The sequence below is a fragment of the Oncorhynchus kisutch genome, linkage group LG22, assembly GCF_002021735.2.
Source record: "Oncorhynchus kisutch isolate 150728-3 linkage group LG22, Okis_V2, whole genome shotgun sequence".
Classification (NCBI taxonomy): domain Eukaryota; kingdom Metazoa; phylum Chordata; class Actinopteri; order Salmoniformes; family Salmonidae; genus Oncorhynchus; species Oncorhynchus kisutch.
In genome coordinates, this window is record NC_034195.2 from 11,874,060 (window position 1) to 11,946,148 (window position 72,089).

At 42.3% G+C, this 72,089-nt stretch overlaps 2 protein-coding genes across 2 annotated transcripts; one reads left to right on the plus strand and one right to left on the minus strand.

The window, feature by feature from the left end:
- Positions 1-1,623: 1,623 nt before the first annotated feature.
- LOC109867269 (junctional adhesion molecule A) lies at positions 1,624-23,489 on the minus strand. The gene is made up of 10 exons (XM_020456329.2): positions 23,202-23,489; positions 15,680-15,739; positions 15,366-15,482; positions 15,032-15,172; positions 14,147-14,349; positions 13,246-13,348; positions 7,464-7,571; positions 5,002-5,014; positions 4,683-4,740; positions 1,624-4,086 (listed from the first exon to the last, which is right to left on the minus strand). Exons 1-10 carry the CDS (start codon positions 23,248-23,250, stop codon positions 4,051-4,053), a joined length of 888 nt encoding a protein of 295 aa, XP_020311918.1. The 5' UTR covers positions 23,251-23,489; the 3' UTR covers positions 1,624-4,050.
- Positions 23,490-31,490: 8,001 nt separating this feature from the next.
- On the plus strand, positions 31,491-31,874 carry LOC116356391 (octapeptide-repeat protein T2-like). The gene has a single exon (XM_031802183.1). It carries the CDS (start codon positions 31,491-31,493, stop codon positions 31,872-31,874), a length of 384 nt encoding a protein of 127 aa, XP_031658043.1.
- The last annotated feature ends 40,215 nt before the right edge of the window (positions 31,875-72,089 follow it).

Consider the following 72,089-nt stretch of genomic DNA (forward strand, 5'->3'; position numbering starts at 1 on the left):
GTCTAGTTGAGTATCTGGAGCATCAGCATGTGGGTTCGATACAGGCTCAAAATGGCCAGAAACAAAAGTACTTTCTTCTGAAACCCGTCAGTCTATTTTTGTTCTGAGAAATGAAGGCTATTCACTGCGAGAAATTGACAATAAACTGAAGACCTCAAACAATGCCGTGTCCTACTCCCTTCACAGAACAGCGCAAACTGTCTCTAACCAGAATATGACGAGTGGGAGCACAAGAGCAAGAGGACGAGTACATTAGTGTCTAGTTTGAGAAACAGATGCCTCACAACTGGCAGCTTCATTAAATAGTACAAGCAAAAACACCAGCCTCAACGTCAACAGTGAAGAGGCGACTCCGGGATGCTGGCCTTCTAGGCAGAGTTCCTCTGTCCAGGGACTGTGTTCTTTTGCCAATCTTAATCTCTTATTTTTATTGGCCAGTCTGAGATATGACTTTTCCTTTGCAACTCTGCCTAGAAGGCCAGCATCCCGGAGTCGCCTCTTCACTGTTGACGTTGAGGCTGGTGTTTTTGCGGGTACTATTTAATGAAGCTGCCAGTTGAGGATTTGTGAGGCGTCTGTTTCTAACTATGAGATTACATTAATTGCCATAAAATTCTGAAATTGTAACAGTTTACTTAAAGCCTGCAGGTATAATACATGTGTGCAGTTTAAGGCATACGCTTATAATCTGCCATTATCATCTCATAATGATGATTTGTTATTGAAGGGGTTCAAGACCTGTCCAAGGTGGATGGTTGATCTGTCTAACATGACATTAGAGTCATCTCCTAAATGGGTCTGTGGGCATATGTCTGAATTTGGCAGGTGCTTGGGAGTTTGCCGACTTCCCTGCAGCCCAGGATGGTGGTGCGTGCTAAGGCTTGGCAGGAGTGCACCGGCATGGTGGTGACCCTATGTCGCGTGCGGCCATAGTTGTCAATCGTTGCAGTCCATATGGGAATGAGTAGATTGCGGAGAGTGTAACTAACAGCCAAGAAACACAGTGGAAGCTTTTATAATATAAACGTGTGGATAGAAGTTACCTTTCGTCGCCTAAATTAGAAGCTCTATAAACACTTCATGTCATTCTACCGAAAGTGGAGAGTTGATCTGTTTGTACATCTTTGATCATTTAACACCTTTATGGAACAATATTGCTCTGCAGATGAGCAGCTTAGTCTACAGTCTAAAAATAGACAGCATTAGCTAGGGAAAGTGGTCAAACGGATGGCAGCAGTAGACGAGAGATCAGATACTCACGTCTTGGTCTTGGTGAATCCCATGGACAGCAGCACGTCCAGACTGGCCCCAATGTTTAGCAGTGCCCGGTCGGTTCTGGCACTGCCTCTGTGGGGTGACTTTGGTGTAAAGATGTTCTTTAGCTGCCATCTTAACCCTCTTATCATTACATTGGTATTTCAGCCCTCAGTTCCACTTAGGCTACACCTTCCTAATCAGCCCTACAAAGCGTAACAGTGAATACAATGCACTGTTTTGTTTGCAAGTGTGCCTTTCAATAATCAAGATCTAGGACAAACTGATTATTGTGAATGACAGATAATCATCTGGTGTGTGTGTGTGTGTGTGTGTGTACGGATGCTACAAGAAGAATGTAAGAGAAAATGTTATCAACAAATAACATTTTATTATTAAATAATATTATGCAGTCAATATATGGAAAGCGCAATTTTATTACAAAATGAGTCCTTCAGAGACAATGTCCCCCATGTAAGCATTATGCTAATCTACAAATGAAGTAAAGTGTCAATCTTAAAATTCTCAAAAATATACAGTACCAGTCAAAAGTTGACAACTACTCATTCCAAGGTTTTTCTTTATTTTTTAAAACTATTTTCTACATTGTAGAATAATAGTGAAGAGAACTATCAAATAACACATATGGAATCATGTAGTAACCAAATAAGTGCTATATTTGTACCCTTTGCACACTATTGGCATTCTCTCAACCAGATTCATGAGTTGGTCACCTGGAAGGCATTTCACTTAATTTTGAACCTTGTTAAAAATTAATTTGTGGAATTTCTTTCCTTAATTAATGCATTAGAGCCAATCAGTTGTGTTGTGACAAGGTAGGGGTGGTATACAGACGATAGCCCTATTTGGAAAAGTCCATATTATGGCAAGAACAGCTCAAATAAGCAGAGAAGTCCATCATTCCTTTAAGACATGAAAGTAATTCAATGCGGAATAAGAACGTTTCTTCAAGTGCAGTCGCAAAAACCATCACTATGATGAAACTGCCTCTCATGAAGGGTCTTAGGGTCTTCCTCAGGAAAGGAAATTGAGATATTTTTTCCAACCACTTTATCTTTGTGAGACGCAGATTAGGTGAACAAATGATCTCCACATGTGTGGCTCCCACCATTGTGATGGTGCTTTGCTGGTGACACTGTGATTTATTTAGAATTCAAGGCACACTTAACCAACATGGCTACCACAGCATTCAGCAGCCATACGCCAACCCATCTGGTTTGCGCTTAGTGGGACTATCATTTGTTTTTCAACAGGACAATGACCCATCACACCTCCAGGATGTGTAAGGGCTCTTGACCAAGAAGGAGAGTGGTGAGTGCTGCATCAGATGACCTGGCCTCCACAATCACCCGACTTTAACCCAATTGAGATTGTTTGGGATGAGTTGGACCGCAGAGTGAAGGAAAAGCCGCCAACAAGTGCACAGTATATGTGGGAACTCCTTCAAGACTGTTGGAAAATCACTCCAGGTGAAGCTGGTTGAGAGAATGCCAAGCGTGTGCAAGGCTGTCATCAAAGCAAAGGGTGGCTACTTTGAAGAATCTCAATTATAAAATATATTTTGATTTGTTTAAACATTTTTTGGTTACTACATGATTCCATGTGTTATTTCATAGTTTTGATGTCGTCACTATTACTCTACAATGTAGAAAACAGTACAAATAAAGAAAAACCCTTGAATGAGTGGTGTCCAAACTTTTGACTGGTACTGTATATTGCTTAAACCTGACTCGAATTCATCACCTTGTGTGATTTTTCTGTGAGCACAATATCATTTCTTTGGAATGCTCAACCTGATCAAACTTACAAAGAAAGAGACCATGTACAGCTCCACAAGCCTGGTTGCCAGTCTGTTCCTGGTGTCTTGACAACTCCTCATGAGTTGTCATGACAGCACAAACAGATCTGGGACCAGCAACATCACAACAAGCAGATGCAATAACAACACAATGGAGTTTGATTCTAATACTAACACAATGCCAAACAAATGTCTGTATCTATCGTAAACAAAACATTTCACATTACAACTCACTGAAAGCATGGATTTAGAGTAGACGTAACACACAAGGCATGTGTACCACAACTGCACCAAATACCCTACACAATACACTACTGTATGAGCCCTGGTCCAAAGTAGCGCACTCTGTAGGGAATATTTTGCAATTTGGGAAAAGCCATAAAAGAAAGCAAGGCATGTAGTAATAGGATTAGAAAAGGATTGGCCAGTGTTCTTTAAGATTTCATAAATTCATTTCCAGTCCCCCCCCCCCCCATTACATTTCCTTGAATGTGAGATTTCTTTCACAGAACGGAGGCACTTGAAAAATATGAAGTATAAGCGGAAGTATTTTTTCAAATCTATACAGTCACCACAAAACAGTACAGTTGTAGGTAACTGCCAAATTCATGTTGTTTTTAGAAACATATGGAATAAAAATGTTAAAAATCAAACCACACCAATTCACACCTATCCAAAGTGAGCAGGTATAAGGGGCAGTGGTATTGTCATATTTAGGCTATGTCCCAATTATCTCTTCTACCCCCAAAGTGTGCACTTGTTCACTTCCCTGATTTGAAAGAAAATGACTGGTATAAGAAATACGGTGGAAACACCCACTAACCCATGCATCCAACAACCCAATGCTTTGAGATGTGTAGGAAGGAGTGAACGACAGCACACTTCAGGAGAAAGGGGAGATGTTATTGGGACGCACCCATAGTCACTAGTTGCTGTAGACTCCTGGGTATATCCGGGACATGTATTGCACGCCCTGGCTATACCACGAAAGAAGACTTCTGTCGGAATTCCCCCTGAAACAGACACAGAAGATTGCGGTTACGAAACGAGGCTACACCTTTTCACTGAAATACAAAAGATGAAAAGACAGCAACAATTAACTCTTTAGAGATGGTACTGCATGTGGTCCTCTGTAACTCAGTTGATAGATCATGGAGCTTGCAACGGCAGGATAATGGGTTCCATTCACGAAAAGCACCCATAAGTAAAATTTCTGCACGCATGACAAAGTCACTTAGTCAAAATAATCTGCTGAATGCCATACATTACACATTACAGGAAAGGGAACTCAGTAAAAATAATTTCCCTGACAACCAAACCATATAACACACTACGATCACAATAATGATCTAGGGATGCAAAGGGCTTTGTTTATCGAAAATGGAATTTCCCTATGAGAGCAAACCGAGAGGAGAACTAAGCATACACAAATGATTTTCAGCAGCTGAGAGTTCCTCCTAAATAGACAAATACTATTGTCTGTTCTTTTCAATAACATTTTCTGTTTGCAAAAACTATACAAACATAAGATGGAAGAAATACTCCTGAAATGAAAAGGCCAAAAAAACAAAAGCCTTGTAACAAGTGGGAAAATACAGATGAAACTAACATCTTCTTCATCGCCGGACTCCGATGATGGCTGGTAGACCACTGAGGGTTTGGGTTTGCTGCAAGAGAAACAACATATGAAGCCAGCAGAAACATCTGTATATCTATCAACTTCTTTACAGTGTACCATACTGTTGTATTATCAACTGTTTGTAAGATGTGCAAGGACATGTTATCACAAAACGTGGATGCAAACTGTACACATAACACAATTGAAAAACCGCCAAACTAGTGTAAGCCCTCAACTCTGGCACTGTAAAACCAATCTGCTAAGTCATGCATTAACAAGAAGATATCGCAGATAGAAAGTAATCAGTTACCTTTCACTCTTTTCTGTAAGGGCAAAAGAAAAAAAATGTATAAATAGTGAGACAAATGTGACATTTGAAGGTTAGAGACATTATGAACCGCAAGTTATCAGTCCCTGATCTGGCCCTGTATTTATAGTGTCTTAAAGTAGGAGTATAGATCACGGATCAGGTTCCCTCTGTCCATGTCATATTTTTATTTAACTAGGCAAGTCAGTTCTTATTTACGATGACGGCCTCCTGCGGGGACGGGGCCTGGGATTTTAAAAAACAATATAAGACAAAAACACTCATCACAACGAGACAACGCTACATAAAGAGACCAAAGACAACAACATAGCAAGGCAGCAACACATGACAACACAGCATGGTAGCAACACAACATGACAAGATGGTAGCAACACAACATGGTAGCAGCACAAAACATGGTACAAGCAACATTGGACACAGTGAACAGCACAAAGGTCAAGAAGGTAGATACAAGAATACATCACACAAAGCAGCTACAACTGTCAGTAAGAGTGTCCATGATTGAGTCTTTGAATGAAGAGACAGCGATAAAACTGTCCAGTTTGAGTGTTTCTTGCATCTCGCTCCAGTCGCTAGCTGCAGCGAACTGAAAAGAGGAGCAACCCAGGGATGTGTGTGCTTTGGGGACCTTTAATAGAATGTGACTGGTAGAATGGGTGTTGTATGTGGAGGATGAGGGCTGCAGTAGATATCTCAAATAGGGGGGAGTGAGGCCTAAGAGTGTTTTAAATAGGCATCAACCAGTGGGTCTTGTGACGGGTTGTTGGGGAATAATCAGAATTAGTTTGTAACATAGGTAAGATGTTTTATATTCATCATATGTTTGTAAGTTACTTCTCATCAGAATTTTATTTTTGTATAATACTGTGGCGGGGTTGCAGTATCTGTTCTATGTCAAGACTAAGTTACTTGGGCCGGAGAGAGGGGAGAGGTCAAGCGTGTATCTCTTGGCTCCACAATGCCTGTGTGCCAGTCAGTGTGTCTCTGTGATCTTGTCAAGATAGGATGGATTTGATATATGGCTGTTGATATAGAGTATTTGTTTATGGTTCTGAGTTTGAGAATAGAACATAGTTCAGGAGACAAAGCTGAACGATAAATTATGCCTATGCTGTCTCACTATGTGTCTTTGCTATAAAGGATCTCAGTTGAAATGTGTGAGGGACTCTCAGAGAATTCATTGATAGACACTGAATTGATCTGAGAGTCACAGGGTTGTGATAGAGCTCATATAATTAAAGATGGACTTTGTGATAACCAACTCTGACTTGTGTGTGGTTTGCTCTCATGATTTGGTAAATAGAGGAAATTTCCACGACAGGGTATACAGAGATGACCAGTTTACAGAGGAGTATAGAGTGCAGTGATGTGTCCTATAAGGAGCATTGGTGGCAAATCTGATGGCCGAATGGTAAAGAACGTCTAGCTGCTCGAGAGCACCCTTACCTGCCGATCTATAAATTATGTCTCAGTAATCTAGCATGAGTAGGACTGTCATCTGAATCAGGGTTAGTTTGGCAGCTGGGGTGAAAGAGAAGCGATTACAATAGAGGAAATCAAGTCTGGATTTAACTTTAGCCTGTAGCTTTGATATGTGCTGAGAGGAGGACTCCCAAGTACTTGTATTAGGTGACTACCTCAAGCTCTACACCCTCAGTGGTAGTAATAACACGTGTGGAAAGAGGGGCATTCTTCTTACCAAACCACATGACCTTTGTTTTGGAGGTCTTCAGAACAAGGTTAAGGGTAGAGAAAGCTTGGACACTAAGAAAGCTTCGTTGTAGAGAATTCAACACAAAATCCGGAGAGGGGCCAGCTGAGTATAAGACTGTTTCATCTGCATATAAATGGATGAGAGAGCTTCCTACTGCCTGAGCTATGTTGTTGATGTAAATTGAGAAGAGCGTGGGGCCTAGAATTGAGTCTTGGGGTATTCCCTTGGTGACAAGCAGTGGCTGAGACAGCAGATTGTCTGACTTTATACACTGCACTCTTTGAGAGAGGTATTTAGCAAACCAGGCCAAAGAACCCTCAGAGACACCAATACTCCTTAGCGGACCCACAGGAATGGAATGGTCTACCGTATCAAAAGCTTTGGCAAAGTCAATAAAAATAGCAGCACAGTATTGCTTAGAATCAAGGGCAATGGTGACATCATTGAGGACCTATAAGTTTGCAGTGACACATCCATAACCTGAGCGGAAACCAGATTGCATACCAGAGAGAATACTATAGACATCAAGAAAGCCAGTCAGTTGATTATTGACACGTTTTTCAAACACTTGATAAACAGGGCAAAATAGAAATAAGCCTATAACAGTTAGGATCAGCTTGATCTAATTCATTATCATCTAAAAGGCCAATTGGATTCTAGATCAGAATTCCTACTAGACAATTAACACAGGATGAGGAGTCCTTAGGGTGAATAGGGGATATAAACTCACTGGGCATGTATCCTTTGCGGTGGGCGTACCACAGTCCGAAGCACAGCAGGGCCAGGGCCAGGAGCGCCACGATCACCCCAGCAACAATACCTCCAGTGTTTATGTTGCCTAGAGAGAGAGACAGAGCATTATAGAAAGTGGGAGGGAAATGAGATGTGTTACACTGGCTCACATTTCTAAACGACAAAGTCAAAATGGGAGAGTGAAATAGTTTCAATATCTCAGGTTCAGTTGAACACTATGGTCCTCGTGTGGAAAAGCAATATGTGAGTTCTGTATGCAAACAATACATCTAGACCAAACCACTGATGAAAAAAGGCTTTAGAAATACATTTGATGGATTTGATTGATGAAAACAGTGTGTGTAACAACTAGCACCAGCACAAACTAGCACTGTTTATGATTTCAAAAGGTTGTTTGGCAACATCACTACCAGCCCAACCAGCATGGCAACATTTGAGGTTTACAGGTCACATGTGAATCTGCTGCACCAGCAGGGCTGCACACTAACATTTCCCCCACTATCCTGGCAGTCCCAGGAATAGACCCCACTGTCCCGGGAATAGAACCCACTATCCTGGCAGTCCCGGGAATAGACCCCACTGTCCCGGGAATAGAACCCACTATCCTGGCAGCCCCGGGAATAGACCCCACTGTCCCGGGAATAGAACCCACTATCCTGGCAGTCCCGGGAATAGACCCCACTGTCCCGGGAATAGAACCCACTATCCTGGCAGCCCCGGGAATAGACCCCACTGTCCCGGGAATAGAACCCACTATCCTGGCAGTCCCGGGAATAGACCCCACTGTCCCGGGAATAGAACCCACTATCCTGGCAGTCCCGGAAATAGAACCCCACTGTCCCGGAAATAGAACCCACTGTCCCTGAAATAGAATCCACTGTCCTGGCAGTCCCGGGAATAGACCACACTGTCCCGGGAATAGAGCCCACTGTTTTGGTGCGACTAAATTATGAGCATGTGGCACCAACTGAAAAACTTAGTGGCACGAGGGCCACCAGCCCATGATTTGGTCACACCCCAAAAAAATGGTGGGGTTGCGAGCATGGCTCCGTTGGTAGAGCATGGCTCTTGTAATGCAAGGATAGTGGGTTCGATTCCCAGAACCATCCATACGTAAAATGTATGCACGCATGACTAAGTCGCTTTGAATAAGAGCATCTGCTAAATGACATTTAACATCCTCCTCATTATCATATCAAGTCATACAGAGTTCTTCATACAAAAGTGTAATAGACTACTGAAATGGTATTCAAGAAATAAGTAATTTTTTCATATTTGAATGTGCAACCTAATCCAGTGATGGGGGGGGTAAAAAAAGAAAAGAAAAACAGTCAGTATCTGGTGTGGCCACCAGCTGCAATAAGTACTGGAGTGCATCTCCTCCTCATGGACTGCACCAGATTTGCCAGATCTTGCTGTGAGATGTTACCCCACTCTCCCACCAAGGCACCTGCAAGTTCCCAGAGATTTCTGAGGGGAATGGCCCTAGCCCTCACCCTCCGATCCAACAGGTCCCAGACGTGCTCAATGGGATTGAGATCCGGGCTCTTCGCTGGCCATAGCAGAACTGACATTCCTGTCTTGCAGAAAATCACGCACAGAACGAGCTGTACGGCTGGTGGCATTGTCATGCTGGAGGGTCATGTCAGAATGAGACTGCAGGAAGGGTACCACATGAGGGAGGTGGATGTCTTCCCTTGAGATTGCCTGCAATGATAACAAGCTCAGTCCGATGACTGTGACACACCACCACAGACCATGACGGACCCTCCACCTCCAAATCGATCCCGCTCCAGAGTACAGGCCTCGATGTAACACTCATTCCATTGACAATAAACGCAACTCCGACCATCACTCCTGGTGAGAAAAAACCGCAACTCATCAGTAAAGAGCACTTTTTGCCAGTCCTGTCTCGTCCACCGACAGTGGGTTTGTGCCTATAGGCGACGTTGTTGCCGGTGATGTCTGGTGAGGACCTGCCTTACAACAGGCCTACAAACCCTCAGTCAAGCCTCTCTCAGCTTATTGCGGACAGTCTGAGCACTGATGGAGGGATTGTGCTTCCTGGTGTAACTCGGGCAGTTGTTATTGCCATCCTGTGCCTGTCCAGCAGGTGTGATGTTTGGATGTATCGATCCTGTGCAGGTGTTGTTACACGTGGTCTGCCACTGCGAGGACGATCAACTGTCCGTCCTGTCTCCCTGTAGCTCTGTCTTAGATGTCTCATTGTACGGACATTGCAATTTATTGCCCTGCCTATATCTGCAGTCCTCATGCCTCCTTGCAGCATGTCGAAGGCACATTCACACAGATGAGCAGGGACCCTGGGCATCTTTCTTTTGGTGTTTTTCAGTCAGTAGAAGGGCCTCTTTAGTGTCCTAAGTTTTCATAACTATGACCTTAATTGCCTACCACCTGTAAGCTGTTAGTGTCTTAACGACCGTTCCACAGGTGCATGTTCATTAATTGTTTATGGTTTATTGAACAAGCATGGGAAACAGTGTTTAAACCCTTTACAATTTTTTATTTTATTTCACCTTTATTTAACCAGGTAGGCAAGTTGAGAACAAGTTCTCATTTACAATTGCGAACTGGCCAAGATAAAGCAAAGCAGTTCGACACAAACAACTCAGTTGCACATGGAGTAAAACAAACATACAGTCTATAATACAGTATAAACAAGTCTATATACGATGTGAGCAAATGAGGTGAGATAAGGGAGGTAAAGGCAAAAAAAGGCCATGGTGGCAAAGTAAATAGAATATAGCAAGTAAAACACTGGAATGGTAGATTTGCAGTGGAAGAATGTGCAAAGTAGAAATCAAAATAATGGGGTGCAAAGGAGCAAAATAAATAAATAAATAAAATACAGTAGGGAAAGAGGTAGTTGTTTGGGCTAACTTATTAGGTGGGCTATGTACAGGTGCAGTAATCAGTGAGCTGCTCTGACAGTTGGTGCTTAAAGCTAGTGAGGGAGATAAGTGTTTCCAGTTTCAGAGATTTTTGTAGTTCGTTCCAGTCATTGGCAGCAGAGAACTGGAAGGAGAGGCGGCCAAAGAAATAATTGGTTTTGGGGGTGACCAGAGAGATATACCTGCTGGAGTGTGTGCTACAGGTGGGAGATGCTATGGTGACCAGCGAGCTGAGATAAGGGGGGACTTTACCTAGCAGGTTCTTGTAGATGACATGGAGCCAGTGGGTTTGGCGACGAGTATGAAGCGAGGGCCAGCCAACGAGAGCGTACAGGTCGCAATGGTGGGTAGTATATGGGGCTTTGGTGACAAAACGGATTGCACTGTGATAGACTGCATCCAATTTGTTGAGTAGGGTATTGGAGGCTATTTTGTAAATGACATCGCCGAAGTCGAGGATTGGTAGGATGGTCAGTTTTACAAGTGTATGTCTGGCAGCATAAGTAAAGGATGCTTTGTTGCGAAATAGGAAGCCAATTCTAGATTTAACTTTGGATTGGAGATGTTTGATATGGGTCTGGAAGGAGAGTTTACAGTCTAACCAGACACCTAAGTATTTGTAGTTGTCCACGTATTCTAAGTCAGAGCCGTCCAGAGTAGTGATGTTGGACAGGCGGGCAGGTGCAGGTAGCGATCAGTTGAAGAGCATGCATTTAGTTTTACTTGTATTTAAGAGCAATTGGAGGCCACAGAAGGAGAGTTGTATGGCATTGAAGCTTGCCTGGAGGGTTGTTAAACACAGTGTCCAAAGAAGGGCCAGAAGTATACAGAATGGTGTCGTCTGCGTAGAGGTGGATCAGAGACTCACCAGCAGCAAGAGCGACCTAAAGATATTGTTTAGGACCTTGAGCGTGGCTGAGGTGCACCCATGACCAGCTCTGGAAACCAGATTGCATAGCAGAGAAGTTATGGTGAGATTCGAAATGGTCGGTAATCTGTTTGTAGACTTGGCTTTCGAAGACCTTAGAAAGGCATGGTAGGATAGATATAGGTCTGTAGCAGTTTGGGTCAAGAGTGTCTCCCCCCCTTTGAAGAGGGGGATGACCACAGCTGCTTTCCAATCTTTGGGAATCTCAGACGACACGAAAGAGAGGTTGAACAGGCTAGTAATAGGGGTGGCAACAATTTCGGCAGATAATTTTAGAAAGAAAGGGTCCAGATTGTCTAGCCCGGCTGATTTGTAGGGGTCCAGAATTTGCAGCTCTTTCAGAACATCAGCTGAACGGATTTGGGAGAAGGAGAAATGGGGAAGGCTTGGGCGAGTTGCTGTGGGGGGTGCAGTGCTGTTGACCGGGGTAGGAGTAGCCAGGTGGAAAGCATGGCCAGCCGTAGAAAAATGCTTATTGAAATTCTCAATTATGGTGGATTTATCAGTGGTGACAGTGTTTCCTATCTTCAGTGCAGTGGGCAGCTGGGAGGAGGTGTTCTTATTCTCCATGGACTTTACAGTGTCCCAGAACCTTTTTGAGTTAGTGTTGCAGGAAGCAAATTTCTGCTTGAAAAAGCTAGCCTTGGCTTTTCTAACTGCCTGTGTATAATGTGTACAATGAAGACCTGTGAAGTTATTTGGATTTTTACGAATGATCTTTTAAAGACATGGTCCTGAAAAAGGGCCGGTTCTTTTTTTGCTGAGTTTATAATACCCACTGCTAGTAGCCATGTATTAATCTAACAGTAAAATGTAATGTCCCAAAAAACCTTGCAGTTGTAGCCTACCGCCCCAATGAGGCCTATGCGCTCCCAATGGCATATTCACATTTTGCATGCTCCGGATCACAAAGGCATATAAAATATATTGTTTTCAAAATAGTTAGAGCTCAAAATTGAGAGTTGAGAAATAAACAAAAAGTATACCTACAGAAACTGGAGAACCTCCTCACTCCAACCATGACAGCTGTGTTTTCCAAGCAACTGGATATTAAAATGTTATTCAAATCAGGACACTTTTTTCCCCCGGGAAAGGGGAGAGAGTGGCTCACGTGACACACCATGCCACAGCAAAATAGGTACAGGGTCAGGGAGGCTTTTATTACAGGAATCATGAGGATAATGTACTATACTGTTTGACAAAAGCATGGTTTTAGAAAAAGGACGTTTTGAGTGAAGTGACCATGTAGAATGTGCAGCTCGCACCGATGTGACCAATAAAAATATTCCCTCGCACAGCCAAGTCAAAGGGTGTCAAAATGCGACTAAATGGTCGCAATCTGGAGACCTGAACAAGCCGGAGGATTAAACAGCCCGTTTCTGAATGTAAAATGCACCCAGTCAATTGAGATGCGTCCAGCCAATGCGCCCGAAGAAGGGGAGAAACCTAACGCTGGTAATATGGTCAATCTTTGAACGGTTTAGGCTAGAGACAAGCGGTTATCTCTGATGTAATGGTGCAAACACTGCTTGCTTTTTGTCTCTCTCTAGGGCACTCGGAAATAGTGGTACTGTGAAGCCTAATCATTAAAACAACTATATCTAGTAAATTTGTTTTCTAGGAGCTAAACATTCCAAGCCGCACAGTAAAATATTTAGGAGCATATGCGACCGGTCGCACTTTAGAGCCTTGCCTATGACCTATATTTCAGTGTGGAGGAAACACTTTCCTTTATCGCCTTCATATAAATATTTTTTTATTTGTCAGTGAGCTTTCAACCAAACCATAGTGTTTTACATCGAGTTAGTTGAACAATTCTATATTTCTTTTAATTTTGGTAAAATGTTTATTCTTATCCCCGGTTTAGCCCAGGCTAGTCTGCAATGGGCTTTTCCCCATAGAAAGCAAAGGGCACTTACGGACTTCCATCCTCACAGCTTGACAGCGTTGAACAGGGCCGGCATCGTTCATAGCTTCACAGCTGTAGTCTCCTGTATCTATCACCAAAGCAGAGGGAAACTCCTGCAGTAGAGATATGGAGATGTTTACAAATCACTGATTTAAAATACAAGGTGAACAACTGTGAAGTTGCCAAACAGTACTGTTTCATTAAGGGCATTCGCATGCTTCCCAGCCAAAACAGTTCGTAACAGTTTGTGCATATGACAACATTTTGGACTTCGGCAAGTTCTTTTTTTCTTGGTTGTTTGTCCGCACAACATTTTTTCTCTAGGCAAGCCAAAGTCCCCAGCCAAAGTCCTCAGCCAAAGTCAACAGCCAAAGTCAACAGCCAAAGTAAACTCCCCTTCGTCGGTGATTGGTCAACAGTAGAGATTCTTCAATTAAGTGTTTGTTGTCATTCAACGTAATAATAAATAATTTATCCACATTTCTTCACTACTGCACCAAAAATATTAGCAAGATGTAAAATCGCACGACTAAGATCTCCTCGCCAAAAAACGTTCAAATTAATGACAGATGTCTTGAGTTATCAGATTAAATTTGACTATTTTGAGGCGTCTCAAGATGGAAAAAGTACTATTGCCGCTTTTTAAAAATGTTTTTCAAGCAAAGGTTTTTTAAGGGAGTAGGCAAGCACTTGTTAGTTTCGCCTAGCTGAGTTTGGCTAGCCGAACTGAAGCATGATGACTCCTTTAGCCTGTCGAGTTGACCATTCAGCACAAACACATCTGGGACCTGGGTTGTACTAATTAGGCTCCTCCCCCAAAATATATTGTTTTTGTTGTCCATTGCAAAATGGTTTGTTACAGTGTGCCCTAATGAATATGATCCAGGTGAGGTGTATTCAGCACTACTGACCAGGTTGCCATTGAGAGGATTGATCTTGTAGGTGTAGTTCTTGAAGGCAGGGAACTGGCTGGGGTTCTCAGGAAGAGGGGTCTTGTCCTTATACCACTTGTAGGTGGGGGAAGGAGACCCCTCTGCATCATGACAGGACAGTAGCACGCGATGCCCCGTCGTCACAGAGGTAGGGATCCTACACATGGGCACGGATGGAGGTACTGCAGGAGGATGTAAGAGAGGTAGTGAGAGGCAGCAGAGAGTGATAGAGAGGCACTAACCTGTTTTAGTGACTCAGCAACCAGCTAGTTGCTGTTCTTATGGTCTGTGTGTTTTTATTGTGTATTTATATTGGCTGGTGCAATCATCAATTAATAAAGTACTCTCTTTTATTTGATTAAATAATATTTACATCTTATGGCCGTGGTATCACAAATCAATTCACTCATATTGTCATAGCGTCATGGCAACATGAAATGGTTTCTCAGTTTCTCACACTGGGATGAATGCAGTCCCACAAATAATCTTTCAAAAGCAGTGTCTAGCTCTGTTCTATAACAATAATAATTATAAACTGGGTGGTTCTAGCCCTGAATGCTAATTGGCTGAAAGCCATGGTATATCACACCGTTTACCATTGGTATGACAAAACATTGATTTACTGCTCTAATTATGTTGGTAACTAGTTTATAATAGCAATAAGGCACCTCGGCAGTTTGTGATATATGGCCAATATAACACGGCTATGGGCTGTGTCCAGGCACTCCGCCTTGCATCGTATGTAAGAACAGCCCATAGCCGTGGTATATTGGCCATATACCACACCCCCTCAGGCCTTATTGGTTAATTAACCGGAAATTATAGATATGTTGCGCAACAGTTAGATGATACGACTCTCCTTACCTAAAACAGTGAGATTCACGTTGACATCCCCAACATACTGTTTGTTCGACACCTCACATTGATACTGCCCGTTATCTTTGCGCGTCACCTTGCTGAACCTCAGCATCCCATCAAACTTGGTGACACGGCCCTCATAAAGTGCTGAGAGAGAGAGAGAGAGCAAGAAAATCAGCGATTATTTTAAAAATGTCATTATTATGGCAGGTAACTCATTTGTGAAGAAGTATATCTAGCCCTAATTGTAGAAAAATGCAGAAGCAATCACGACACAAATACAAGAAGTCATAGGTCATGCATTTCATTGGAATCAAGTCTGAACAGTTTGTGTACTTACTGGTGGGTTTCCCATCGAAAATGACATAGGTCGTAGAACCCTTCATGTCCCTAAACTTCCACTCCACTCTGGCATCTGCCCCAAAGTCAGCCGAGGGAGTACAGTAAAGATCAGCCCCTGTAGAGATGAGATCGATCATTATAACTACATTGCTTGGGGATAAATATGCAAAATAGCATATAATAAATACAATAGATTTTCTAAAATACATTATTCCTTGCTTGTAACACACACACACACACACGACAGGTGAAAGCTCTTGTTTATTTTAGAAACTGCCCATTTAGAGCTCATTTCCATTCTCCAGGACTTACCCTCATTCTCTTTAGCCCTCACATTTGGATTTTTGGTTGTAACCATGAAGGCCTCTACACCTGGGGAAAGGGAGAGAAAAGTAAAGCGAGCAGTCAGGGAAATGAAGGAGATGACATTGCATCTTTGGAATTCAAAACACCAAGTGCTCCAGTCTTACCACCACAACAGAAACACACACCTTCAGAGATGACCGGTTTAGTTTCTGCTGAACTTAGGAAGAACCTTTTAATGACCCGCCCCTATCACATTTTAAAGCCCTAAGAGCATGTCTGGTGCTCTGCCAACAAATGGCCTGAAGCCTACAGCGTGTGGACTGACTGCTGACAAATTCTGGTAAATGTGACTCACTCCTCTGTAGTGAGCCAGAAACCTTAATGTGGAACTGGGCCAAAACAGTCTGAAGGGCCCTTTCAGAGTGGGAAACCAACAACACTAGATTATTTCCTGCTTAATAGAAATTGGATGGACATTTGGACAATAAAGCCTCTTTCTAAATTTGAATTTGAATAGACTGGACTGTCAGTATGTCCACTCCAGACATTTAGAGTCTATGGTCCAGCCAGAGACCCACTGAGCAGTCACGCCATTCACCACCAAAAGTATGTCCCCGCAACAGACAGGCACCAGAGGCAGGTGGCACACATGACATTAGTAACAGCCACAACCTGGGTAGTAATACTGTACATTCCTTCGTCAGGTACATGCAGGATAGGATAGCCTAGCTAATTTCTACACACTAGTGTAGAGTGCTCATGCAGGACAGCAATATAATCCAATTTACGCACCTATCAATATAACATGGTATCATCCCTACTGCCTCTGATCTGGCGGATTCACTAAACACAAATACAGCGTTTGTAAATTATATCCAAGTGTTGGAGTGTGTAAATTATACCCGAGTGTTGGAGTGTGTAAATTATACCCGAGTGTTGGAGTGTGTAAATTATACCCGAGTGTTGGAGTGTGTAAATTATACCCGAGTGTTGGAGTGTGTAAATTATACCCGAGTGTTGGAGTGTGTAAATTATACCCGAGTGTTGGAGTGTGTAAATTATACCCGAGTGTTGGAGTGTGTAAATTATACCCGAGTGTTGGAGTGTGTAAATTATACCCGAGTGTTGGAGTGTGTAAATTATACCCGAGTGTTGGAGTGTGTAAATTATACCCGAGTGTTGGAGTGTGTAAATTATACCCGAGTGTTGGAGTGTGTAAATTATACCCGAGTGTTGGAGTGTGTAAATTATACCCGAGTGTTGGAGTGTGTAAATTATATCCGAGTGTTGGAGTGTGTAAATTATATCCAAGTGTTGGAGTGTGTAAATTATATCCAAGTGTTGGAGTGTGTAAATTATATCCAAGTGTTGGAGTGTGTAAATTATATCCAAGTGTTGGAGTGTGTAAATTATATCCAAGTGTTGGAGTGTGCCCCTGGCTGTTTGTATTTTTTATTTATTTTTATAATAATTGTTCCTTATGGTTTGCGTAATATAAAGAATTTGATGTATAGCATTTGCTTTCCACCAGAATAGAAAGTGCCTTTACTTTTACTCAACAGATTTTATTTGAAGGGAGTTAGTGACTGAACAAAGAGATAAGAGAGTTTAGTTTGCCCATTTAGAGAAATGGTTTAGTCAGATAAACCCCATTGATCGATTTCCTTGTTACGTGAGTATCGGGGGTGGGAAGGCAGAGCTTCCAAGGTGAGACATTAACCACACAGATTACAGCTGGAAAGTAGTGGCCCTTGTGTTGATGTCTGGAAGGTGTCTAAAGGCCTTCTACACCAGTCAAATGTTTAACTCTTGAAACTAAGATTATAAATCACAGTGTTTTTGTACAGCACAAAGGCTGCCCAATAGTTCAGCGTGGCCCATAAGTGTCTTGTTAAAGGACCATATCACTCAGCCGACTTGTGATCACAGCGGACTACAGCTTGAAAGTAGCTACACATTCTAACCGAGATGTAAATGCCTCCACACAGCGTTACACCGTCGCTAGTGGAAAACCCGATACGTTCAGTTCGCGATTCGGAAGAATCTTGTCTCTTATAAATTACCGTGTCCAGTTACAGGTGGTACTCCAAAAAACAGAGAAAATTTTGAAAGATAAATGGCGATTCCACACCAGCGGAGGAAGAAACTATTTTTGACATCTCAGGTTGTCAGAACAATTTTCACCGAGAGACTTAAATTGGGAGTAAAGCTGTTTGACGTGCTTTTTACATTTGTATCACAATCATGATGAAAGTGGCCATTTTAGGCCATTTTTAGACCTACACCTGCCTACTGTAAGACTTGATGATCTGTGAACCGTACATGATACAGACAACATCATGGTGTCATTATATTCCTTATAGTGTGTTCTCACATATGGAACATGCATAGATTCTGAAATACAAACACGGACATTCATTTACTCAACATTAAAAAATATTTACATGAATCTCAAAAGTATCCTTTTTTGATTTGGTTCATTTTAAAGACCTATACTTGTCCAAACAAATTAGTACATAACATTTCCAGAGTGGGCTCTCTACTAATTCGGAAGTTTGAATCAGTATCAGGAGCACCACCAACAGAATGAATGGTAAATGGATTCAAGGCGAACTCCCATTGCTGGTGATTTGCTGTATGTGCAATCCTAAAGGAGGGATATGATTGATTAATTACCTATAATGTCAATTTCTATGTACAAAATGGGTAATATCATTAAAAGTACCAGAGCCTACTCTGGAAATTGTACGCGTTTGAAAAGTATATTGTTCCCTGTCAACTCTGCTTTCAAGTTAGCTACACATTGTAATGGTGCAATGAAAATGCTTCCATACAGCCGTTACAACTGCTAGCGGAAAGCCCCGGCAGCAAGATTATATTGGACAAATTCAGGTAGGTCCCTCCCCATTTTGTTTAGTTTGCTTCTATTTGGTTCTTAAATGGGAAAAGGGTTGCAAGACATAATGAATGAACGGGCACACACACACAGTACCTGGTGATTACTGGAAGTGATTAGGAAGCGCATGTTGTGCAATCTATCTATCTATCTATATATATATGGTTTGATGTTTTTAAGTGAATTTCAAGGACATTCTAAACTACCTACATTCCCAACATGTTCATATCGCCGAGGTCCTACTGTGAAATCAGGCAATTTCTCAACTCAATTCTCCTCCCCTTCCATCCCCCCACAGGCCCAGGAGGAGGTCCAGTCTCGTCCCACCCAGAGCCACTCCTCCCAGACCAAACAGTCCTCCTCCTACCAGCAGGTCAGCGGTGGAGAATAACACACAGTTATTCTGCTAGGATATGACAGTGATTCACCATAGAGAGAGGGGAAGAATTACGGTCAGTTTCAACTCAGATGAATGGGGTGATTCCTATACCGATATAATCAACAAATTAATTAAAAAATGTATGAAGCCCTATTATGGCTCTGACATTGGCTTCAAGCAGGTCAACATGTTTATTCAATGATAACAGTGAAATGTGGCAGAGGGGAGTGGCCGAGAGCGAGACGCACAGCAGTGTAGGCACAAATTGAGGTTACAAGACGTGTCCGCCTAAGGAATGACAATCACGAATGTCATTCATAACACTGATGTTTTGTAAGTGATGTCTCTTTGCATTTATCAAATGACACTTATGGATGATGGAATTATTTTAGAGTGGAGTAGTCTAATAGTTGGAATACTAACTGATGTCTGGACACTGACTGTACACCTCACATGTAGCCTATTAGAATATTAACTCCTGCAGAATTAAGTAGTCCTCGCAGTAAAATGATAGATCAAATGGTAATTTTGTCACTGGAACATGAAATGTGATTAATTTCTTTCAGCAGCTTTGAGAATAAGGACGCGCACTTAGGGACTGTGTCGTGTAGCATAGATGTGCAATTTCTTTCAGTGACAAAAGTTGACAGTATTTCATTTTTAACCACATAAAATATGTATCCAAGACAAAACATGTTGGATCATTTTCACAGCTTTTAATTTCCTTGAAACCGGTCCCCAAACATCCTCGCTCTGTGAGAGAAGGAGAAATTTTGTCAACTAGACTGTTGATGCATTGATCACTTTTTTTAAATACTCATTTTCTCCCCAATTTCCTGGTATCCAATTGGTAGTTACAGTCTCATCGCTGCAACTCCCAGACGGACTCGGGAGAGGCGAAGGTTGAGAGCCGTGCGTCCTCCGAAACACGACCCAACCAAGCCGCACTGCTTCTTGACACATTGCCCGCTTAAACCGGAAGCCAGCCATATCAATGTGTCGGGAGGAAACACCGTGCACCTGGCGACAACGTCAGCGTGCACTGTGCCCGGCCCGTCACAGGAGTCGCTAGTGTTCGATGGGACAAGGACATCCCTGCCCGGCCAAACCCTCCCCGGCCAAACCCTCCCCTAACCCGGACGACGCTGGGCCAATTGTGCGCCGCCCCATGGGTCTCCCGGTCGCGGCCTGCTGCGACAGAGCCTGGACTCCAACTAAGAATCTATAGTGGCACAGCTAGCACAGCCTTAGACCACTGCGCCACTCGGGAGACCCTGCATTGATCATTCTATTGGTTTATTACATTCTGGTGAGCAAGGCTTTATTTAGTATTCTAGAAGAGCATCAAGTAATGACAGAAGAGAAGCTGCATGCATTCTAATTATAGACAAGTTGACGAACAAAGCCTCCCAAATGTCAAAGTATAAGCAGAAAAAAAATCTAAACAAGGCTGAAAATAATTTGTTCCCCCCACACCGTGTCAATAAAATCTTCCTGCTGTCCCTGAGTAATGTGCCTACATGAGCCTTTTGAAGTTATTGTTTTACAATCAGATGAAAACATCATGACTGGTTGTGTTTATGCCACATTTTTTAAAAAGATAGGCACATACATTTTAAAAGTTAGATGACATCTGTATTATTAGGCCCACAGAGATCACATTAAATTATTAGGGATTCTATATGTAATTATATGCTTAGGCCCCCAAAAAGTATTTTAAAAAGCACGTGCAGGTCCCTGTATCTGGAAGAAATTAAATCTACTTTCATCGCCGAGTACTGTTTGGCATAGCACAGAGAATTTGTGACCAACCTTAACTAGACGATACTTCCTCAATTTCCGACTTGGAAGACAACCAATGTCTTCTAAATGTCCATGTCTAGTTTGTTTGAACTTAGAAAATGCTCAGTTAATAAATTAAAATGTTTTGTTCCCTGATGTAATCCAACAATGTGTACGCCGACACCTTGTCCATTTCAGATCTTCTCTCATTGATTGAGACAGGTTAGGGTCATGACATGCAGCACTTTGGGGTGGGCACCCACCTGTCTCAATCAATGAGGGGATTCAAATCATCTAAGCGTGTTTAGCACAGGGTGAAAGTTGATTGCATTCGTGTTGGAACCGGGCTGCCTCCCGGGCGTGAGCCAGGTGCCCCGTTCAAATCCCACGGTAAAACTGGTTCAAAACAAAAGGGAAATAATAAACATGAGGAGTAATGAGTAGGATACGGTGTTTTCATACAAAAAAAGTGATTGCTTTTGATAAACTCATCGGCCTTCCCAGTGAAAACTAGCATGACAATTCCAACATACAGGGCCTTCAGAAAGTATTCAGGCCCCTTGACTTATTAAAAACATTTTTTTAGGTTATAGCCTTATTCAAAAGTTGATAGTCCCCCCCCCCATCAAACGACACACACACACAATAAAAAAAACGGAAATATCACATTTACATAAGTATTCAGACCTTTTACTCAGTACCTTTTGGCAAATTCCAAGCGGGCTGTTATGTGCCTTTTACTGAGGAGTGGCTCCCATCTGGCCACTACCATAAATGCCTGATTGGTGGAGTGCTGCAGAGATGGTTGTCCTTCTGGAAGGTTATCCCATCTCCACAGAGGGACTCTAGAGCTCTGTCAGAGTGACCATCAGGGTCTTGGTCATCTCCCTGACCAAGGCCCTTCTCCCCCGATTTCTCAGTTTGGCCAGGCAGCCAGCTCTAGGAAGAGTCTTGGTGGTTCAAAACGTCTTCCATTCAAGAATGATGGAGGCCACTGGGTTCTTGGGGACCTTCAATGCTGCATAAATGCCTTGGTACCCTTCACCAGATCTAGGACTGGACACAATCGCGTTTCGGAGCTCTACGGACAATTCCTTTGACCTCATGGCTTGGTTTTTGCTCTGACATGTACTGTCAACTGAGGGACCTTATATAGACAGGTGTGTGCCTTTCCAAATCATGTCCGATCAATAGAATTTACCACAGGTGGACTCCAATCAAGTTGTAGAAACATCTCAAGGATGATCAATGGAAACAGGATGCACCTGAGCTCAATTTCATGTCTCATAGGAAAGGTTCTAAATAATTACATAACTAATATTTTTTTTGTTTTTAATACATTTGCAAAAAATTAAACAAAAAAACTGTTTCGCTTTTTCATTATAGGGTATCGTGTGTAGATTGCTGGGGATACATTTTTTAAAAATCCGTTTTTGAATAAGGTTGTAACGTAACAAAATGTGGGAAAAGTCGAGGTCTGAATACTTTCCGAAAGCAATGTATTTTACAGAAAAGAGATGTTTCCGGAGGATGCATCATGTTAACAACATGAACGATCATCGCAGATTACTGTTCGATTTGAGAAGGGCGCTCCTCTCTCACCACTGTTGGCCGATCACATCACTGGCCATGGACCGGTGCCCAGCAAAATCAAATATTTGAAATAGTCAAGATGGCATACACATTGTCAGATTACTTCATGGAGCGAAAAAAAATACTACATTTAATTTTCTAAATTCAAATTAACCACCTGCAACTAGACATGGACATTTAGAAGACATTGGTTGTCTTTCAAGTCAGGAAGTATTGGCAAAATAAGGTTTGGTTGGAAATTCTCTGTGCTATGCCAAACCTATCTAATAACGCCCCTCAGCCAGCTGCAACAGAGTATTTTTTTTAGGTCTATTTATTTAACTAGGCAAGTCAGTTAAGAACAAATTCTTATTTACAATGACGGCCTACCCGGACCAAACACTAACCCGGAGGACCCTGGGCCAATTGTGCACCGCCCTATGGGACTCTCAATCACAGACAGTTGTGATACAGCTTGGAATCAAACCAGGATCTGTAGTGACACCTGTAGTGACGAGATGCAGCGCCTTAAGACTTCACTTGAGAGCCCACCTAGTAATGGTCTGACTAGGTTCTATTTTTAATAGCTAGTCAGATGTATGTGAATCATTGTAGATCTATTGTTTCCTAGTTTTTAAGAACTGTGTACAAAGACTTAGCCAAGGCAAGCCCCTACTGATCCCAGGTCTGTTAATTATGTTGTTTTCTTATTTTGGGTTGGGTAAACTACTCTATGACCTGTGCCTACCTGTGGGCCTAAAGTGCCAGTTTAGAAAATATACAGCAATCAAGTGCATATCTTACTAATACAATAAACACTACATTGAAACGTAGAATAGTATAAACGCAGGGCTAGTTTAAAGTCATGTGGAGTTTAGATCGACAGAAGGAGCACTCACCTGTTGCATGAAAGAATAAAAACACCGAAACCAAGCCGCTGACAAACATGTCGGCCCCAACACCTGAAGCCTTTGTTTTAAAAGCCAGCGATGTGTCCGATTTCGGAAATAAAAAAACGATTCGCTTATTTCAGCAATCAAAGTGCAATTCAGTAATTGTTGACACGTTGGCCCACTCGGTTTGAAATATATTCTTTCGACGAACAAGAACCCTACGCCCTTCCGCACCGACCGACTGCTCCTGTAGAAAAGTATGATAGGTATTCCGTCGAAACTGTGACGCAACCCATTACCTACGTGACGTATGTCAATATAAAGCAGTCTATTGGTTTATTTCAATAACCGGTTTCACTTGATTAGTATTTTACAGTATTTTCTTTATAGTGACATACAGTATTTGAAGTATTAGCCTATGTAAACGCCTATGTGGTATTTAAAACGAAAATATCAATCATCACAGCTGAATACAAGGTACATAGTCCACTCATGATAGTGAGATTGTAAATAATGTTAGTTGTTTTCATTTTCAGTGTAGAAGATTTACAGTGTCCCTGTGTAAATAAGCACATATCTCTTTCACATGAATTTAATAGAAATTACAACAAATTAACCTATAACACAAAATAATATTAGATGCTGAGGGTGATATTAACTTAATAGAAAAGTTAGTCAACTTTTGGAAATATGATGGAATCAAAAATAAAACAAACTTAGAATACACAAAGAACCATCAAATTCATTATTTGCTCAGTGACTCCAATAACAACTGATACAGAACACCAATGACAGTCAGCTGTTAGCAGAGGTGAAAAAGTAAACCAACAGACATGGTGTTCGGCTTAGTTTTGCATTTAAATAAGCCTTTCCATAATAGTTTGTATTTCTAAGATAAAAGGCACCACTTTTTATTCAAAATAATATGTCTGCAGCAACTGAGTGTACATACACTCAGTGGTCAGTTTATTACGTACACCCATCTAGTATTGTGTCTGACCCCCCCCCACCTTTGCTTCCAGAAAGCGCCTGAATTCTTATCAAGAGACCTAACGTGTGCCAGGAAAACATTCCCCACAATAATTGTCACAACAATAACGAGGCTATATACAGGGGATACCGATACCGAGTCAATGTGCAGGATACAGGTTAGTCGAGGTAATTTGTAAAGTGACTATGCATAGATAATAAACAGAGAGTAGCAGCAGTATAAAAAAAAGAAAGAAAACAGGCGGTAATTATTTAGGCAGGTTACCTTCGTTTCGTTTGATACAGATCTGCATTACAAACTCGGTCAGTGAAATATTGAAAATGTCAGTGATGACACTTGCCAGTTGGTCCATGCATGCTTTGAGTACACGTCATGGTAATCCATCTGGCCCCGCAGCTTTATGAATGTTGACCTGTTTAAAGTTCTTGCTCACACAGAGCGTGATCACACAGTCGTCCGGAACAGCTGGTGCTCTCATGCATGCTTCAGTGTTTCTTGCCTTGAAGCCAGCATAAAAAGCATTTAGCTCGTCTGTAATGCTCGTGTCACTGGTCAGCTCGCAGCTGGGTTTCCCTTTGTTGTCTGTAATAGTTTTCAAGTCCTGCCACATCTGACGAGCGTCGGAGCCGGTGTAGTATGATTTCAATCTTTGCCCTGTATTGACACTTTGCCTGTTTGATGGTTCGTCTGAGGAAGTAGCGGGATTTCTTATACGCGTCCGGATTAGTGTCCCGCTCCTTGAAAGCGGCAGCTCTAGCCTTTAGCTCTTTGAAGATGTTTCCTGTAATCCATGTGGGGATGACGTCGCCAATGCACTTATCAATAAAGCCGATGACTGAGGTGGTATACTCCTCAATGCCATTGGATGAATCACAGAACATATTCCAGTCTGTGCTAGCATAACAGTCCTGTAGCTTAGCATCCGCGTCATCTGACCACTTCCGTATTGAGCGTGTCACTGGTAATACCTGCTTTAGGTTTTGCTTGAAAGCTGGAATCAGGAGGATAGAATTATGTTCAGATTTTCCAAATGGAGGTGAGGAAGGGCTTTGTATGCTTCTCTGAGTGTGGACTAAAGGTGGTCTACAGTTGTTTTCCTTCAGGTTGCACATGTGACATGCTGGGAGAAATTTGGTCAAATGGATTTCAGTTTGCCTGCATTAAAGTCCCCGGCCACTAGGAGCGCGCTTCTGGATGAGCATTTTCTTGTTCGCTTATGGCCTTATAGTTGTAATGATAAATAAAAGGCTACGAATAATATACAGTGGGGCAAAAAAGTATTTAGTCAGCACCAATTGTGCAAGTTCTCCCACTTAAAAAGATGAGAGAGCCCTGTAATTTTCATCATAGGTACGCATCAACTATGACAGACAACATATGAAAAAAAATCCAGAAAATCACATTGTAGGATTTTTAATGAATTTATTTGCAAATTATGGTGGAAAATAAGTATTTGGTCACCTACAAACAAGCAAGATTTCTGGCTCTCACAGACCTGTAACTTCTTCTTTAAGAGGCTCCTCTGTCCTCCACTCGTTACCTGTATTAATGGCACCTGTTTGAACTTGTTATCAGTATAAAAGACACCTGTCCACAACCTCAAACAGTCACACTCCAAACTCCACTATGGCCAAGACCAAAGAGCTGTCAAAGGACACTAGAAACAAAATTGTAGACCTGCACCAGGCTGGGAAGACTGAATCTGCAATAGGTAAGCAGCTTGGTTTGAAGAAATCAAGGGACCTAGTGAATGACCTGCAGAGAGCTGGGACCAAAGTAACAAAGCCTACCATCAGTAACACACTATGCCGGCAGGGACTCAAATCCTGCAGTGCCAGACGTGTCCCCCTGCTTAAGCCAGTACATGTCCAGGCCCGTCTGAAGTTTGCTAGAGAGCATTTGGATGATCCAGAAGAAGATTGGGAGAATGTAATATGGTCAGATGAAACCAAAATATAACTTTTTGGTAAAAACTCAACTCGTCGTGTTTGGAGGACAAAGACTGCTGAGTTGCATCGAAAGAACACCATACCTACTGTGAAGCATGGGGGTGGAAACATGCTTTGGGGCTGTTTTTCTGCAAAGGGACCAGGACGACTGATCCGTGTAAAGGAAAGAATGAATGGGGCCAATGCAAGGGCATTGAAGATGAAACGTGGCTGGGTCTTTCAGCATGACAATGATCCCAAACACACCGCCCGGGCAACGAAGGAGTGGCTTCATAAGAAGCATTTCAAGGTCCTGGAGTGGCCTAGCCAGTCTCCAGATCTCAACCCCATAGAAAATCTTTGGAGGGAGTTGAAAGTCCGTGTTGCCCAGCAACAGCCCCAAAACATCACTGCTCTACGGGAGATCTGCATGGAGGAATGGGCCAACATACCAGCAACAGTGTGTGAAAACCTTGTGAAGACTTACAGAAAACGTTTGACCTCTATCATTGCCAACAAAGGGTATATAACAAAGTATTGAGATAAACTTTTGTTATTGACCAAATACTTATTTTCCACCATCATTTGCAAATAAATTCATTAAAAATCCTACAATGTGATTTTCTGTCTGTCATAGTTGAAGTGTACCTATGATGAAAATTACAAGCCTCTCTCATATTTTTAAGTGGGAGCACAATTGGTGGCTGACTAACTACTTTTTTGCCCCACTGTAGATGAGAACTCTGTTGGTATATAATGTGGTCTACAGCTTATCATGAGGTACTCTACCTCAGGCGAGCCCAAAATTGAGACGTCTTTAATATTAGAAATAGCGCACCAGCTGTTATTGACAAATACACACACATCTTACCAGACGTAGCTTCTCAGTCCTGCCGATGCACGGAATACCCAGCCAGCTCTATAGTATCTGTGTCGTCGTTCAGCCACTACTCGGTGAAACACAAGATATGACCGTTTTTAATGTCCCGTTGGTAGGATAGTCTTAATAATCATAGATCATTAATTTTATATTCCAGTTGGCCAATAGTACGGATGGTAGTGGAAGTTTCCTCACTCACCTACACATTCTCAGATGGCAGCCCCTCTGCCTCCTTTTTCTCTGACTTTTCTTCATGCAAATGATGGGGTTTGGGTCTGGTCTCGAGAAAGAAGTAAATCCTTTGCGTCGGACTCGTTAAAGAACATATCTCCATCCAGTTGGTGAGTAATCGCTGTTCTGATGTCCAGAAGCTCTTTTCGCTCATAGGACACAGTAGCAGCAACATTATGCACAAAATACGTGAAAATATAAGTTACAAACAATGCGAAAAAACTAACTAAATAGCACAGTTGGTTAGGAGCCTGTAAAATGGCAGCCATCCCCTCCAGCGCCAGTTACTGAGATATCAACCTGTGAGGGGCAGAGCGTGAATGTCAGTGTGGTGTGAATGTGAATTGTCATAGTAACCCACATCACCAGCTCTTGACCAACACTGCTCATGACTATTAAGAGTCATGAAAAGCAGCCTCATGGTTTCTTTGGCTACAATAAGATCTTAATCTTTTTCGAGAAGATCAGCCTGAGCAGCTGCATGATATACCGAAACGTCTGTACTTTGTCGATACTAGAACATGACATTACTTTTGGTACTTCTGTCAAACGTGTCTCATGGAACAAGTCTGTCTATCAGCGATAACTGCACACACAATTGTATACACCCACTATTGAATATGCATTCACCTGTATTGTGAATAGGCATAGTTTATCAATAGAGACGTACCATTCAAATAAATGATTACCTTTGTATTATGTAGTTAGATAGGCAAAAAACGGTCAAATTGATTGTAATGACTGTATAATTGATTCATTAATGCATACATGGCTATGTCTAAAAGTGTTTTACAATGTAATGATATTGAACAAAACATTTGCCTAAAGATTGAACGGAGCAGTAACAATCTGTCTGGATCAAGTGCCATTCTGTGGCTTTGGCTAATATGCCTTCTTTTTTGATGTGGTATCGTTTTGGTATCGAGTATCATGATGGTATCGTGATACTAAACCTGGTATCAAAAGAAAAAACTTCTGATATCGTGGCAACACTAAAGCCAGGTGCTGCAGAATAATTACAGTTCTATCATCATATTGCATCTCAAAATAACTAGTCATTATGTGATCAAGGTTAGCAAATCTATGCAGCGCCTTGCTCAGACCGATCCCCTTGAACATGCCGATTCCTTACTAAAAGTTTAGACTAATTTACCAATTTAAATTTTTTTACTGACCTGGGTTAATTGACTGCTGATGCACAACCACATTTTGAAATTGCACCTATTATTCTAACTTTCAACAGTAAATTCAGACCCTGACTGAGTTCTTAAAAATATTATACCAGTACCAGTCAAAAGTTTTGACACACCTACTCATTCCAGGTTTTTTATTTATTTTTTATTATCTACATTGTAGAATAATAGTGACTACATCGCCACAATGAAATAATACATATGGGATCATGTAGTTACCAAAAACGTGTTAAACAAATAAAAAAATATGTTATATTTGAGAATCTTCAATGTAGCCACCCTTTGCCTTGATGACAGCTTTGCACACTCTTGGCATTCTCTCAACCAGCTTCATGAGGTAGTCACTTGGAATGCATTTCAATTAACAGGTCTGCCTTGTTAAAATATAATTTGTGGAATTTCTTTCCTTCTTAATGCATTTCAGCAAATCAGTTGTGTTGTGACGAGGTAGGAGTGGTATACAGAAGATAGACCTATTTGGTAAAAGATCAAGTCCATATTATGGGAAAAACAGCTCAAATAAGAGAAACGACAGTCCGTCATTACTTTAACAAACTATAGTTTTGGCAAGTCGTTTAGGACATCTACTTTGTGCATGACACAAGTAATTTTTCCAACAATTGTTTACAGACAGATTATTTCACTTATAATTCACTGCATCACATTTCCAGTGGGTCAGAAGTTTACATACACTATGTTGACTGTACCTTTAAACAGCTTGGAAAATTCCAGAAAATTATGTCATGGCTTTAGAAGCTTCTGATCATTTGTGTCAATTGGAGGTGTACCTGTGGATGTATTTCAAGGCCTACCTTCAAACTTCAGTACTTTTTGCTAGACATCATGGGAAAATCAAAAGAAATCAGCCAAGACCTCAGAAAAAACAATTGTAGACCTCCACAAGTGTGGTTCATCCTTAGGAGGAATTTCCAAATGCCTGAAGATACCATGTTCATCTGTACAAACAATCGTATGCAAGTATAAACACCATGGGACCACGCAGCCGTCATACCGCTCAGGAAGGAGACGCGTTCTGTCTCCTAGAGATGAACGTACTTTGGTGCGAAAAGTACAAATCAATTCCAGAACAACAGCAAAGGACCTTGTGAAGATGTTGGAGGAAACAGGTTCAAAAGTATCTATATCCACAGTAAAAAGAGTCCTAAATCGACATAACCTGAAAGGCCGCTCAGCAAGGGAGAAGCCACTGTCCCCGAAACTGCAAAATAAAAGCCAGACTACAGTTTGCAACTGCGCATGGCGACAAAGATCGTACTTTTTGGAGAAATGTCCTCTGGTCTGATGAAACAAAAATAGAACTGTTTGGTCATAATTATGTTTGGATGAAAAAGGGGGCGGCTTGCAAGCTAAAGAACACCATCCCAACCGTGAAGCACGAGGGTGGCAGCATCATGTTGTGGGGGTACTTTGCTGCAGGAGGGACTGGTGCACTTCACAAAATAGATGGCATCATAGACATTTCATTTCTTTCCTTTTTTTCATCTCTTTTCCCCACCAACCTGAAAAACCGAAGAGGGGACAATAGACAACAGCCTTGTGCTGTTTGCCCTGATCAATAATCAGATCCCTAATCAAGTCGCCTATTTGGTGAGCTATTCTTATTTTAAAAAATTACAATCTAGCTAACTTTAATAATGTTATACTATGTCCCCTCTGTTAGTAAGTGTAATTAAATGTTGTTTTTTACTAGAACTCAATGATAGAGACTAGACTAAACTAGATTAGATTAGATTCATTGGTTGGGTTGATTGATTGGGTTGATTGATTTATTGACTCTTTGATTACATTTTTTGGCTTTCCCAGTACTACACCCTAACCACCACACAGAGAGAGTCAGCCCCAGTATAGTGCTCCTCGAGCAGTTTAGGGGTTCAATGTGGACAACAGCAGGTGGCACCATCTAGCAGCAAACCTGGTGAGCAGATCACATTTCATTAGATATCTTTTCTATCCAGTTGCTCAAATGGAAAGAGGGCTGGAGGAGAGAAATGGAGAGGGAGATAGTGTGAATAAAAGAGTTTGAATACAGACATGCATGAAAACACAGTGAATGTTCTCCTTAAACAGCTTGAGAAGATACAACAAGAGGAAGAGAAGGTGAAAATAAAATGGATGAAGGACTGAAGAAGACGGCAAGAATTTAAACAAGTTTTATTTAAGTGGATCTGGCAAGTCAGTTATTTACAATGACGGGATAACTGCCTTGCTCAGGGGCAGAAGGACAGATGTTTACCTTGTCAGCTCGGGGATTCGATCTAGCAACCTTTCGGTTACCAGCCCAACGCTCAGGAGAGATGATTAAAAAGGAAGAGAAGGAAATGGACATGATGAAAATAGATGTGGAAGAGAAGGCAAAGGATGAGGTAGAGTGAAAGAATAGTTGGGGGACTTGAAGGAGAAGATGAATTGGAGAAAAGAGGGAGAAGAGGAGGAAGAAGTAGAGAGAAAAGAGGGAGGAGTATGTGAAGCATGTGAAGTTGCATATGGACGAGAAGCTGAAGATGGAGGTAAGGAGGGGGATGTCAGACATGGAGAAACAGAAAGAGGAGGCGGTGAAGTTGAATATGGAGGAGTAGAAAATGGAGGTAAAGAGAGTGATGACAGAGATGGAGGAGAAAAAAAAGAGGTGGATCAGTTGAAGGAGGCAATAGAGGAGAAATAGGAGACGATGGGGAGTGTGAGCGAGTAAGAGATAAACAACAGAAATGTAATTGGAGGATGTGGAGAGAGTCCGAGAGGATTTGGAAGAAGGGATGAAACAGTTGAAAGAGAGAAAGGAAATGTTTAAGAAGATGGTGGAGTAGGTGAAGCTGGAGAAGAAGGAGAAGGTCGAGATAGGAGGGTGAAATGAGGAGTTGAGATAAGGCGGTAAGTGGAAACAGAGATGAAGCGAGTGAGAGAGTGGATTGAGAGAGCGAAGGAGAAGACGACAGAGAGAGAAGATCAAGAGGAAGAGGGAGGCGTTGGATCGAGTGAGGGGGGGAGGAGTTGGAAGGTTTGAAGAAGAAAATGAAGGAGAGAGTCAGTGATGTAGCTAGGGTAATGGAGGAAATGGAAAAGAAAGCGAAGGAGAGGCGGAGAGGGAGAAGAGGGTCAAGAAGGAAATGGAAAAGAAAGAGAAGGAGAGGCGGAGAGGGAGAAGAGGGTCAAGAAGGAAATGGAAAAGAAAGAGAAGGAGAGGCGGAGAGGGAGAAGAGGGTCAAGAAGGAAATGGAAATGAAATGGAAGGAGAGGCAGAGAGGGAGAAGAGGGTCAAGAAGGAAATGGAAAAGAAAGAGAAGGAGAGGCGGAGAGGGAGAAGAGGGTCAAGAAGGAAATGGAAATGAAATGGAAGGAGAGGCAGAGAGGGAGAAGAGGGTCAAGAAGGAAATGGAAAAGATAGAGAAGGAGAGGGAGAAGAGGGTAACGGAGGAAATGGAGCAGGTGAGAGATTGACGGCGCGAGCAAAGAGTGAGAGAGAACATGGAAGGCGAGAAGGAAAGGATGAAGGAGGAGAAAGATTAAGAAAAGTCAATATTGGAAAGTAAATCGATGGAGAAGGAGATGGACACCTGTTGAATGTGAGACTGAACACAGAAAGGACATGAGATGCCTTCATAAAGAGCCAGTAGTCTGAGACTGAGATCCACACCCTGGTTTGCATATGCCATAGAAATATAATACACTGTACTGCACATAGAACTCACTACTGTAATGGTCCAGGTTACAAAGTGGCTCAGTGACTCGTGTTTGCATCTCAATGTGAAAAAAACTGTTTGCATGTTCTTCACAAAGAGGGCAACAGATGCTACTGAGCCAGATGTCTATGTGTCAGGGGAGAAGCTCCAGGTGATATCCGATTTTAAGTACCTTGGCATCATACTTGATTCCAACCTCTCTTTTAAAAAGCATGTGAAAAAGGTAATTCAAATAACCAAATTCAACCTAGCTAATTTCCGATTTATATGAAATTGTTTGACTACAGAGGTAGCAAAACTGTACTTCAAATCTATAATACTCCCCCACTTAGCATACTGCTTGACTAGTTGGGCCCAAGCTTGCTGTACAACATTAAAACCTATTCAGTCTGTCTACAAACAGGCTCTCAAAGTGCTTGATAGGAAGCCCAATAGCCATCATCATTGTCCCATCCTTAGAAAGCATGAGCTCTTGAGTTGGGAAGATCTTGTGCAATACACCAACGCATGTCTTGTATTCAAGATCCTTAATGGCCTGGCTCCCCCTCCACTCAATATTTTTGTTAAACAGAAAACCCAGACATATGGCAGCAGATCCACAAGGTCTGCCATGAGAGGTGACTGTATAGTTCCCCTAAGGAAAAGCACCTTTAGTAAATCTGCATTCTCTGTGAGAGCATCCCATGTCTGGAATACACTGCCATCAGACACACATAACTGCACCACATATCACACTTTCACAAAATGCTTGAAGACATGGCTAAAGGTCAATCAGATTTGTGAACATGATCCCTAGCTGTGTGTTGCCGCTCTCCATGTTGTCTGTTGTCTGTAGCTTGTGAGGTGTGGAAACACTTTGTTGCTTTTATGAATTTTGACTTGCTGCTTTTTGTTCTATGCTGCTCTGTCTGTATGCTACGTCTTGCTTGTCCTATGTTGCTCTGTCTGTATGCTATGTCTTGTTTGTCCTATGTTGCTATGTCTTGCTTGTTCTATGTTGCTATTGTCTATATTGTAATTGTTTTTAATAACCTGCCCAGGGACTGCGGTTGAAAATTAGCCGGCTGGCTAAAACCGGCACTTTTACTGAAACGTTGATTAATGTGCACTGTCCCTGTAAAAATAAAAAATAAAATAAAATAAATAGCCACTGCCATAGGAATAGGATAAGAATATCATACAGGTACCTCTATTACCACAGCCATTTCTCACTAACATTAGCTTGTATGAATAGCGAGAGCCAGTATTCAGTTGAGATTTTATGAAAAACAGGTAGCATGCTCTTGTTTGTATGCATATACAAGCTAAAATGATGCTATAACTGTAGAAACACATTTTCTTTCACTGTCAGATTCCCAGATGGGACAGCTACCATAATTTCATCGTTGACCTCATCAAAAGGGAGTAGGATAAAGAGAGGAACACACACCCAAATTATAAATACAGGCATGCAAAGACAAATTGGTTATTGGTCCATGGCATGTGATGGAATGGTGACTGACTAGAGAAAATTGTTTATTGGGCATTTTATATGACCTATCCTACCTTTATAAGTGTGACATTGATTTATAAGTATATCCTACTTATGAACATTACATTTACTATTGTAATCGTGCAGATCTGACGACATCGCTATTGTCCTATCCATGACCATGCACACCTGTGCCAAGTGCTTGCCACGGTTTCTGCATTGATTGACAAATGTAACAGTCTGTTCACCATGGCGGGTATACGTACAGTAAGCCTACTTGTCAGAACCTGTAATAGCCTATTCTCTCAGTGTATTTACCAAGTTCCTAACTAAAACATAGAATTTCTCGTTTTGCAATGTCATTATACATTTGTTCAATTCGGCCTATACCTTCTCTGACTATGCCTAGATAGTCATTCAACCAGACATATATGGTATATGACATCAACTTGTGAAACTGTGCTGACTCAACTGGAATACGAAATCAGAGAGTACCACCTAGTGGCATTTGTTAGTAGTAGCATCTCTTTTACAGTTGCACATATCAAATTACAATCAATTTACAATCGCACATATCAATGCATTTATTTGCAAAAAGAATGTATACATTTCTTAAGCAGTACATGATCCTAATAATCTTCAGAATCATTATAATGGCAAAGGCAGTTTTGAAACAAAATATGCATAATATACAATCTTCTGTAATGCATACATCTTCAAAACAATCATTTAAATACATAAAAGCAATTTAACATTGATTTTTATTTTGTTTCATGTATAGTTTGTACTTCAAGTATAGAGATTACATTGAATAAGTGAGCTTGTTGTATTTCACGCTTTTTTGCAAGCAGAGCACTTGTGGAAGTATGAGTGTAACGGTTCTCTTTAGTTGAAGGAGAGGCGGACCAAAATGCAGCGTGATGATGATTCATGTTTGTTTAATAAAGGAAAAACTATACATGAATAAACTATAAAACAATGAAATGTGAAAACTCAAAACAGTCCTATCTGGTGCAAACACAGAGACAGGAACAATCACCCACAAACACACAGTGAAACCCAGGCTACCTAAATATGGTTCCCAATCAGAGACAATGACTAACACCTGCCTCTGATTGAGAACCATATCAGGCCAGACATAGAAATAGACAAACAAGACATCCAACATAGAATGCCCAACCAGATCACACCCTGACCAACCAAAACATAGAAACTTTGAGTCCCCCCCAAGGTGCGGACTCCGGCCGCAAAACCTGAACCTATAGGGGAGGGTCTGGGTGGGCATCTGTCCGCGGTGGCGGCTCTGGTGCTGGACGTGGCCCCCACTTCACCATAGTCTTAGTCCCCCACCTTGTCCGCTTCCGTAGCTTCCTAGCCACGGCGACCCTACTTAATGACCCCACTGGACAGAGGGGCAGCTCGGGACAGAGGGGCAGCAACTCGGGACAGAGGGGCGGAAGCTCGGGACAGAGGGGCGGAAGCTCGGGACAGAGGGGCAGAAGCTCAGGACTGAGGGGCTCTGGCGCCTCTGGGCTGAGGGGCTCTGGCGCCTCTGGGCTGAGGGGCGGCCCCTGGGTGACTTGCGGCACTGGCGGCCCCTGGCTGACTGGCGGCACTGGCGGCCTCTGGCTGACTGGCGGCACTGGCGGCCCCTGGCTTACTGGCGGCACTGGCGGCCCCTGGCTGACTGGCGGCACTGGCGGCCCCTGGCTGACTGGCGGCACTGGCGGCCCCTGGCTGACTGGCGGCACTGGCGGCCCCTGGCTGACTGGCGGCACTGGCGGCCCCTGGCGGACTGGCAGCACTGGCGGCACTGGGCAGACTGGCGGCACTGGCGGCGCTGGGCAGACGGGTGGCTCAGGCGGCACTGGGCAGACGGGTGGCTCAGGCGGCGCTGGGCAGACGGGTGGCTCAGGCGGCGCTGGGCAGACGGGTGGCTCAGGCGGCGCTGGGCAGACCGGTGGCTCAGGTGGCGCTGGGCAGATGGGAGGCTCAGATGGCGCTGGGCAGACGGGAGGCTCAGATGGCGCTGGGCAGACGGGAAGCTCAGATGGCACTGGGCAGACGGGAAGCTCCGGCAACGCTGGAGAGGAAGGCTCTGGCAGCGCTGGACTGAGTAGCTCTCGTAGCGCCGAACGCACTGTAGGCCTGATGCGTGGTGCTGGCACTGGTGGTACTGGGCCGAGGACACGCACAGGAAGCCTGGTGCGGGGAGCTGCTACCGGAGGGCTGGGGTGTGGAGGTGGTACTGGATAGACCGGACCGTGCAGGCGCACTGGAGCTCTTGAGCACCGAGCCTGCCCAACCTTACCCAGTTGAATGGTCCCGGTCGCCCTGCCAGTGCGGCGAGGTGGAATAGCTCGCACTGGGCTATGCAGGCGAACCGGGGACACCGTGCGCAAGGCTGGTGCCATGTAAGCCGGCCCAAGGAGACGCACTGGAAACCAGCTGCGTAGAACCGGCTTCATGGCACTTGGCTCAATGCCCACTCTAGCCCGGCTGATACGTGGAGCTGGAATGTACCGCACCGGGCTATGCACGCACTGGGGACAGCGTGCGTGCGCTTCACAGCATAACACGGTGCCTGTCCGGTCTCTCTAGCCCCCCGGTAAGCACAGGGAGTTTGCGCAGGTCTCCTACCTGGCATAGCCATACTCCCTGTGAGCCCCCCCCAAATAACTTTTTGGGGCTGACTCTCGGGCTTCCGTCCGACCCAACTCCATTCTCCGATAACCTTCCGCACACTGCTCCATCGAATCCCAGGCGGGCTCCGGCACTCTCCCTGGGTCGACCGCCCACCTGTCTATTTCCTCCCAAGAAGTATAGTCTATACTCTTGCAGTCCAAACCTTACTCCCATGTCCATTCCTCTTTGCGTTGCTGTTGCCCGTTACCACGCCGCTTGGTCCTGTTGTGGTGGGTGATTCTTCCTGTCTCTGTGTTTGCACCAGATAGGACTGTTTAGGTTTTCACTTTTCTTGTTTTGTTTAGTTATTTCATGTATAGTGTCTTTAGAAATTAAAGAACATGAATAACCACCACACTGCATTTTGGTCCGCTTCTCCTTCACAACAGGAAAACCGTTACAATGAGAGCATTTGAACTCAGTGCAGAGAGCAGAGGAGGTGGTTATTAGTCATATTTCCTCAAATTTGTTTCTGTTAAAGGACCACAAAAACTAAAGACATAAAAGACATGCTCTGGAACTTAGGCAACTACAACAAAAAAACTTAAAAAATCTCACTCTTTGGGCTGGATGTGTCAACGTGTAGTTCATACATGCATAATCAAGGAGCAAGGTTACTGTCCTTAATTAGCCACGAAATTCCGAGTTTGAAAACAGTTTTTCTGGAAGCTGTGCTGTGTCATTTTCCCTGCATTTTCCCCCACATGGGCCAACCCCCAAGACATTTGAGTTTTAGTCAATGAGTTTCAGCCCGTCACCAAATGAGTGACAGCTAGCAAGATGCACACGCAGCAGAGCAAAAGAGAGACCAATGACGTGGTGCACATAAGATGCAATGTAAGCAATTTTCAGGGACATCTTTTGGCTCGTGAGCCCTACTTCCAGAACTACTGGATAAAAAGTATAGAAAAGTACCAGAGAATCTCTTTAATGGTTATATGGGGAAGACTATGTTATCTCTGAGGGGTTGCCAATAGATTTTTATTTAACCAGTTAAGTTGAATGAGAACACATTCACAGCAACAACCTGGGATGAATGAGCCAATTGGAAGCTGGGGATGATTAGGTGGTATTATGGCTACATTGGGAATTTAGCAAGGACGCCAGGGTTAACACCCCTACACTTACTCTTACGATAAGTGCCAATTGTTCTTTAGTGACCACAGAGAGTCAGGACACCCGTTTAACATTCCATCCGATAGACAGCACCCTATGCAGAGTAACATCCCCAAACACTGCCCTAGGAGATTTGGATGTTGATTTTTTTAGATCAGAGGAAAGAGTGCTTCCTACTTACCCTCCAACATCACTTCCAGCAGCATCTGGTTTCCTATCCAGGGACTGACCAGGACCAACCTTGCTTAGCTTCAGAAGCAAGCCATCACTGGGATGCAGGGTGGAATGCTGCCAACTCAAGGAGCGATTTGGACCTAATTCTGTCCTGCCTGAGCTTTCAAAATGTAACAATTAAATTTTTTGATGTCATTGAAAATGGATGGGAGTAAAAAAGTAAATATTTTCTTAAGGAATGTAGTGGATTAAAAGTTGTCAAAAGTATAAATAGTAAAGTACATATACCCCAACAAATGACGTAAGTAGTATTTTAAAGTATTTTTTACTTAAGTATTTTACACCACTGCTCATCACCTAGGGAATCACGTACATGTAAACAACTTAAATATAAAATCCTTCAACATTCAAATCTAGCAAACATAAGGAAGTGTTTTAAGAGAGTCATACCATGGATCATTTAGCTATTTGATTTGGAATTTTAGGACCCCTTTCGGTATCCCACAAAAATATAAACAAATTATTTGATCAAATATAGAATTCGGCCTTTACTACTATAGCCCATAGAAACGTATTGAATAACACATTCATAAATGGCCACGAAATTCCTAGTTTGAAAAACAACTGTTTTTCTGGAAGCTGTGCTGTGTCATTTTCCCTGCATTTTCCCCCACATGGGTCAACCCCCAAGACATTTGAGTTTTAGTCAATGAGTTTCAACCCGTCACCAAAAAAACAGTAAACCAAAATAATCACAAGGAATAAGGTTTTTGAAGTGTCTGTCCTATATCTAGGAGATAGAGATAGGAAAATTACAATACCAGTCAAAGATTTGGACACAACTACTCATTTAAGGGTTTTTCTTTATTTGAACTATTACTAGTTACTATTTTACTACAAGTGAAGACATCAAAACTATGAAATACAACATATGGAATCATGTAGTAACCAAACAAGTGTTAAACAAATCAAAACATATATTATATTTTAGATTCTTCAAGTAGCCACCCTTTGCCTTGATGACAGCCTTGCACACTCTTGGCATTCTCTCAACCAGCTTCACCTGGAATGCTTATCCAAAAGTCTTGAAGGAGTTCCCACATATGCTAAAAACGTGTTGGCTGCTTTTCCTTCGCTCTGACTTACAACTCATCCCAAACCATCTCAATTGGGTTGAGGTCGGGTGATAGTGGAGGCCAGGTCATCTGATGCAGCACTCCATCACACTCCTTCTTGGTGAAATAGCCCTAATACAGCCTGGAGGTATGTTGGGTCATTGTCCTGCTGAAAAACAAATGATAGTCCCACTAAGTGCAAAGCAGATGGGATGGCGTATCGCTGCAGAATACTGTGGTAGCCATGCTGGTTAAGTGTGCCTTGAATTTTAAATAAATCACTGACAGTGTCACCAGCAAAGCACCCCAACACCATCACACCACCTCCTCCATGCTTCACGTTGGGAAACACACATGCTGAGATAATCTGTTCACCAACTCTGCGTCTCACAAAGTCATGGCAGTTGGACCAAAAATCTCAAATTTGGACTAATCAGAACAAAGGACAGATTTCCACCGGTCTAATGGCCATTGCTCGTGTTTCTTGGCCCAAACAAGTCTCTTCTTCGTATTGGTGTCCTTTACAGTGCCTTGCGAAAGTATTCGGCCCCCTTGAACTTTGCGACCTTTTGCCACATTTCAGGCTTCAAACATAAAGATATAAAACTGTATTTTTTTGTGAACGACATTTATTGGATATTTCAAACTTTTTTAACAAATCAAAAACTGAAAAATTGGGCGTGCTAAATTATTCAGCCCCCTTAAGTTAATACTTTGTAGCGCCACCTTTTGCTGCGATTACAGCTGTAAGTCGCTTGGGGTATGTCTCTATCAGTTTTGCACATCGAGAGACTGACATTTTTTCCCATTCCTCCTTGCAAAACAGCTCAAGCTCAGTGAGGTTGGATGGAGAGCATTTGTGAACAGCAGTTTTCAGTTCTTTCCACAGATTCTCGATTGGATTCAGGTCTGGACTTTGACTTGGCCATTCTAACACCTGGATATGTTTATTTTTGAACCATTCCATTGTAGATTTTGCTTTATGTTTTGGATCATTGTCTTGTTGGAAGACAAATCTCCTTCCCAGTCTCAGGTCTTTTGCAGACTCCATCAGGTTTTCTTCCAGAATGGTCCTGTATTTGGCTCCATCCATCTTCCCATCAATTTTAACCATCTTCCCTGTCCCTGCTGAAGAAAAGCAGGCCCAAACCATGATGCTGCCACCACCATGTTTGACAGTGGGGATGGTGTGTTCAGGGTGATGGGCTGTGTTGCTTTTACGCCAAACATAACATTTTGCATTGTTGCCAAAAAGTTCAATTTTGGTTTAATCTGACCAGAGCACCTTCTTCCACATGTTTGGTGTGTCTCCCAGGTGGCTTGTGGCAAACTTTAAACGACACTTTTTATGGATATCTTTAAGAAATGGCTTTCTTCTTGCCACTCTTCCATAAAGGCCAGATTTGTGCAATATACGACTGATTGTTGTCCTATGGACAGAGTCTCCCACCTCAGCTGTAGATCTCTGCAGTTCATCCAGAGTGACCATGGGCCTCTTGGCTGCATCTCTGATCAGTCTTCTCCTTGTATGAGCTGAAAGTTTAGAGGGACGGCCAGGTCTTGGTAGATTTGCAGTGGTCTGATACTCCTTCCATTTCAATAGTATCGCTTGCACAGTGCTCCTTGGGATGTTTAAAGCTTGGGAAATCTTTTTGTATCCAAATCCGGTTTTAAACTTCTTCACAACAGTATCTCGGACCTGCCTGGTGTGTTCCTTGTTCTTCATGATGCTCTCTGCGCTTTTAACGGACCTCTGAGACTATCACAGTGCAGGTGCATTTATACGGAGACTTGATTACACACAGGTGGATTGATTTTATCTTCATTAGTCATTTAGGTCAACATTGGATCATTCAGAGATCCTCACTGAACTTCTGGAGAGAGTTTGCTGCACTGAAAGTAAAGGGGCTGAATAATTTTGCACGCCCAATTTTTCAGTTTTTGATTTGTTAAAAAAGTTTGAAATATCCAATAAATGTCGTTCCACTTCATGATTGTGTCCCACTTGTTGTTGATTCTTCACAAAAAAATACAGTTTTATATCTTTATGTTTGAAGCCTGAAATGTGGCAAAAGGTCGCAAAGTTCAAGGGGGCCGAATACTTTCGCAAGGCACTGTAGTAGTGGTTTCTTTGCAGCAACTCGACCATGAAGGCCTGATTCACACAGTCCCCTCTGAACAGTTGATGTTGAGATGTGTCTGTTACTTGAACTCTGTTAACTGGTGACTCAAATGAACTTATCCTCTGCAGCAGAGGTAACTCTGGGTCTTCCTTTCCTATGGCGGTCCTATTGAGAGCCAGTTTCATCATTGTGCTTGATGGTTTCAAAGTTCTTGAAATTTTCCACATTGACTGACCTTCATGTCTTAACAAGAAATTTGTGAAGTGGTTGAAAAACTAGTTTTAATGACTCCAACCAAGTGTATGTAAACTTCCGACTTCACACCTGTTAATTGAAATGCATTCCAGGTGACTACGTCATGAAGCTTGTTTTCAAATCAAATCAAATCAAAGTTGATTTGTCATGTGCGCCGAATACAACAGACCTTACAGTGAAATGCTTACTTACAGGCTCTAACCAATACTGCAAAAAAGGTATTGGGTGAACAATAGGTAGGTAAAGAAATAAAAACAACAGTAAAAAGACAGTGAAAAATAATGGTAGTGCTGCTATATACAGTAGCGAGGCTATAAAAGTAGCGAGGCTACAAACAGACACAGGTTAGTCGCTCTGATTGAGGTAGTATGACATCCAAGATGGCGTAGCAGTCAGACGTCCTTTGTCCTCGTCTTATCGTGTCCCGTGTATATATATTTTTATATATTTTTCTTCTCATATCTTTTTTTATATTTTCTAAAACTCAACTTCAAAACACTGTCCTGAAACCCGCCTCACCCAATGTGGAGCGGGTCTGTTTTTTTCTAAAGTATTATTGCCCTCGAATAAGGAATCCCACAACAGAAGCTAGCCAGCTCACTAGCTACTAGCTAGCAGTCAGCTAATCACTGCTAGCGGTCATCAGCTAACCTTTAGCTCAGAAAGCTCTAGCCAGTTTGTACAATGCGCAACAACGCGTCTCAAACCAGAGAATACCGGACTTTCTCTCCATATCCCTTGATTCCTATCGCATGCTCTGGACATTTTCACGTGGATCTTCGCAGCTAGCTAGCTGTTATCCGAGTACTGGCTAACGTTGGTCCCGGAGCAAGCACCAATTAGCCTGGAGCTCATACTAGGCCCTTTCTCCCGGCTTGCTAGATGCCCATCAGCCACTCCTGGGCTACAATACACCTTCTACTGCCGGTACGGGGCACAGAACCCTGCCAATCCTTCATGACTGGACCAAGACTTAATCTGCTCGAGGGGGTACTCAACTGGCCTCTACATCGCGACCACCCCTGAATGACTCGGAACCCTACTAATCCATCCCGACTGGTCTATCGACGTCATCAACTCAGAGACCAAAACAGACGTTGCTCCGTCGAGACATCCCTCTAGCTTGCTAGCCCCGGTCTGCTAGCTCGTAGCCCCGACCTGCTAGCTGTCTGAATCGCCGTGTCTCCAACCCGGTTACGCATGCCTCGCCGTAATATCAATATTCGTTGTCCACTACTGTCCTGGTTAGTGATTATTGTCTCAATTCACTGTAGAGCCCTGCTCAATATGCCTTAACCTACCATTTAGATCCACGTCCCACATATGCAGTGACATCACCTGGTTTAAACATCTCTAGAGACAATATCTCTCTCATCATTACTCAATGCCTAGGTTTACCTCCAATGTACTCACATCCTACCATACGTGTTACAATCTACTGCAGATATCCATCTTTCCAGAAACAAGTCTCTCACTGTTGCCGCTTGCTATAGACCACCCTCTGCCCCAAGCTGTGCTCTGAACACCATATGTGAATTGATTGCCCCCCATCTAGATTCAGAGCTCATGCTGCTAGGTGACCTAAACTATGACATGCTTAATACCCAGGCCATCCTACAATCTAAGCTTGATGCCCTCAATCTCTGGTCTTGTGTCTTGTGGGTAAATACTGTTGAGAAGCCTTTTTATCCTAGACTTGGCACTCCCATACCGTTTGCCATGCGGTAGCAGAGAGAACAGTCTGTGGCTGGGGTGGCTGGGGTCTTTGACAATTTTTAGGGTCTTCCTCTGACACCGCCTGGTGTAGAGGTCCTGGATGGCAGGCAGCTTAGCCCCAGTGATGTACTGGGCCGTACGCATTACCCTCTGTAGTGCCTTGCGGTCTGAGGCCGAGCAATTGCCCTACCAGGCAGTGATGCAACCAGCCAGGATGCTCTCAATGTTGCAGCTGTAGAACCTTTTGAGGATCTCAGGACCCATGCCAAATCCTTTTAGTTTCCTGAGGGGGAATAGGCTTTGTCGTGCCCTCTTCACAACTGTCTTGGTGTGTTTGGACCATTGTAGTTTGTTGGTGATGTGGACACCAAGGAACTTGAAATTCTCAACCTTCTCCACTACAGCCCCGTCGATGAGAATGGGGGCGTGCTCGGTCCTCCTTTTCCTGTAGTCCACAATCATCTCCTGAGAGAATGCCAAGAGTGTGCAAAGCTGTCATCAAGCCAAAGGGTGGCTACTTTGAAGAATCTCAAATATAACATATTTTTTGATATGTTTAACACTTTTTTTATTACTAAATTATCCCATATGTGTTATTTCATAGTTTTGACTTCTTCACTATTATTCACCAATGTAGAAAATAGTAAAAATACAGAAAACCCCTTGAATGAGTAGGTGTGAACAAACTGTTGACTGGTGTTGTATATACCTATTATGACACAGTTATTATGCTGGACCCACAAACATCACATCAAGTTATTCATTTTCACATCTCTTCCTATAGTAGGAGACTGGCTCTAAGCCACCACATATTTGGGTAGTATGCAATATGTGGTTCAGGTCCTGTAGTGACGTTGGCATGAGAATAAGGCATAATATATGAATGAATACTGGGCAGCATAAGTTAATGAGTTCATCAGCTGGGTTGAGCCGAGGTGGGAGGAGAGGAGACGGAAAGAAGAGCTGAGGAGAGGGAGAGGATGCTACAGGAGATGGGAAGTACATGAGAATTGAGGAGAGGAGAGAGGAGAGGAGGAGAGGATAGGTGGGTGGCTGGCTGTGTTTTGATGGCTATGAAACATAAAAGCTGTCTGAGAATGTGCATGAAAAAGACAGAACATTCTGTCTGTACACTGGATTACAGACAGCTATTTCTAGCACTGGTGTTTAGGGAGACATGATGCCATCAGGGGCAGCTGTGGCTGACTGGGCCGTGCCGGGTGGATAGGGCCATGTCTGGCTCTAACCCAGTACACAGACAGATAGGGAGAGAGGGGGGGGAGTGGGAGAGAGGGGGAGCAAAGGAAAAGGAGAGAGGAAGAGAGAAAGAGAGAGAGAGCGAGAGAGAGAGAGCTAAAGGGAGGGAGAGATGTGGAGATATAGAAAGAGCGATAGACAGAGAAAGAGAGAGGGAGGGGTCTCTCAGAGTTCTGCTCTGATAAGTCCTGACGGTTGTGTATTAAGAGAAAGAGACATGGTGACTGAGTTTAGTAGAAACTAGGTCAGGTGAGTTGGGCCCTGTCTGTCTACGCCCGGAACAAACTCAGCGCACTGTGGTATCGTCTGAAATGGCACCCTATTCCCTATGCAGTGCACAACTTTTGAGTGAATAGGGTGGGTTGCAATTTCTCCCGCAGACAGAGCACTGAGACTGCTCAGTAGTGCATGGCCCTTTCAGAAGTAGGGAATATGGTGTCATTTTAGACCCAGCCTGTGTGTCCTCAGGTCTGTCTGTCTGTCTGAGGGAGGAACAGGAACAGTGACAGCGGGTCGTGTTCTGAGTGAGGAGGCAGGCAAACTGGGTCACCACAGACACAGCCAGAGGAAAAAATAAGATTACACAGGCAGACAACGAACAGCACTGTGAGCAGAATTAGATGGTAGGATTTTTAGGACAGCCTTTTATGTAACAGCCGGAACACGACAGAGCAGAGCAGAGCAGACAGCTGAAACACTGGGAATATTTTCTCTCTCTTGCTGTTTGAGAACCACGATTTGGTTAAACACTGTCCGTTGATCACCAGTTAAAATATATTTACTTATATCTTCTGTACGTTCTTTCAATGGTCGTAGTATATCATGACATGATGCATGCATCCCAAGAACACTTTTCTAAATGTCTCTGAACGTCTTAGTTAGCTTCTACATGTTGAACAGTGGAGGAGGTGGTTTACTGAAATGCACAAAACAATTAGTTTTTCCATTATTGCTTTATTCGGTTCCTGGTTAGAATGTATAACCCATAGACAGTGAGGTACAATCTCAGTGATATACCAAAGCATCCTATTTTCAGTGCTGTTGCCCCATGGACCTCCCGGCAGAGCCTGGGCGCGAACCCAGGGTCTCTGGTGGCACAGCTGGCGCTGCAGTACAGCGCCCTTAACCACTGCGCCACCCGGGAGGCCCCCCCCAACAACAGTGTTTGTTTCATTACTCCATTGTCAACATAGTCAGGAATCAAGTTTTCAAGATATCTAACTTTCAAAATACAGAAATCCTCCCCATATTCACCAGCATTTCATTTAGTGTGGAGATGGAATAAATTGCGGTGTGTCTACAGATCCTATTTTGACCTTGACTTAATTCCATCACCTTTACGGTGAGGAAACCATGAATAAGGTCTAGCGAACCTACTGGTTCCTAGTGGAAAAAGCATCTACATATTTTTTTCTCATAGAAATAACACCATTTCCATGCACTGTAATTTACAACTTGATAAGAGCTATTGATAAGAGCTAGGTAAATGAGTAATCCGTTTGGATAAGGGAATTGTAAACATAAATTACACTTGTTTTAGATTTATTTTACCTTCATATAGTTGAAATTGAATGGTGTGCAGTTATGGGTAATTTAAATTATAGAGCCTTTTAACTTGCAGAGATGGGCACTCTCGAATGTGTTAATTATAGGCTTCTCTGTTTCCTATTTTTATCATGTTAAATATTAGCCACTATAAGTGTTGACCTTCAGTAGGCCTAATAGGTGGTGTAGCCTACATCATTTTCTATTTAATTACATTGTTTCGTTTACCTTCATTTGATTTCTTTGTAACCACGGTTGTTGCTGAGGATCATTAGTAACAGCTGATAATATTTAATGGACATGTAGTCTAATTAAATCGTTATGGAGCGGAGCACAGACCAAGCCATAACAGTTTGAGCCCTACGAATGTCGCAATACTTGCCTGTGTCATTACACAGTTCTATGGTTAGTGCAGGTAATAGACGAGGGTATAGCATACTATTGTACACTATTCTCCCTATTATAATTATATGCAATCTACACTAATCGTCCAACATTACCATGGGTTAAAGAAATGAATGTGGTAATTTTCAGAATTAATCAAACCACCGTTTTCTTTCTTTCATGCATAAAGACTCTACAAACATGTTTTTTATGATTCATAAATACTTTTCTAACCCTGAATAATCGACAAGAGCATTTTAAATCTACCAATTGGTGCAGAAACGGAGATGAATATGCATATATTTAGATGGCTCTCTTTCATTGATCTCTAATATTGTGAACCTTTTCTCTCTATATATTCTATTGAGTCTGTCAACAGAATTCTAACAAAAAGATACACCGTATTTAAAAGTATGACTTAAGATAAATGTGCTGAAAACCCTATTGAATGAAAACTCAATTAGAAAATCTGTTGGCCAGCAAGTTGGAGGGTTTTCAGTGGTGGAACTATATTTATTCATCTCGCGCAAGGGAACCACGCCTGCAAAGCCTGTTATGCACCTTCATAGGGTAAGTCTGAATACCAACTACTGAGAAGTGTGTAGGAAAGGGGTACATTTCCTGAGTCAAAATTGGGCCCTTGGTGCATTAATAGCAGTTGATGTTGTTTCTAGAATACTGATAAATGCACAGTATGTGTTGAATAGAAAATAGTAGAATTGGACTTTATTGATAATACATTCTCTGTATTGGTTCTTCTCGCAAACAACTTGAGGGAATGAGTTTGACATTTCAGGATCAAAACGTGTGTTAGCGACATTGCATACCGCTTTGAGTCTGGAATACTCTGAAGGTCGTTTATGAAAGGAGGTTCAGTTCCTCCAGTAGTCATAAAAAGGCGACACAGCAGCCTACCTTCTGTGTGCTTTACCTATCTCTTGTTGGACTGAAGATCACAATAATATTATCGACCACAAATGTTGTCCCTGCACTTTTGGTGCAGCTATTATGCTTTATGGCCATACATGCACACTCATACACAAGTACAGCAGGGTGTGCACACACTAACCCTAACCCTAACCCTAACCCACACATGAAATCATTTTATTTGTGGTACAAAACCAAAACGGTTTCAGATACTTTAGTCTAATAACATCCTGGCGTACTGATCAGAGTTGATTGAATACAGTGAACGTTTAGCGATTGGAGGTTTTGATAAATAAATCTGATTTACTGTCACTGTATACCCCCCCTCCGGCGCTCTAGGTCACCTGGCTGCTCATTATTACGCACACCTGTCACCGCCAGTGCCTCATCAGACTCACCTGGACTCCATCGAGGACCACTTTGGAAATAAGTGTTTTAATTAATACTTTCAAGTGATATCCTCTGGGTTCACATTGTACATTGTGTTGTATATGTCTGTTGCCCAAAATAAAGTCAATTCAATCATCTGCCTGATTTCCTTCCCTATATATGTCTGTAAGGGCCGGTGCGGGACAGGAGAAGCAGGTACGGGCAGTCAGACATTTATTGGGGAACAGACATAGAACAAGACAGGAACAGCATCAGCACACGGGTAACACGGACATATGACAGTCAATGCAGCAGCTGGGGATAGAGCAGGGGAACTGACAAATATAGGGGAGGTTATTAACAGGTGATAAGTGAGTCCAGGAAGGTGTGCATAAACGATGGTGGCAGGAGTGCGTAATGCAGGGCAGCCTGGCGGGGGAAGAGCGGGAGCAGGCGTGACAATGTCACTCCCTTTGGTTCCTTCCCTATATATGTCTCTCCCTTTGGTTCCTTCCCTATATATGTCTCTCCCTTTAGTTCCTTCCCTATATATGTCTCTCCCTTTGGTTCCTTCCCTATATATGTCACTCCCTTTAGTTCCTTCCCTATATATGTCACTCCCTTTGGTTCCTTCCCTATATATGTCACTCCCTTTGGTTCCTTCCCTATATATGTCACTCCCTTTAGTTCCTTCCCTATATATGTCACTCCCTTTGGTTCCTTCCCTATAGATGTCACTCCCTTTGGTTCCTTCCCTATATATGTCACTCCCTTTGGTTCCTTCCCTATATATGTCTCTCCCTTTGGTTCCTTCCCTATATATGTCTCTCCCTTTGGTTCCTTCCCTATAGATGTCACTCCCTTTGGTTCCTTCCCTATATATGTCTCTCCCTTTGGTTCCTTCCCTATATATGTCACTCCCTTTGGTTCCTTCCCTATATATGTCTCTCCCTTTGGTTCCTTCCCTATATATGTCACTCCCTGTGGTTCCTTCCCCAGGCATTATTGTTTCTGTTTCATGTCTGTGAGATGTTTCGTGTTTTGTATTGTTGGGTTTATTTATTAAATGATTCACTCCCTGAACCTGCTTCCTGACTCCCAGTGAACACATTATATTTACAGAGGTACCTTATTGTTTTATTGGTTTTATTGGAGACATCTAATCAAACAGGAAATGAGAATTGAGAAATATACTATTTCGTAATTAGGGAGAGGCCTTTTTTTATGACAAAGATTTTAGATTGAAAAACTCAGTGCCCCCATACAAAAAAACCCACTTTGAACCACATTGAAGGGCCGTAAGACACTGCACCAATAATGCATAGTCACTAGCCTTGCGCTTCTAGGTCTTCTAGGATTGCATCCCAAATGGCACCCTATTCCCTGTATTGTGCACTACTTTCGACAAGAGCCTTATGGACCCGGGTCAAAAGCAGTACACTGTATTGGGAATAGGGTGCCATTAGGGAGACAGACCCAGACATCACACCATATTCTCCTTTGAGAAATGCAGAACGACTCACATGTATTACACACATATCTTCAGTGCATATTATTAAGATGACTACAGCAGACATTTAATGGTAAAAAAAGAATCTAAGAACATATATAAAACACATACATGTATGCATCCTGTGCAGTGCAGTGCGCGTATACAGTACATGCTCATAAACACAGAGTATGTTCACAAGCAGACAAACACACATGCTGGACTTAAGTCTGACTGCACTCTCACTGGTGGCTGCTCTGTCGAGAGAGTCGCTGGTTGGAGCTGGAGCGGCTGGGATGGGAGGGGGAGGATAACAGAGGAGGACGAACAGCCAGGATTGGAGTCCCACACAGGGGAGCTAGCCAGTGGCAAAAAAGCTGTGTTCATTTCAGTGTGCCTCTCTGTTAGGAGGGCGCTCTGCTCTCTGTGGCTGGCTCTGTTTTCAGATGACTTCCAGAGTGTGTGCAGGCTCAGGCCTTTATGTGCTCTCTGCTCTCTCTGTGCTCGCTCTTTCTTTTTTCAGTCTCTGTTTATCAGGACTGTTTTGTTAGGAGCTGGTTGAGGAGTAGACCTGGCAGGAGAACGGCAGAACTGGATTTGAACTAAAGAATAAGAAAGAAGGGGAAGAAGAGAAGAGAACATCGAAAAGAGAAGTGCAGAGAGAAGAGAGGAGTTTGGAACACGTATGTCTTCCATCTTAAGAGGAGAGAAATTTGAGGAACAAACGTCGTTGGAAAGACAGAGAGCGACTGAAAGGTACAACCTGCAAACAACAAGGTAGGAAGTGCATTGGAACTGTGGAGACTTCGACTATTTTCATTTCATTCAGATTATTCATTTATCTGAGAAAAGTTTAAAATAATGTTCAAATGTGTTCCTCGTATTCACGTGTGTACAGTCTCTAAGGTTACTTTTGATGGACATTTCTATGTTAAAGTGTGTGTGTGTGTGTGTGTATGTGTGTGTGTGTGCTCAGCTGCATTGCTCTCTTTCTCCCAGGGCATGTCTGTGTCTCTTTGTGGTCAGACGTTCAGACGTCTCACACGTCCAGAAATAGAAACACACACACACACACACACACACACACACACACACACACACACACACACACACACACACACACACACACACACACACACACACGGGAGAAGCAGCAGGCAGAGGACACAGCACCACTGTCTTTCGAGTCAGTCCACACTGTACTGAGTGAAATCCAGGGAAGAAACCCTCAGGGAAGAGTTTGGTTGGACAACATAATTGTCTGCCGGGTGAGAGAACACCGGCGTTGTCTCCAATACACAGTTTTTAACAGACACACAAATACATTCAATTAGATGACTATCAGATATAAATAACATTCTGCAGTCCATAAGGCTATTGTTGATATATTCAAATGTTCTTCATATTTTATGATATTGTGTTGACATAGTTTTTTTTCATATTATTATTGTGGTGCCTTGGTATTTCACTGAGGTTCAGGGGGTTTATGAACTCCTTGGTCTTTCGGAGTTGGTTTCCAGTCAGCACCAGCCATAAATGATGGTGCAATGATGTGAGATGATGTAAGCATGACTACATTCCTTAGCTCTACGCTTTTTGGTGGCTGAGAATTCACCAATCTCTAAACAAATGTTTTTTATTATGATACTATTTGATTGTTATAATAACAAATAATTATGATACACTACATGACCAAAAGTATGTGGACACCGGCTCGTCAAATATCTAATTCCAAAATTATGAAATCATGTGTATTAATATGGAGTTGGAGCACCTTAGCTGCCATAACAGCCTCCACTCTTCTGGGAAGGATTTCCACTAGATGTTGGAACATTGCTGCGGGGACTTGCTTCTATTTAGCCACAAGAGCATTAGTGAGGTTGGGCACTGATGTTGGGCGATTAGGCCTGGCTCGCAGTCAGCGTTCCAATTCATCCCAAAGGTGTTGGATGGGATTGAGGTTAGGGCACAACAAACCATTTCTATATGGACCTCGTTTTGTGCACGGGGCAGTGTCATGCTGAAACAAAAAAAGTTGCCACAAAGTTTGAAGCACAGAATCGTATAGAATCTCATTGTATGCTGTAGAATTAAGATTTCCCTTCACTGGAACTAAGGGGCCTAGGCCGAAATATGAAAAAGAGGCCCAGACCATTATTCCTCCTCCACCGAACTTTACAGTTGGCCTCTATGCCTTCGGGTAGGTAGCGTTCCTCTGGCATCCGCCAAACCCAGATTCGTGGTGAAGCATGATTCATCACTCTAGAGAATGTGTTTCCACTGCTCCAGAGTCCAATGGTGGCCAGCTTTATACCTCACCAACTGACGCTTGGCATAGCGCATGGTGATCTTAGGCTTGTGAGCGGCTGTAGAAACCCTTTTCATGAAGCTACCAATGAACAGTTAGTGTGCTGATGTTGCTTCCAAAGGCAGTTTGGAAGCAAATCAAAGCTATGTGCTTTGCTATGTGCTTCAGAACTCGGCGGTCCTGTTCTGTGAGCTTGCGTGGCCTACCACTTTGCGGCTGAGCCGTTGTTGCTCCTAGACGTTTCCACTTCACAATAACAGCACTTACAGTTGACCGGGGCAGCAATAGTAGGGATGAAATTTGACGAATTGCCTTGTTGGAAAGGTGGCATCCTATGACGGTGCCACATAGAAAGTCACTGAGCTCATTAGTAAGGCCATTCTACTGCCAATGTTTGTCTATGGAGATGGCATTGCTGTGTGCTAGATTTTATATACCGGTCAGCAACGGGTGTGTCTGATATAGCCAAATCCACACATTGAAGGGTTGTCCACATACTTTTGCATATACAGTGTATGACGTATAATCTGTAACTGGGATGTTGGGCTCGCTAGTGTCACTGGAAGATACCTGTAAAGGTAGTGTATATAAACTGAGTGTACAAAATATTAGGAACACATTCCTGATATTGAGTTACTCCCCCTTTTGCCCTCGGAACAGCCTCAATTCTTCGGGGCATGGACTCTACAAGGTGGCGAAGGTGTTCCACAGGGTTGCTTGCCCATGTTGACTCCAATGCTTCCCATGTCTGACACCTACTACCATACTCAGTTCAAAGGCACTTGAATATTTTGTCTTGCCCATTCACCCTGTGACTGGTACATACAAATTATTCTCTAACCTTTAACCTTCTTTAACCACTTAATCGACACTGATTTGAAGTGGATTTAACAGGTGACATCAATGATGGATCATAGCTTTCACCTGGATTCACCTGGTTAGTCAATGTCATGGAAATAGCAGGTGTTATATACACTCAGTGTATATGGGTTTTTCTAAAGAAGTTGTGCAAATGTATTTACATCGTGACTATATTCCAATTAATTCCAAGGCAATAACAAACATAATGTTACATTAATAGTACAAAGCCCATTTTTATGGTGGCTGTCCCACACCCTGACTCCAAAAGTTTATTTTTGGAAATAAAGTAAAACAACATTTAACACTATTATTTCTGTACAACACCTTGAGTTGTTATGTGATTACATTTTAAGATACTGATCTGATTAGTAGTTGTGTTTGTTTTTAAACATCTTTCACTGAAACATGCTGTCCCACTTTTTGCTGTCACTACCAAAACACACATATTAAAAGACTAAGGAATGAATCTGCCTTAAGCCACACCCCTAAAAATATCACCAGGCGATGGGGATGCACCCTGTAGCAACTGATAATGTAATTATTAAGTGATAATGCCCAAGAAGCTGGTGTTAGGAGGATATATTGGTATGGCAAACTATGCCAATATATCCTCCAAACAACGGCTTCGAGGGTATTATCACTTTTATACAACGGGTTACCAACATATTCAAATAATGATTGACATATTTGAATTAAAACCGTTATTTTGATGAATTTATTCATACTATTTCATCCTTTCACAAGATATAGTCCTGACATAAATCTAGGGTTGCTACCTAAGCTTTCTTATTGTTCGTTCTATCGTTTTGGTTGCCAGAGACGACCCAGTCATTGTCTTTGTATTCTAAATATATGAACGCGACCCAGACATTCTTATCCCTTCCTTGCTAGCTTGCCAATTTCAGCTAACACAGTCATGTCAAACAGTGCAGCCAGAATAACAGCAAAATAGCTGTATTTCCATTTCTTTAAAGCTGTTTCTAGTGATTTTTTGGGGGATACATTCATAACAATGAGCTAATGTTGCGTGATTTCGCTTGGCATAGAAAATGTGCTGTCTCGCCAGGACACTGTTCAGGAGGAGCTAGCCGGCTGCAAACAATCACTTCAATCTGAAGCTGTAATGACAGAAAACTATCTGCGTTTCGTGCTTTTGTATTGGTATTTCTTTGCGTATATCCAAAAAAATGATGCTGATTCATGATTTCAACTGGCTGAGAAAAGCTGCCTGTCTGTCTCGTTCAAATCCCTACCCCAACATGTTCATTACTCTGGGACAGCTGGAGATCGGATTTCAGTGTTGAAACCATGTTCAATGTCAGAGAGACAAGCAAAACAGTTTATACAAATCTCAGCTGTTGAAAACCAATTGCTAGTTTAAAAGAAATTGGAGATTATGTCTAGGTGCTTTTCACAGTGGATATGAAGTTTCTAAATCGCCTGGCTGGGTTAATGAGACAGTGGATTGTGCAGTGAGCTGGAATAGAGTAACGTAATAACGTTTTTGCACATAATAAAATAATGATAATAACATCATGCATTGATTATGGCATTTTATGCAATGGGTGGGTCTAATCCTGAATGCTGATTGGTTAATTACCACTGTCTAAATCTATGACATTAAAATGCCTATTTACTCTGTTCCATCTGTCTCATCGGCCCAGACAGGCAAGTTATAAACGATCTCTACTATAAAAAGCATCTAGACATTATTTCAAATGTATTTTATACTAACATAGATTTCAATAGCGGAGATTTGTATAAACCTTGCTATCTGTTTCTCAGACATCTGCAACATTGTTTCAATATCAAATTCGTTCTCCAGCTGTCCCATAGTAATGAACGTGTAGGGGTCGGAAGTTGGGACGAGACAGACATCATGCGCTCTGCACTGTTTGACGTGATTGTAAATTAGACGCAGTTGAATGTTGACAGTCAGTATGGCAATGGAACATTTAGAACGAACGACTTGGTCGAGTCCATAGATAGAGAACAAAAAGACTGAACGACCGGGTCGTGTCTCTGGCAACCAAACCAATCGAATAAATACCAGTGAGCTAGGGTAGCAACCCTAGATTTGTGTTGGGACTATATTCTGTGGAAGGATAAAATAGTGTAAATATATTCATCAAAATAAAGCTTTTAATGAAAATATGTCAATCATTTTAATATGTTGGTAACCTATTGTATAAAAGTGATAATGCCCTCGAAGAAGGTGTTTGGAGGATAAAATGGCACGGTTTGCCAGTCCTCGACTTCGTCTCGGGCCTATCAACACCCATGCCAATATATCCCCCTATATACACCAGCTTCTCAGGCAATATAACTTAAATAGACAGTGAATAAGTTGTAAAGACAAAACGCCATTGAAGCACTTTGCCACATGCCAGTGATAAGCTTATTTATGACAAACACAGATGGAATATGGCTAGCTAGTGATTTTTGCCACTGATGAACAGTAGCGTTACACATGTAGCGTGTAACTTATTTACCATAGTTTGATAGCTGGCTGATGAAGTTGTAGACACGTTCTCAGATATCCGTCCTGTGCATAAACCGGATTTCAGCAGTAATATCAAGACATTCAAATTAAACAATTGGTTTATACTTATTTTGGACAGGCCAGATAGTCCATCTGTAGATGCTCTACAGATAGTCCTATTATCACCAAACTATCTGTTGATAAGCCACTGCTTGCTAAGGTTATAGTTAGGGTTAGGTTTAGAATAAGGGTAAGGTTAGGGTTAGGTCTAGGGTTAGGTTAAGGTTTAGAGTTAGTCGATAGTCTGTTGAAATGTTTCCGATAGTCTGTAGAGCATCTCCAGATGGACTAATCAAATAAAGTGTTACCCACAATTGACCCCACAACCCCAGTCAGTCAGTGAATCAGTGAGTCAGTGGATGAGTAAGTCTGTCTGTCCGTCTGTGTAAATGAGAGAGATGAGAGAGATTGTGTGTGTGTGTATGTGTGTGTATGTACTACAAACTAAAACTAAAATCTCAACTGATATGCAATGTTTTTATATAACACTGCAAAGAAGAATTTGTCGTTAGGACGGAAAAGTCGTGTAATGGTCGCCTAAAGTGGTAAGGACGTTGTGTCATGTTCCCCTTTAGGTTTTGTCTAGTTCCCGGTTTGTCAGGGGGATGTTCCCAAGGACATGTTTTAGATGTCCTTGGGACGTTGTGTCATGGTCCCCTGGAGGCTTTGTCTAGGTTTGTCCCACAGGTATTGTCTAGTTTCCAGTTTGTCACACAGATCTTTGCCCCCGAGGTTGTTTTTTAAGACTTTCTTGGGACATTGTTTCATGGTCCCCTGGTAGTTTTGTCCAGTTCCCGGTTTGTCCCATGGACATCACCTGATGGTTGACACCTGATGGTCACAGAAAAATGCAATGTTAGACACACAGTGCTTTTAAGATACAGTGTTTTCAACTTACATATTTGACACACTTTTATATACATGATAACATTGTGTATGTTTAAATATACAGCAATTATTACTCAACATGTCCTCACCTGGGATTTGACCTCACAACCTTTTGGTTCACAGCATTCTGTGTCAAACGAAGTATAGAATCAATCTTTAGGATGTTTTTTTTAATCATAAATCTTCAATAATGTTTCAAACGGAGAAATCATTTATCTATAAAAATGCAATGGAACAGAGCTCGCCCTCACTTGAGCGCACGTGATCAGCTCATGCCATTCTGGCAGACCTCTGACTCATTCAGCTCCTATTCCCCCCTCCTTCACAGGAGAAGCATCAAACAAGGTTCTAAAGACTGCTTCTAGTGGAAGCCTTAGAAAGTGCAATATAAACACTGTATATTCGATAGGCAATGACATGAAAAACTACAAACCTCAGATTTCCCACTTCCTGGTTGGATTTCTCCCTCAGGTTTTTGCCTGCCATATGAGTTCTGTTATATTCACCGACATCATTCAAACAGTTTTAGAAACTTCAGAGTGTTTTCTATCCAAATCGAATAATAATATGCATATTTTAGCAACTGGGCCTGAGTAGCAGGCAGTTTACTCTGGGAACCTTATTCATCCAAGCTACTCAATACTGCCCCCCAGCCATAAGAAGATAATCAGCAATACAAACATGTAGGAAGCTAAACTCTTCTTTCGGTGGTATCTACACATCAGAGGAGGCTGTCGAGGGGAGGACATCTCATAATAATGGCCGGAATGGAGTGAATAGAATGGTATCAAACATGTTTTTTATTAGCCATTTTTTTTGTTATTCGTCTCGTAAAAATGTGAAAAATGTGAATATCTCTGCAAGAACACGGTTGAATATTATATTTGAAGAGAAAACCTTTTCCTTTTTATACTATGGTCTAATAAATCAGTTATACCTGAGCAGGCACACATAAGCCTTACATAATCAACAAGAAAAGTACAAAGCAAAAGTGCCATTCAATGTTTAGCCTTTTATTGAATATCTACCCAACACATTAGGAAAACAATGAACCACTCTCAAAACGTAATATGTTACAAGTTAGAAATTGATATTTGAACATTAATAAAGTGAACCATGAACTAGTATTTAGAACAAAACTGATTATGAGAACAAAACTGATTATATCTGTGTGGGGGAAAGGAAAATGGAGGTGTGTTTGTCTGTGTTTCAAGTGTTAACACTTCTGTCCCTTCTCTTCTCCTCTTGTGCCATGCCTGGTAACGGTTCCTGTCTACTGTAAGACAGAGTGGCACATTGCAAGACTCACATTTCCAAGGGGTCTTGTTTTTTCAGCCTTTCCTCCGCACACAGGTCACAGCACAGCCTGCCCTTGGTGGCCTTGACGTAGGCAGTGGTGAGTGAGGTGTCCACAATTGTGATGGGGTTGCAGTCCACCCGGCAGCCAATGACCCTCCTCGAGCCCCCACTACTGCCGCTGAAGCTTTAGCCTCCTCTTCCTCCGTGTCGTCCTAGACAGACGGATATACAGATAGATGGATGAACATAAAGATGATTACTTTATTGATCACCACGGGGAGATTCATTATCATCAGCAAGTAATAGAACAATATACACACACCTACCTCGTCCACCTCCTCCACACCACAGTCAGCCAGCTGCATGCAGAGGACCTCTCCGTACAGCCACTGTGTCGGGGGCTTCCTCCTCTTTTCCAGTGCCATCTCCTTGTGCAGTGTAAAGCTGTTCACCACTGCAATGTCGACAAAGTGGTAGAACAACTTCTTGTACCACTTTGGCGTCTTCTGGGCCTCATTGTAAAACTTCGGGAGGGCATCGGACATGTCCACTCCCCCATGAAGCTGGTCCATCTCCCGTCATGGTTCCTGACTCTCTGCTGGACTGAGTCTCCATTGAACACCTACTGGATGGAGGAGAGCATGGTAACATCCCGAGTGTCCTTCCACTGGACGTACAGGAGTGGCCCATCGCAGATCCACCTGATGTCCCCCCTGTCTGACTTCTTAGGCATGGGATTTCTTGGTTTTGGGGGTGAATCCAATATTGATCTACCTGACAGTGCCACAGGCTCTGTACCTCAGCCTGTGCAAGTAGAGGGCTGTGCTGGTGTAGAAGTTGTTGACATACACATGCAACCCTATTCCAAGGTATGCCACTCTCAGAAGGCCCATGACTGCATCGTGGCTCAAACCCTTCCCTGTGGCAGAGAACAGCTTTCCTTGATAGATGTTAAAGTCGCAGATGTAACCATGTACTCTTTTATACTGATAGAAAGTATTTGACACGAGCATGCGATCATCGATGGAGAGATTCTGGTAAGCGTGGTAGTAGGCCCAGCATACCGCAATGATGTCTTCGAGGAGGGGACGGAGTTGGAACAGGCGGTCTTAACCCTTGGTGCTCTTCTTTTGGTCGTTCTCTACGACTCTCGTTAAATCGCTCATATGCACTGTCCATCTCAAAACCTTGAATCGTGTCCTGGGCATGATGCAGGAAAGACCAGCCTGGCTCGAGTGTATATGGACAGCGTTGGCCTTCAGCAGACCCATGAAGATGACCACACTCAGGAACCTGTACATCTCATTCACACACATTGGGATCCAGGGTGTCTTCTTACCTGATGTTACTGCATTACAGGCACTATATCACTAAATTCAAGATAGAATCACTATTAGCATGCATCAAGTGGGTACAAAAAAATAACTAAACTCTGCAAAAAAAGAAACATCCCTTTTTCAGGACCCTGTCTTTCAAATATCATTCATTAAAATCCAAATAACTTCACAGATCTTCATTGTAAAGGGTTTGAACACTGTTTCTCATGCTTGTTCAATGAACCATAAACAATTAATGAACATGCCCCTGTGGAATGGTCATTAAGACACTAAGAGCTTAGAGACGGTAGGTCACTGTTATCAAAACTGAAAACTGTTAAGGTCACTGCTATGAAAACTTAGGACACTAGATGCCTTTCTACTGACTCTGAAAAACACCAAAAGAAAGATGCCCAGGGTCCCTGCTCATCTGTGTGAACGTGCCTAATGCATGCTGCAAGGAGGCATGAGGACTGCAGATGTGGCCAGGGCAATAAATTGCAATGTCTGTACTCTGAGATGCATAAGACAGTGATACAGGGAGACAGGATGGACAGCTGATCATCCTCGCGGTGGCAAACCACGTGCAATTGATGACTGGGGTAATTATGTTTGTTTTTGCTGTTCTCCAAATAGCATTTGAGAGTTTTTAAATTGTGTAGAAATGCAGTAAATAAACTTCAACTTCCCAACAAATAATTTGAAGCGTACCTGTTGCGAAGCTTTCCTCTCTAGCTCTCAGAGGATGCTTGACAGCGAAGTTGCAAAGCCTACTCTGACTGGCCTGATGCAACGTATCAACTTTGCTCGCTCTGCATGCTGCTCCAATGTATAACATGTACTAATGTAACAACAAAAGATTCATCAGGGTCTGCACACCCGCTCGCCATCACGGGTAAATAATATTGATTCAGGAAAACGAATTCAGAAATAAATGCCCAGGAAGAGCGTCCAAAGCGAAGCAGGTGAGTGATGGCTAGAAGGGGATGCAGCTGGATGATTATCGCTGCCACACGTGATATGCGCAAACAGGTGAAGTGGATGTTATTGGACCAGTGCATAAAAGAGACTAGATAATGTTGCTTATTAAAACATTTACAAAGATAAATGACAGAACAAAAGGTTTATAAGAAGTGCCAGCGTTTTTTTTTTAGATCAGTAGGGACGAAACATTTGGTAGTATCATCTGAAGCGGGACTACAGTTGGTGTCATAAGTATCATGACCTTTTGGTACCGTGATATTACCCTGGTACCGGTATACCGTGCAACACTGCTTGAATGTATATTTCATGACACGACTGAATAATGTTTCTTCAGAGTTTCCTCGGTCACACACAGAACAGATCGAGTGGCTTGATCATCCACCTACCCCAGTGTGTCTATGGGTGTCTGTGTACCAGAGGGGTTGAAAACCCACAGGGTGTCCAAAAGGATATCCTGTGTGGGAAAAATACTAAAATAGTCTGTCCCTCCCCTTGCAACAATTTTTTAACATATCTGAGCAAAGGTCCAGCTGGGGGATATTAACCAATGTGAGCCTCACACAAACCCCTTTCAAACCAAGATGAAAACCCGCCAACTTTACCAACTTTTTTTCCCGCCTTGTACTTTTATTGCCACCAAGGTAGTCCTGCATGCAGTAAAATGTTGAAAAGTCCCGCCAACTTACCGGCTTTTGCACACAGTAAATCGTGAACATTCTATTGTTGTTGACGGTTATCAAACATATAACACATTACTAGGTAATTATTTACAAGTATTGTGAGCTACTACCTTACTGTTGTGAATGTGAAGAAATGAAAAGCAGTGCATTCTGTCAGAGGAATTTATAACACGCTGCTGTCATGTCAGGTTAACATGATAACGATGCAACAACAGGGTAAAAGTTAAATGAATCTTGCTCCTTGCTGGCTAAGCAATAGCTGTATATAAGGTGGATGCCAACAAGAAAGAAGTAAACGTGCCATTTGAAAGGGGATCATATACACGTTGCCAGATTGTTTTTACAGGCAACATATTGTGGATCCTATGTGAAAGGTGTAACAGCGTTGGAACCACATCCCAGTGAACCCATTCACAGAGGAGCGGCAGAGAGAGAAAGAGGGCGAGAGTGAGAGGGAGAGAGAGAGTGCGAAAGACAGAGAGTTGTACAGTTCAGGAGAGAGACATACTGAGACTTATATATCTAGGCCTAAATTGTGCAGTAAAAAGAGAAAGAGAGAGAGACAGAGACGGAGATAGGGGAAGCGAGACAAAAGGCATAGGATATGTAGGAAAAGGAGCGTGGTGGTGGGGGTGTTGAGAGAGAGACATAAAGGGTGTGAGAGAGAGTGAGAGACTGAAAAAGAGAGAGATTGAGGAAGAGAGAGGGATGTTCCAGTGCTCTGACCGCATGCCATACATTCTTAACTCAATGGAAAATAACAACAGGAGTGTTTCAAGGTCCCCTCACCTATGCTCTGGATGACCACTGATGATCACTGATGTTTCCATGGAGGTGCTCAAGCGGAAAAGTTTCTGACCAACTTGACTTGTGTCACTTTGGTGCTGCTGGTATCAATAACTAAAATAATGCTGTTATCATTCATCAAACAGTCGCCACTGACTAGAAAAGTCTCTGACCTACTTGACTTGTGTCACTCCGGTGCACAACTATTGGTGCTGTTGTACGTCCATAAAATTGTTTATTAGTCGTGATCAAGTGTCCAACTGACATGAACAGTATCCAACTCGAAAAGGTCTCCAACCAACTTGACGTGTGTCAGTCTGGTGTTGTTGTTACTGTTGTGTGTCAATAAAGTTCATCAGATTGATTGTTGGTTACTTACTCCATGGCTACTGTATTTGTTCAGTCTGGATGCTCTTTTAATTGGAGCTGTAAAAATATAACTACAGTAAAGACAGTCCTTCACATAAAAAAAAGGTTCTATATAGTGCCAAATAATGGCTATTTAGCTTGTAATCATAGCAGATCCCTTTTTTGTGCAATATAGAACCATTTTTTGAAGGTTCTATAAAGAGCCAGGCTCATCAGGTTCAAAATGGACCCTTAATGGTGCTATAAAGAACCATTTCCTAAGGTTATACAAAAAAAACACATAAAAAAGGTCATATACGCTATGATTACAATCCCTTTTGGTGCTATATAGAACCCTTTTTAATCCTTTACACTCGTACCCACAGGTTGAAAATTGCAGATTTGGACACTGTTAGCTACCTAAATTGGAACTCAGTGGCTTTACATTAACATCCTATACATGACATCAGAGCTAAGGGTCTCCGCTTCACAGTTCTGTATGGGTTTTGACTGACAGCCGTTCTGAATTTGAGTACCAAGCTTGGCAAGAAGTTGCTTCTATCCTTTTCATTAATTGGGCAAGTTTTGAAAATGTTTTGTTGTCAGACGGAAATGCTATATATGAAGACAACTCTATGTATTTTGAAAGATGACACAGAGGATTATAATCAATACCACTTTGATGTCATACAACCAAGCCAAACACCCGTGAGTCCAAATGTCCAAATTCACATTTCCATAAAATAAAACTAATGTAACGTACAGTGTCAACGTTTATGCACACTATGTTCAATTTACAGTTACAAGATGACATGACGTTCTACTCTGGGTTGTCCTGAACAGAATGAGCCTATGTTGGTTGTATTGTGAAGAGAATTAACAGCGAACCACACACCAGAATGCATTCATGTCTCCATTCTATGCATGCTAAAATTACCGTCTGCTTCCCGAATTGCCTTGTGAAATCCTAACAATGTAAGATTGTAGTTTATAATTTAGCTAGTCATGTTTGCAGTAGAACAAGCTTCCAAATGATGCCCAACTGACACAGATTGTGATTTATAATGGACTGTCTTTTGATTGCGTAAACAATTACAACAGTAATTGTGTGATAGTGGGGATTCAGGACTGTGTTCAAAACAACTATCAGTGTGTTTGATCTAGTTCCTCAACAGCACAGCTAGGGGAGCTAAAAAGTTATATTTTTTGAGTCATAAAAGTGGATTGTAATTACTTTCACACACTTTGGAGAGCTGGCCTCTTGGAGACCTCAATCAATCAATCAATCAATTGTATTCATAAATCCCTTCTTTTATCATCTGATGTCACAATGTGCTGTACAGAAACCCAGCCTAAAACCCCAAACAGCAAGTGATGCAGGTGTAGAAGCACCTCTCACTCAAACCCTTGTCATTAGTCTTATATTACACCTACTCCAAATTTCCCCACAATATTCTTATCATGTTACTGAATGTATACAGCATTGTGTGAAATGCACATAAAATCAACAGTGTAATGTTTGGATTCAGTCTTGTGTCAGGTGAACTGTTGTGTCCTCACCTTTTGTCTATTAACTGTTCCAAACTGTTCCCTTTAAATTGCGCATTTGACTTCCATATTTCTTCTGTAAGAAGCATTTACATTTAACCCTGTCCATATAGACCAATTCCCATGTGTGTAAAGGGTGAATGATTCTTTGTAGAACATTTATGGAGAATGGTTCTATAAAGAACCTTTCTCAATCTCAAAGATTCTACAAGGAACATTTTGAAGAACCATACAGGGTATTCTGGTTAACCATTTTATATTAAAAACATTCATGGTGTTATTATTGTGTTGATTCAGATTAAATAACCCTTTTCTGAACTGCAAAGAACCATTGAAGGGCTCAAATGGTTATTTGAGTCATTACCGTTCCACATAGAATTATCACCCTTACCAAAGAACCCTTGAGGAACCTTCTTTTCTAGGTGTGTACTGATTCACATGAATCCAGCTCATCTGTGGATCTGCTCCTTTTTATCTTTGTTCTACTATTTTGGACTGGTCTCTGGACTATCCTCTCTTGTTAAGGAGTGTTTAAGATTTACTTGGAATAAGATCCGATGTAAAAGACTCATTCAAGTTCTGAGTCAAGAGAATTCATGCCTGACACACCTGTGTTACTGAAAATAGAAATACAATATTGTCATGTTAAACATGTGTGTACCTGGAATAACACTATTTGAGTCCTTTGGATTCGTACACTGTTACTAAATGGAAGGGAGTCCACAAGCTATTTTCTTTGGATTCATACACTATTGATATGTTGAAAGACGTCTGCCCATATACGTCAGTCAGTTGAGAGAGACGAGGTGAGGCCAAGCAGGCTGATCCATATTCCGTCTCTGAGCCAGTAGTGACATGTGGCTTACATCTGAAAAGGACATTTGATTTGTGTGGACGTGGACCATTTAATAAATGTTTCACTTCTAAAGAAACAGGTCTAAGGCAACATTGGTATTGAAAGGCTGCCTCCCCTCCTGTCACAACCCTCAGCTCCACTCATCTCAGCTCAGTGAAAAGAGTGCGAGGCCTGGAGAAAGGAAGAAGACTACAGAACACAGGTGGTTTCAGAGTTAGAATGACTGGCCATGGTGACTCTGTCTAACGACACTATTTCACCATTTGTCGGCTTGGGGGTTAGTGTTGTGCATCTGTCTTTTATTAAAGCAGCACCACCGTGGGAAAAGCATATATTTTGTGGTCCTGTGTGGCTCAGACGGTAGAGCATCGCACTTACAATACCAAGTGTCATGAGTTAAATTCCCACTGGGACCACCCAAACATAAAATGCAAGTTGCTTTGGATAAAAGTGTCTGCTAAATGGCATATATTCTGTATTGTTTGGATTCTGGTAAATAGGAACACTTTGTGCCCAAGCCATGGTGTAGCCCAGGCATTCCCAAACTGGGGTATGGGTACGCCAAATAACAATGCCATTTACATGTAGCAATTTTTAGAATCCTTCACATTTTCAAACAGTCCATTTATATTTTCCAATGGGTCTTTACATTTGGGTGAGTTTTTTTCTCTTGTAGATTGACCACAAGTTCTCAATGGGATTAATAAGGTCTTGTTGCAGCATCATGTTGTTGGGGTGCTTTGCTGTAGGAGGGACTGGTGCACTTCACAAAATAGATGGCATCATGAGGTAGAAAAAATATGTGGATGTATTGAAGCAACATCTCAAGACATCAGCCAGGAACTTAATGCTTGGTCGCAAATGGGTCTTCCAAATGGACAATGACCCCAAGCATACTTCCAAAGTTGTGGAAAAATGGTTTAAGGACAACAAAGTCAAGGTATTGGAGTGGCCATCACAAAGCTCTGACCTCAATAGAAAATGTGTGGGCAGAACTGAAAAAGCGTATTTGAGCAAGTAGGCCCACAAACCTGACTCCGTTACACCAGCTCTGACAGGAGGAGTGGGCCAAAATTCACTCAACATATTGTGGGAAGCTTGTGGAAGGCTACCCAAAAAGTTTGACCCAAGTTAAACAATTTAAAGGCACTGCTACCAAATACTAATTCAGTGTATGTAAACTTCTGACCCACTGGGAATGTGATGAAAGAAATACAAGCTGAAATAAATAATTCTCTCAACTATTATTCTGACATTTCACATTCTTAAAATAAAGTGGTGATCCTAACTGACCAAAGACAGGGAATTTTAGCTTGGATTAAATGTCAGTTTAAATGTATTTAGCTAAATTGTATCCAAACTTCTGACTTCAACTGTACATACTGTACATAACATAATGCCAGGGTATATCTGGTGGTCTGTCTCCTCATCACTCAGCCACATAATGCCAGGGTATATCCGGTGGTCTGTCTCCTCATCTCTCAGCCACATAATGCCAGGGTATATCTGGTGGTCTGGAATAATAGCAAGCGTATATTGTGGTAGAAAGGGCAATAGAGGATAAAATGAGCTTCATTCTCTATTTCCTCGAGGTCCCAATAGTTACATAGTGTCTCTTCTGTTTCACCACAATACCTGTTTCAGTACACAGAGGCAATATCCATGATCTAACCTGTTTCAATACACAGAGACAATATCCCTGATCTGACCTGTTTCAATAAGCAGAGGAAATATACCTGATCTGACCTGTTTCAATACGCAGAGGCAAAATCCCAAACAAAAGGGAATTTCTGTGTGAGAGAAATATTCACCCTTAATCAAACAAAAGGTTCTCATTTTGGGTTTATGATTAATCTCCTCCACCCATTTATTTTCATATTGCATCAACAGTTGTTTTTTCATCATATCTATGTCTATCCTTAATTTGGTTTTCGTAGAGATGTTCACAGTCAGACTGTTAAAAATGTCAGACATTTCTGTTGCCCAGGCACCCTCTGTCCCATTGAAAAACTTTACTAGCTATTCTGTCAGTTGATATATCCAACAATCTATTCCAAAGTCTCACCGTACACACCTTCCATCTCACCAGTTCTGTGTGTGTGTGTGTGTGTGTGTGTGCGTGTGTGCGTGCGTGCGTGAGTTTGTGTGTCTCTGTTGCTATGGGCAGACTAGAGAATGTTGGTCTGAACCTGCTGCCTCTGCTTTGTTAGCTAGGGAAGGCCAGCCCCTCATAAAAGCAACTTCTCAATAAATTAACACCAGCCCGCCTGTCGGACCACACACTCGCTGTCACTAGTAAAATATGCCCTCTCCGGCCCCTTCGCTCCCTGGCCCCTTCTCTCTCTGGCCTCTTTCTCTCCCTCTCCCTTGGCCTTTAATCTCCCTCTCCTCTCTTCCAATATCCCACTCTTCCTCTCTTTCCCTCTGACAATTTTCTCTCCCCTCTCTCTCCCTCTGCCCTTCCCTCTCTTCCCACTGCATTTCCTACTCTTTCCTTTCTTCTGCCTACCCTGCCTCTCTTCCCTGCCTTTCCTTTCTACCTCTGTTTTCTCTTAACCTACCCACTCTCTTTCTCAACCCTCCAGTGACTGTGGACGTGTTCCAAGTGGCACTGTATAGGGAATAGTGTGCCATTTGGGACAAATTCAAACCTTTAGAATCCCTGTCTCTGTGCTCTGTCTCAGTGCATCTGCTGCTTGCATTCGGACCCGACCCAACCATGACCGCTGTCATTAAAAAACTACCTGCAACAGCAGCACACTCCCTAACAGATCTGTTTCTGTTTTGCCAGGGTGTGTGGGTGTGTGTGCAGGTGTGTGCACATGTGCGTGTGTGTGTGTGTGTGTGTGTGTGTGTGTGTGTGTGTGTGTGTGTGTGTGTGTGTGTGTGTGTGTGTGTGTGTGTGTGTGTGTGTGTGTGTGTGTGTGTGTGTGTGTGTGAAAGCAGATAGAGAGGGAAGCCCTTCCAACAGGTCCTCATGGTGGTGTCAGCCTCAGTAACCTGGTGAGCGGTTCTCAGAACTTTGCCTAATGACAGAAGAAAATTACCAAAATAAACAACGCCCTGAACGGAGAAAGGAGTGTTGGAGAGCTCCTACAGCCTTCTAGAAGATATCCTGAAGATCCACTGTCTGCCTCTGCCCTGATCCTTCCTCCCTTCCACAGGTAGTGGCATATGACGGCTACTCGCCATTTAACACACACGAGAGCTGTCTGTGGATGAAGGGAGGGGGAGGGAAGGAGGAAGAGAAAAACAGTTAAAGACAAAAGGGGTGAGGGTAAGAGAGAGAGAGAGTGAGAGAAAGAGAAAAAGAGAGAGATGGAGCGTGGCGATGACTGATCTCTCTGGGATTGATTAGTTATGCGCAACACCGTTAACCGGATGTTACCAACCTAGAAGACTATTCTAACATGACTAACCTAGCAATAAGTGCTAGCAGATATTAGCTCTGTGGACTGAATGTTAAATGACCTACTGTACGAGTAATTTCCTGCAGTTAAATGACCTAATGGCCTCATGGGTTGAATATTGTTCATCTTTTTCAGAATTATATAATTAATAGACATTATTTTAAAAAACACAACATCTGCTGTTTCTATGTCAAATGTTTTTAAAAATATAATTTCAGTTTTCTGTGATGTATCTAAAGTGTAATATTGGGATGCAAATTTAAAATGTAATACATTTCAACTCTATATCTGACATGGTAAAGGTGTATTCTTTTTTTAAGCTCATAACCATGTTTATTAGGTGTACACTTTGGTTTCAAAGTACATTTGTTTAAGACTACCAAGAAAAACTTTGTGTCACCCTGTTTTAACCCACTGCAGTAAACATAACTAAACTGGATTACTGTCTGCCTGGTCTCCATTATGACAGAATTAAAGAACTCACACACTGAAGATTAGTGAGAAGCACTGTCGAAATTCAACCCACCCGAGCCATTTGACTTCTCGCCGCTGTCGGCGTGGCTGATCTAGAGACCAACATTTTTTCGAGTGGCATCAAAACTACACAAGGAGAGTACCGTGGTGCATGTGAATTCACAACTTTATGTCATGGGGAAAGATACAGAGATCGTCAACAATGCCTTCACCTTTGACTTTAATGAAGTTCAACTTTGATGTGATGATTGAAAAGCTGAATGAACATTTTGTGCCACGGTGCAATGTGATTCACTAACGAGCCTGTTTCCATGAACGGATTCGAAAAGGGGGCAGAGACTGGCAACATAAGCAGGATTTGTCTTATTTCTGTAGATATATATGGATGATTTATAAAGCCAGTGTCACGATCTTGGAAATGAGCGGACCAAGAGCGTGAGTATAGTTCCACATATTTATTTTTTATTGAAACTAACAAAACAAAAAAACGTACAAAGACCATGAGGACGTGGTGCCCAAACACACTAACAAACAATCAATATCCCACAAAACACAGGTGGGGAAATAACTACCTAAATATGATCCCCAATCAGAGGCAATGATAAGCAGCCGCCTCTAATTGGGAACTACATTTGCACCAACATAGAAATAGATATACTACATCACCCCCTAGTCACGCCCTGACCTACTATGCTAAAAATGAAAATGTGTCAGTGTGTCACTTTCACGAGGTTGGAGTAAAAAATGTCTCGTGATGGATTGCGCCTCTGGGATTAGAAACTCTGTGATTCAACTGTATTAGAGAAGAATTTTGGAGTGATATTGGAATGAAACAATCACATTTTGACATGCTATGGGTGGCACCGAAAAATAAAAAAAAGTGATGTCTCTTGGCCTTCTCGAAGGCCTAAACAGGTCACAACTGAGAACGCAAGAGAAAATAATCAGTGGCGCCAGCAGTGGTTTTCCCACGCTAGTACCATTAGCTAGCTTAAGTTGTACAGTACCAGTCAAAAGTTTGGACACACCTACTCAGTAGTTTTTCTTTATTTTTACAATTTTCTACATTGTAGAATAATAGGGAATACATCAAAACTATGAAATAACACATATGGAATCATGTTGTAACCAAAAAAGTGTTAAACTAATCAAAATATATTTTACATTTGAGATTCTTCAATGTAGCCACCATTGCCTTGATGATAGCTTTGCACACTCTTGGCATTTTCTCAACCAGCTTCATGAGGTAGTTAACTGGAATGCATTTCAATTAAATTCTTGGTGACAGGGGGCAGTATTTTCACGTCCGGATGAAATGCATGCCCAAATTCAACTGTCTGCTACTCATCCCCAGAAGATAAGATATGCATATTATTAGTAGATTTGGATAGAAAACACTGAAGTTTCTAAAACTGTTTGAATCATGTCTGTGAGTATAACAGAACTTATTTAGCAGGCGAAACCCCGAGGACAAACCATTCAGATGTATTTTTTGAGGTCACTCTCTTTCAATAGATTTTCATTGGGAATCCAGATTTCTAAGGGACCTTCTTGCAGTTCCTATCGCTTCCACTGGATGTCAACAGTCTTTAGAAATTGGTTGAGGTTTTTCCTTTGAGAAATTAAGAAGTAGCCCTGTTCAGAACGAGGGTAACTTGTAGAAGCTCGTCAAAGGTAAGGCATGAATTATATTTTTATTTCTGCGTTTTGTGTCGCGCCTGCAGGGTTGAAATATGCTTTTCTCTTTTTGTTTACGGAGGTGCTATCCTCAGATAATAGCATCGTTTGCTTTCGCCGAAAGGCCTTTCTGAAATCTGACATGTTGGCTGGATTCACAACAAGTGTAGCTTTAATTTGGTATCTTACATGTGTGATTTCATGAAAGTTTGATTTTTATAGTAATTAATTTTAATTAGGCGCTCTGCATTTCCACTGGCTTTTGGCCAGGTGGGACGCTAGCGTTCCACATATCCCAGAGAGGTTAATGGTTCCCAGGATATTTAATTAGATTGGGGGAACATGGTGTGGACATGACAAGAGATATGTTCCAAAACACAAAAACTGCATTTGTACTGATTATCACAATGTTTCTATTAGGTTTGCAAAAAAATATTTGCAAGAACATTCCCAGAACCCATTTTGTATGTTCTTTGAAGGTTCCCATAATACTTAATGAGGTTGTGGGTACATTACAAGAGATAGGTTCCCAAAACACAAAATATGCACAGTTTTGACGACATTCATGAAACGTTTAAGTTAGGTTGCAAAGGACATTCCCTTAAAGAACAGATTAAATGTGTTCTGGGAACGTTCTTGTAACATCAGGTGAATGTTTTTTTCACCCTAAAATAACAATTGTAGGCTAATCCTGTAACGGCGGGTGAGTGAAATGGGTGAGGAGTCAGATGCAGAGAGCGAAATGAACGGGAAAATGCTTTAATGTCCTTCAAAACATAACAGGCCCAAAACACTGGTGCTAAACCAACCCAAAAGCTAGATACAAACACTGAACAGCGAAAACCCAAAACAAAACACGATACATCACCAAAACGTAACAACCAACAAGCCCGCACAAACACCAGCGGGCAAAACAAACTTAAATAACACCCATCCCAAAATCCTCAACAAGGAACAGGTGAAAACAATTAGACAAAACGACGACCGCCGAGCACCACCCGAGCAGGAAGGGGAGCCACCTTCGGTGGTATTCGTGACAAATCCGTACAACTGGACAGTTTTTTTTATTTTGAGATGTCCCCACAATATTCTCTCCAGACTTTTGCTACAACCAAATTAAACATTTGGGAACCTTTTAAGGAACATAATAAATGTGTTCCAGAAACGTTCTTTCAACCTCAGGTGAATGTTTTATATAAACATTCTATAATCATCACCATGACTGGACAGTTTTTGTGTTACGAGAACAATTGCCGCGACCTAACGAATGTTCTGGGAACATTTACAAAACCAATTTTGATTTGCTGGGAGTACTCTGACTATACTGCTGGCCAGGGAGGGTGGGGTGGGGAATGTAGGGGGGAGGGGTGATGGCGGTCTTGAGCTCTCAAAGACTCCATTGTCTGACAGGCAGGGTGGCAGAGTGGAGCGATGGCTTCACGTTCAGCGCATGACTCTCTCTGGCTGTGCCCAAAATGGCACACCCATATTCCCTATGTAGTGCATTACTTTTGACCAGAGCCTCAAGTAGCCATAGGGCTCTGTTCTAAAGTAGTGCACTATTTGGGGTCTATGGTGACCTTTCAGACAAAGACACTCTCTCTCTCAGCAGTCCATCCCTGCCCCCTAGCATGGCCTGTCCGTTGGACGGGAGGAATGCAGCAGTAGCTAGCTGTAGGCATCTCTCCCCAGGCAGGTTAAAGTGTAGCCATGCCCGTGTTTTCTGAAACTAAGTGGAGAGGCTCTGCACAAAAGTAAAGCTCTCTGAAAACACACACACATACAGACAGGAACCACGTGGCCCTTCTCTCCAACCTTTACTGCTGGTTAGGGACAGGACAGTGTTCCCAGTGGGTGCATGTGTGTGAGTCTATGCATTCTTGTGCTGAACAATGCAATAGATACTGACACACAGACCACTTACTGCATATAGAAAATAACACATCAGCCCTATAGTTTCATATGGCACAACCCACTAAAGAGCGGTAGATGAGTAATGAGAGAGAAAAGGGAATGACTCACATTAATCTCTAGATCTATGCTCCATATCATCACACACACACACACACACACACACACACACAGAGAGAGAGAATAAAGACATTGTGTAGAAGGCCAGCATCCCGAAGTCGCCTCTTCACTGTTGACATTGAGACGGGTGTTTTGCAGGTACTATTTAATGAAGCTGCCAGTTGAGGACTTGTGAGGCGTCTGTTTCTCAAACTAGACACGCTAATGTACTTGTCCTCTTGCTCAGTTGTGCACTGCGGCCTCCCACTCCTATTTCTATTCTGGTTAGTGACAGTTTGCGCTGTTCTGTGAAGGGAGTAGTACACAGCATTGTACGAGATCTTCAGTTTCTCGGCAATTTCTCGCATGGAATAGCCTTTCTTTGTTTCTGGCCAATTTGAGCCTGTAATCGTAACCCACAAATGCTGACGCTCCAGATACTAGTCTAAAGAAGGCCAGTTTTATTGCTTCTTTAATCAGGACAACAGTTTTCAGCTGTGCTAACATAATTGCAAAATGGTTTTCTAATGATCAATTAGCCTTTTAAAAGTATAAACTTGGCATTGGAACACAGGAGTGATTGTTGCTGATAATGGTCCTCTGTACGCCTACGTAGATATTCCATAAACAATCAGCCGTTTCCAGCTATAATAGTCATTTACAACATTAACAATGTCTACACTGTATTTCTGATCAATTTGATGTTATTTTAACAGACAATTTTTTTTCTTTTTTCTTTCAAAAACAAGGACATTTCTAAGTGACCCCAAACTTTTGAATGGTAGTGTTTGTGTATTTCTCAGGCAAACAAATCATACTACTCATACACATACATTACCAGTCAAAAGTTTAGACACACAAACTCTTTCAAGGGTTTTTCTTTATTTTTTAAACTATTTTCTACATTGTAGAATAATGTGTGTGTGTGTGTGTGTGTGTGTGTGTGTGTGTGTGTGTGTGTGTGTGTGTGTGTGTGTGTGTGTGTGTGTGTGTGTGTGTGTGTGTGTGTGTGTGTGTGTGTGTGTGTGTGTGTGTGTGTGTGTGTGTGTAAATCAAATTTTGCTGCTTGCGTCAGTTACTTGATGTGAAATAGAATTCCATGTAATCATTTGGGCTGCAATTTCTGAGGCTGGTAACTCTAATGAATGTATCCTCTGCAGCAATGGTAACTCTGGGTCTTCCTTTCCTGTGGCGGTCCTCATGAGAGCCAGTTTCATTATAGCACTTGATGGTTTTTGCGACTGCACTTGAAGATACCGCATTGACTGACCTTCATGTCTTAAAGTAATGATGGACTGTCGTTTCTCTTTTCTTATTTGAGCTGTTCTTGCCATAATATGGACTTGTTATTTTACCAACC

Excerpts from the sequence above, each read along its gene's own strand:
- LOC109867269 (XM_020456329.2), bottom strand. The coding sequence starts at position 23,250 with ATGTTTGTCAGCGGCTTGGTTTCGGTGTTTTTATTCTTTCATGCAACA. Across the intron at positions 15,173-15,365 it reads TTTCGATGGGAAACCCACCA|CACTTTATGAGGGCCGTGTC; the intron begins GTAAGTACACAA and ends TCTCTCTCTCAG. Across the intron at positions 7,572-13,245 it reads AGCTGTGAGGATGGAAGTCC|GCAACATAAACACTGGAGGT; the intron begins GTAAGTGCCCTT and ends CTCTCTCTCTAG.
- LOC116356391 (XM_031802183.1), top strand. The coding sequence starts at position 31,491 with ATGGAAAAGAAAGCGAAGGAGAGGCGGAGAGGGAGAAGAGGGTCAAGA.